The sequence below is a fragment of the Oncorhynchus tshawytscha genome, linkage group LG01 (genome assembly GCF_018296145.1).
Source record: "Oncorhynchus tshawytscha isolate Ot180627B linkage group LG01, Otsh_v2.0, whole genome shotgun sequence".
Taxonomy (NCBI): Eukaryota; Metazoa; Chordata; class Actinopteri; order Salmoniformes; family Salmonidae; genus Oncorhynchus; species Oncorhynchus tshawytscha.
In genome coordinates this window covers 41,518,497-41,575,543 of record NC_056429.1, presented here as the reverse complement: position 1 = coordinate 41,575,543, position 57,047 = coordinate 41,518,497, and the positions used below count along the sequence as shown (strand labels likewise).

Here is a 57,047-nt window from a genome sequence, read left to right as displayed (position 1 = left end):
TTTTTATTTTTATTTTTTTTAACAACAAATCAATACTGGAAGTACATGTGGGAACACAAGTATATATAAATAATATACAAAGGACAATTAGGCTAGGGTACAATATCACATTACACAAGGACCTTAGCAATGTCTACACTGTATTTCTGATAAATTTTACGTTATTTTAATGGACAAAAACATGTTATTTTCTTTCAAAAAACAAGGACATTTCTAAGTGACCCCAAACTTTTGAACGGTAGTGTATCTCTCACTCCTCTTGTTCCATCTCGGCTGGGATGCAGGGATTGAGCGCGGGGCGATTCCGGTGTGAGTTATCTGGCCCAAATGTATTACTTGGGTCTCGGGCCGATTGGGGCTACTCTCTGGCAGATGATTACACGGGCTGCTTTAAACAACATTTCATTATTTATTTATTTTTCCATATTTTCTCGTTGTTTCTGTGATCAAAATAAATAAATTAACGTTTCAATTAAATTCTTTAAGAGTCCTATTTAAGTAGTACTTTAGTATTTTGATACTTTGTGCAAGGCAATTAATAAGCATTAAAAACTTTGTGTATGGAGCCTCTTGAGTGGCGCAGAGGTCTAAGACACTGCACCACACTGCAGTACTACAGATGCTAGTTCGATACCCGTGCCTGTAATGACCGGGAGACCCATAAGGCGACGCATAATTGGCCCAGCGTCGTCCAAGTTAGGGGAGGGTTTGGCCGGCAGGGAAGTCTTTGTCCCATCGCGCTGTAGCGACTCCTGTGGCGGGCCAGGCGCATGCACGCTGACACGGTCATCAGGTGTATGGGTATCATTTGTATGCATAAAATGTATAATAGTAATATTTAATGTGTTTTTTCAAGTTATTTGTAACTTATTTTATACATAATATTTCTGTCACTGACTCTTATGACTGTAAAGAGCTTCTGGATATCAAAACAGCGATTACTCATCTCGAACTGCACCAAAAAAATGTATTTAATGAGTCGGACGCGGAGGATTTACTCCAGATACCCGACCAGGCCCAAATTCCTGTGTTGCCAGAGAAGACGCAGACTTTCAAATTTTTTATTTATTTCACCTTTATATAACCAGGTAGGCTAGTTGAGAACAAGTTCTCATTTACAACTGCGACCTGGCCAAGATAAAGCACAGCAGTGTGAACAGACAGCAACCCAGAGTTACACATGGAGTAAACAATAAACAAGTCAATAACACAGTAGAAAAGAAAAAAAAGAAATGTAGAAAAAAAAGAGTCTATATACATTGTGCAAAAGGCATGAGGAGGTAGGTGAATAATTACAATTTAGCAGATTAACACTGGAGTGATAAATGATCAGATGGTCATGTGCAGGTAGAGATACTGGTGTGCAAAAGAGCAGAAAAGTAAATAAATAAAAACAGTATGGGGATGAGGTAGGTCAATTGTGTGGGCTATTTACCGATGGACTATGTACAGCTGCAGCGATGGGTTAGCTGCTCAGATAGCAGATATTTAAAGTTGGTGAGGGAGATAAAAGTCTCCAACTTCAACGATTTTTGCAATTCGTTCCAGTCACAGGCAGCAGAGAACTGGAAGGAATGGCGGCCAAATGAGGTGTTGGCTTTAGGGATGATCAGTGAGATACACCTGCTGCGCGTGTTACAGGTGGGTGTTGCCATCGTGACCAGTGAACTGAGATAAGGCGGAGCTTTACCTAGCATGGATTTGTAGATGACCTGGAGCCAGTGGGTCTGGCGACGAATATGTAGCGAGGGCCAGCGACTAGAGCATACAGGTCGCAGTGGTGGGTGGTATAAGGTGCTTTAGTAACAAAGCGGATGGCACTGTGATAAACTGCATCCAGTTTGCTGAGTAGAGTATTGGAAGCCATTTTGTAGATGACATCGCCAAAGTCTAGGATAGTCAGTTTTACTAGGGTAAGTTTGGCGGCGTGAGTGAAGGAGGCTTTTTTGCGAAATAGAAAGCCGATTCTAGATTTGATTTTGGATTGGAGATGTTTGATATGAGTCTGGAAGGAGAGTTTACAGTCTAGCCAGACACCTAGGTACTTATAGATGTCCACATATTCTATTGACAGAGTCGAAAGCCTTGGCCAGGTCGATGAAGACTGTTGCACAGTACTGTCTTTTATCGATGGCGGTTATGATATCGTTTAGTACCTTTAGCGTGGCTGAGGTGCACCCGTGACCGGCTCGGAAACCAGATTGCACAGCAGAGAAGGTACAGTGGGATTCGAGATGGTCAGTGATCTGTTTGTTGACTTGGCTTTCGAAGACCTTAGATAGGCAGGGCAGGATGGATATAGGTCTGTAACAGTTTGGGTCCAGGGTGTCTCCCCCTTTGAAGAGGGGGATGACCGCGGCAGCTTTCCAGTCCTTGGGGATCTCAGACGATATGAAAGAGAGGTTGAACAGGCTGGTAATAGGGGTTGCGACAATGGCGGCGGATAGTTTCAGGGGGGGGCGGAGCTGTTGGCCGAGGTTGGAGTAGCTAGGAGGAAGGCATGGCCAGCCGTTGAGAAATGCTTGTTGAAGTTTACGATTATCATGGATTTATCGGTGGTGACCGTGTTACCTAGCCTCAGTGCAGTGGGCAGCTGGAAGGAGGTGCTCTTGTTCTCCATGGACTTTACAGTGTCCCAGAACTTTTGGGAGTTAGAGCTACAGGATGCAAATTTCTGCTTGAAAAATCTGGCCTTTGCTTTCCTGACTGACTGCATGTATTGGTTCCTGACTTCCCTGAACAGTTGCATATCACGGGGACTATTCGATGCTATTGTAGTCCGCCAGATACAGGGGATGCAGGTCTGGATGCCTTGTGAGAATTAATCTGCAAGTTTTTAACCCGCCTCTACCATCCGTCCAATTGACCAACGTGCAATCATTGGAGAATAAACTGGATGAGCTCCGGTCAAGACTATCCTACCAAAGGAGTTAGTGTGCACTGTGCCTGGCCCGCCACAGGAGTAGCTAGTGAGACAAGGATATCCCTACCGGCCAAACCCTCCCTAAACCAGATGACGCTAGGCCAATTGTGTGTCGCCCCATGGACCTCCCGGTCGCGGCCGGCTGCGGCAGAGCCTAGGCTCAAACCCAGAGTCTCTGGTGGCACTAGACCACTGCTGTAAATACAGAAATGGTTTGCTCAGTGGGAAATGAATATCCAACAATTCAGTGACAACTGTGTGGAGTTTGGAGTTTGTGACAACTATGTGAGCTTATCACATACAGTATTATAGACACCAGACACCATACCCCTTGACTTATTCCACATTGTGTTGTGTTACAGCCTGAATTCAAAATGGATTAAACACATTTTTATCTCACCCATTCTACACTCAATAACCCATAATGACAAAGTGAAAACATGTTTTTAGAAAATGTTGCAAATGTATTGGAAATGAAATACAGAAATATCTCATTTACATAAGTATTAACACCCCTGACTCGACCCAAAAGCCCTTTTGGCCTCCACTGGACACAATGGTCTTGCAGTTCTAGAAACGAATAGCCTGTCTGTGGGAGAGAGGAGATAGAGAGAAGATGGGAGGAGGGAGAGAGAGGGGGAGGCATGGAAAGGAGGGAGAGAGAATGGAGGGGGGAGGGGAAGAGTTGTACAGAGGGGAGGGTGAAGGAGGGATGAGGGAGAGAGTGGAGAGAGAGATGGGAGGGAGGGAGGGAGGGAGGGAGGGAGGGAGGGAGGGAGGGAGGGAGGGAGGGAGGGAGGGAGGGAGGGAGGGAGGGATGAGAAGTGGGGTAGGCAGGGAAAGAAGTATGGAGGGGTAGGGGGAGTGAGGGAAGGGAAGAGGGTGAAGGAGGGATGATGGAGAGAGAGGAGGAAGAGGAAGATGAGAGTAGGTGGAGGGGGAAAGAAGGAGGATTAGAGAGAATGGAGGGGAAGGAAGGAGAGAGAGATGGGGGAGAGTGGGAAGAGGGGGAGGAGGTGAAAGAAAATGGAAGGACGGGAGAGAGAGAAGAGAATGACAGAGTAAAAAGAGGAGGTAGATAGTGGGAGACAGACAGGAGAGAAACAAACAAAAAACGTCAACCCTGTGACACTCATCTTTTCCCATTGACTGCAATGTATTGAGAAAAACGTCATCCCTGTGACCAATGTTCCCTCTAATTATTTCCGGCACTGAGGAAATTTCAGGTATGCTGAACACGTAAATGTGAACGTTGTGAAAATGATGTGCAACTTTTGGTGAGCGTTTACAGTGAACACTGAGTCTGTACTCGCTTTAGGTTACCCTTATATCCAAGTAGGGTAGTGTCCAAGTAGCAGGCTACTGTGGCTATTTGATCATAATGTAGGCCTATAAGAGTGGCCTACCATCAAAAACAATGGATAAATGCACCCCATAACATTTTAACATGGAAATATCTGTTCTATCATTCAGGCTACAGTAGCAGGCAATGTGTGGTGTTTCATGGAGGCCTACATTCCATGAGACTTTTGGAAAATAACATGCAGGTCTTATCCACTTGTCCTTCAGACAAGGAGGTGACTGAAAATGTGTTGTTTGATGCAAGAAACCACTTTACAAAATAAAATGCATTATTAATTACATACCATTATTACAGCGATTCAGACAAATTATGCTACCTGCTGCTTATTGGCTACTTAATTTATTCAAGCCTGTCTCAAAATACAACACCACCCCTTTAACACGGGAAAAAAACTCTTTACCTGGTTTGCTTTTTAAGGGAAAAGTTGATAGTGTTAACTAAAGGGGAAAACTAGAAAGTTGAATGAAGTTCAATCTCATGCTTCTCAGTGGCTGATATTGGCTGATATTTCTTCTGGCTGCAGTCCCGGGTGAGCAGCGCGCCTGCGCACGTGCGCATTTTGAAAGGAACATTGCCTGTGACATTCATATTTTCCCATTGACTGCAATGTATCGAGAAAGGTACGAATGGTTTAAATGGACTTTCATTGTGTTCCATGATTTTCATCGCCCCCTAGTGGAGCTTTCTGGTACTTAGAAGGAATGCCATGAAACGGGAAGTAGAGTAGTCATTTTTTTTAATTTTTAAAAAAATATTTTTATTTATTTATTAATAACAAATCAATACATAAAGCACATGAGGGAACACAAGCATACATAGATTACAAAGAAGTAGAGTAGTCATGCACGCAGACAACAGCTGAAAACAACGTTGTTTGTAAGTTCAATTCAATCACATTGCTAGTGATGCCAACATTGTTATTGATATAATTGCTTTCTTATCGATGTTAGTTGGTTACATTTACTAATGCAAATTGACTTGCCTTTCATGTTTGCCGTCAGCTGTATTCGTTTGCTCGTGCGTCATGTATGCGAATTGTAAAACATACTATTGTTACTGTTTCTAGTGTAATATGCTTTGTTATTGTACAGAGGTGTTTTCACATTAGTAGAGTAATGAAAGGAGTTGGCTAGTTGCTACTCATATGGCAATTGTCTATCTGGTTTGGCGTCATGCAAGACATGGGACCAAGTCAGGTGCTTTGCACTTATGCAACTTCGACTTGAAATGTATGATGTACAGCTACAATATGTCCATGTGATTTGAATACTACAGTATATTATTTTCTGTATTTTTGCAGTGTAACAACAAACGTTTTCAATATATTCTCTAAAGAAAAGTAACGCATTGGGAGTTTTATTGAAGACTCAGTTATTAGCGATCTGTCTAGTTTTGCATGGGAATGCAATTCCAGGGCAGAATAACTGTGTTTACTGACACTCACTTGTCCAGGAAACTCAGGGACATCCACAATAATTACTCGACTGCCCAACTATGAAGTACTCTGTAAATAAAACATCTACCACAAAACAGCAGATCCAATCGTTTTCAATGTAAAATAACTAAATGTAGATGGACTTGTGTCACATTAACTCTTGATGCTTAAAAGTGTGGCTCAGTTGGTAGAGTATGGCGCTTGCAAGTTCGATTCGCACATGGGACCAGTATGAAAAAGTACAAAAATGTATGCACTCACAACTGTAAGTCACTCTGGATAAGAGTCTCTGCTAAAATGTTAACATAGTTTAATGTTGTTCATTTCCACGAAACGGAATTACGCCGCAACTACAATTTTTCACTTTGAAATGTATGCCAAACAAAAACCATTGATTTTATAGTTTAACAAACCATACAACTCTATGCACAATGTCTACTTTGTACAATAAAATAAACAAACATTTACTGGAAAAACTATGCTGATGCAATTTTTTGTAAAATTACAGTAAAATCTCCCTCAGATGTATTCTGTTGCCAAACATTATCTGCACATTTCTTCCTGTAAATGTGTTTTTGTAAAGTTTCCAGTTGGAACTTTTTCAAAGTCGTCCTTGTTCATAGTTGTATGAGTTGTTACATTTTGAAATCAATGTTTTTTGTTTGGTATACATTTTAAAGTGAAACATCCTGAGTCTCAATGTAATTACGTTGCCATGGAATTGCCCTGTTCAAACCCTTGTTTTAACCAGCCCTACTCAGACAGCCCCGAGGACTAAACTGGAGAGTCACTTCACCCGGGGGCTGGAGGTCAGCAGGTACAAGCTGCTCAGTATCAGAGATCACCTGGAGGACATTGGCAGCGACGAGAGCTATCCGTGGCTGGGTCAGAAGTACAACTTGTGGGCTTATGTACACCACACCCTGGGCTCCACTAACATGGCCCTGCAGTGCCTCAGTAATAAGGCAGGTCCACTATGGGTCCTTGGCTGCTGGTCCACTATGGAAACCTAGCCTGAGTTCACTATCACCTGGATAAACCTGGCAGAGAGCCAGGGATATGTGATAAAGGTCAACGCACTGCTACAGGATTACCCCTCACCGTCCCAGGGAGAACTGCACCCCGAGGTATGTGCTGAAAAAGCCTGGACCCGTATGAAGTGTGGCCAGGACAAAAGACAGAAAGCGAGAGAGTACTTCCAAATGGCTATTAGGATGGAGCCTGGGTGAAAGGAGTGGCAATCGAGCCACGTCTTGGCCCTAGACTCAGTTATCTTTTCTAAGGCAGGAGTCTTGAGTTTATAGAGAACTTGAAACTTGCCAAGGAACACGATCCAGACAACTTGTATGTAGCAAGTGTTTACCTGTTAAAGACTTGGCAGGAGTGGCCAGGTGAAAAGAGGAAGCACAATGGCTAGTGAAGCAAATTTTAAAGAAGCCTGTCAGCTGCTATAATGGTATTAGACCCTTACTCTGCCTTTACAGGCAATACTTTTCACATGATGATGCTATTGACCTTGCACACAAGGCTCTGGAAAGACATCCAAATGTGCGTTACCTGAAAAAGCAGCTTGCAAAGTCCTACAAACAGAAAATCAATTCAGGAGGTAGATGGTCTAAGGGTGACAGTCTGAGGCAGAGCTTGATCAACAAAGCCATCAGTCTCTATATGGATGTGGTCTTACTCTACCCAGAGACGTCAATTAAGGTCAAACTGGAGCTTGCAAGCATCTCCGCAAAATCAAGAATTGACAAGGGAATTAACCCATCAGATCTATGAGGAATTACTCGCCAGCGTACAGGAGCCAGCCAAGTTACAGTTGCTCTACAACCACTACGCTACATACCTGTATTCCTCCATTAAGGATTACAATGGATCATCATAAGGCAGCAGAAATACCAAATTCTAACAAATATGGTAAAGTCTAAAAATGTTGAGGAAGATCAGAGAAGAGAAAAACGTAAGATGTGCAGAAATCCAGGAATTTCTTGCTAACTAATGGGACATTTTATTATGGGTTCACATAACAGAGCATGTGACTAACCTTGTGAAACTGTCCTATTATCATCTCCTGTCTTGGGAGTGTAATCCAGTGTCCTTGTATAGATCAAAACGGAACAGAGTCCCACCCAAGAACAAATATGTGATATCACCCAAAGCTTTGGACTTGACTGTACACTGCGCTTTGTAACTGTTATTCTCTCTGAGCTCAGAAATAAAATCTTGGGTTTGATTTGGACTCTAGGAGATTTTATTTTATAATATCCAATACACTTAACATAAAAAAATAAGAGCAAGGAGTAGAATTAAACAATCAAAAAGGTTAATCAAATTGAAGGGGACATACTGTATGTCTTGTTTTGATCGTCTTTGGTCGCTGCCGGGTTACTGTTAAGCAATTTGTGACAGATGTTCTGTCAAAAGCACATAAAATAAGTTATTTGTATAAATGTGGCTAACACTTTCAGGGTGCAACTCATACCACAAACAAATCACACATTCAAAACGAGGACATCGTTATATGCATTGATGACAGACATCCATAATAATATGCAACTATGTCCCAACTTCTGTAGTGAGATGCATCACATTACCAATTGTTTTTACAATAATGGTTTTGGTAAAACTAATATAATTGGGATTAACAACCATTGTTACCATGGTCCCTAACCTGCTTGGCCAGAAAATTCATACAGGGAGACTGTGCAGACATGACATTCTCAGTCTTATGTTCAAACCACCAAGCAACTTTATTCACTGATACATAGGGTTGTGGACAGTTCTATATGAGCTGCAGATTTTAGAAATAAAATTGAAATGGATTCTTTCTGCTACATGGTCTGAAAATATCTTAAAATGCAATTACCTTCTAAAACAAAATACAAGGGATTCCGTACAAATTTGGCCACATTAATGTCCAAGTCAGAAAAAGGAACTATCAAAGAGAACAAAATACAAAGTGGATCACACGTTTCCTCTTCGACTCTTCTTGTGGCTCTTTTTTGAACTCCTTGAATAGAGATGAAGACAGACAAAAGTTGGTGATATACTCACTAAAATGTCTCCCTCTCTCATTTGATGGTATTCAGACAGTTCAACTACACTATGAACACAGAGCAGCTTTTTAAAAAAATATTGGAGATCCTTGATTAGTGGTGAGGATCTTTCTCTTCTTTCATCACTCACCTCTCTGGGGTTTTGGAGTGACTGCGATGCCTGTGGCTTCTGTGATGCCCTGGGACAAAATGGAGACAGCTCGAGGTCAGACTGGGCAGGGGGAACGATTGTTCCAAACATCTTAAAGTCTAATGAGTACAGCTGAAAATATGTCACACAGCACAAATATAAACACTGGTTTGACTTTTTAAATCTTGTGCGTTGCAGGACGGTATGGTAGCCATCGCTATGATACCTGGGGACTTTGAGCGGTGACGTCTCTCTCGGGAGCGGTGGCGACGGGGGCTTTTGCTGCGGTGACGTTCTCGCCTGGGGGATGGGCTGTTGTGCAAAGGAGAGACAAGCAATGCACGCATCATTACATACAGGGCACTGTTTGCAAGTAACATGGACCCTAGTGAATTAAGTCTCAGTTCATGTATAATTTTAAAAAACTTCCAAGTAGGCTCTGTGTTATTATATTCAATACCATCCGTTTGGAATTCAAACAAAGGAAAATGTGAAATCCAGCAGAGAAGAATCCAAGCAGAAAACATGGCTACATACCTTCGTCTCTTAGGTGATCTGCTCCTCCTAGACGGAATAAAAAAGGATGCACAATCTTTAGTGTCTTGAGGATGTTATAGGAAATGACTACGAACTAGGAAGCTTTCAAGACATCTATTGGTGTATGTCGGCACCTAAACTGAACCATAAGAGAAGGGGGGGGCATGCATGTTTGCCCCCACACTTTTGATCTTAAATCACCACCTACTAATTCATCAACATGGAATGTCTGACATCTTGTAGAGTCCATGCCTCACCCAATTGAAACTGTTCTGAGGTCAAAAGGGGATGCAACTCAATATTAGGAAGGTGTACCGAATGTTTTGTACACTCAGTGTATAGCACAACTTCAGATTTCTCCCTGGTCTAAAAAAACTAAAAGGTATTGGAAGTTTTTACAGAGCTTCTCTTCCCTCAATTTTTGGTCATGCAGTGCAGTTCACAAAGTGATTGTGGTCCCGGTTATGAAGTTAACATTACCCAATATATCGAAAAATGACATCAGTTGTCACAAAAGATTTGTTATTTTAAGAAAGTAATGAGCTTTTTTTTTAAAGGAAGTGATTTGTAACGTTGGAATCGATTTTATGACTGACGCATGCTAGAATTGTATCAGTTTGGGGTCTCGCGGATCAATGCACTCATATCTTAAACATTCATTACATCCCTACTATAAACTGAGATACATGCATGGCTGGTTAGTTACCGTCTGGGTGAACGACTGCTGCGTCTGTAGCGTGGAGAGGGCGAGCGGCGAGGCCGGTCGTTGTCTCGGTAACTCCGTCTGTGGGGCTCTGGGGTCTGAACTCTCTCTGTCTGTAGACATTTGAACAGACAAGCAGAGAGAGACAGACATGGACAGTGAAACAGAATTCCTCCACCCACAAGTTTACGCAAATGTACAGTTAGCTTAGGCAGTTTATTGGTGGATAGGGGGATAAAGTTTAGACTACTACCTTCTCCTCTTCCTCATCTTCCTCTTCGCTGGTCTCCACCTCATCCAGGTCTTCTTCCAGGGCACTGATGCGCGTGTCTAACAGCTCCGCCTCCTCAAGAACCTGCCTTTTCTGTAGTCAACACACACACACACAAACTCAGTGATCTAGGTCAGTGAAACAACGCACGTGAGCACGTACACGGGTAGAAGACTTACCTGAAGCCTGGGAAGGATTATGTCACACATTCTCTCAGAGTGTAGCAGTTCATCAATAAACTCATCGACGTGTTGCAGCTCAAACTCTGAAACAGAGGGTGAGAAGAGAAATTGCCATTTAACTCAAAAGTAGGCAGTTTTGCATTGTATAATCATTCCACGATACACGTAAACACTCACCCCCATTTCGGTTCTGACTCTTGATTTTTCTGTAGTCGTTGTACAGTGGTTCCAGGTATTTGTAGCAATCCACTGATGTCCCAGTCAACCTCATGTACATGGCGCCAAGCAAGCGGACATATCTATGGTGTGGAAACCATCACAGTGAGGTTGCCACAATGGGAGTGTAAGGTATTTAGGTTCCGATTTTTTTTTAAATCACATTTGTCAAGCTGGGAGTTAGAAGATAGTGATAAATGAAAAGTTTTAAACACTAAATACAGAAATGCTTCTTATACTACAACCTGCCCGGAAGCCAAAACTTACTTGAAATCCTCGTTTTTGATAAATTCTACAATGATGTCTTTCTCTGGCTGGATCTGCAGCATCTTCAGAGTGAGACACAGGAACGGTGTAGGTTTGATATTTCCGCCATAAACTCCACCGACAAACTTCAGCGCCATGGCTTTGTCAACCACAAGCTCAGCTGTTGATCAGAGAGAAACCAGTGAGAAGAAATAATCAATATGTACCAGGCATAGTTCACTAGCTATTACTTCTGATGTGCACAAACCTCAACTGAGAGTAACAAATCAAATGTAACAGGGTAAAATTGACTAGATGCTAACTAGCGCACGTTCTGTTTACATTTGTGGTATTTGTATTTCAAGCTAACTAGCATTAGCTAGTTAAGACCATAGAGATTGTTAGAGGACTCATCTTATATCTGTGTTATTATTGCGTCTATGGACAGTGCCATTGAGGCTACAACCCATAGGAATCCCCACCCGGTTGACTACTTTGACTACTTTAAAATGGTGGAAGCCCTCAATGACGCGGCCCATGCTAAAAAGTCATTTTGGCCACACAGGGCCTCTATCATTCTCTATGGCCACAACTCACCCGTCAGTCCAAAGCATTCTTCTTTCCAGTATTTTGATTCATAGATTCGAGTACGAATGATTTTCTCTACCAAGTATTGTGGATTTGTTCCATGTATACTGTTGGCATCTTTAACCGTCCTATTTGCCATCTTCACAGCTCAAAACGGAATGAAAATGTTTTCCTGTGCGAAACGAACTCGCATTTTTACAGTATATCTTCCGGTGCAACAATTTACACTTCCGGGGCAGATTGTGAAGGCGTTCATTGGATGAAACTTTTCAGTCACATGCCAAACACGCAATTTTCTCGTGTAAGGTGTTACACGTGTTAAGGATAACTATTTTTTTTAAAGTTTATTTAACTAGGCAAGTCAGTTAAGAACACATTCTTATTTACAATGACGGCCTACCCGTTAAGAACAAATTCTTATTTACAATGACGGCCTACCCCGGACGACGCTGGGCCAATTATGCGCCGCCCTATGGGATTCCAAATCACGGCCGGATGCGATACGGCCTGGAATCAAACCAGGGACTGTAGTGATGCCTCTTGCACTGAGATGCAGTGCCTTAGACCGCTGCCCACTCTGGAGCCCTGTGGCTACATTATATGTGCATCTTCATTTAGCTCTATTATTTGACCTGTCTTTTATTTATTTTAAACTGCTTGGAATTTGATCAATTTAGCCGTTTTCTCAGATATGAGTTCCTGTCGCTTTGTGAGGATGGCAGCTAGCTAGTTAGCACATAATTGACAATAATATTTTCTGGCCGAGGAAGTTTGTTAAAAGCCCTGACGCTATCTTTCATATCAGCGAAAAATTATATAAATTCAGCAAAAAAAAAGGTCACTTTTTCAGGGCACTGTCTTTCAAAGATAATTCGTAAAAATCCAAATAACTTCACATATCTTCATTGTAAAACTTTTTAACACTGTTTCCCATGCTTGTTCAATAAAGTATAAACAATGAATGAATATGCACATGTGGAACGGTCGTTAAGACACTAACAGCTTACAGACGGTAGGCAATTAAGGTCCCAGTTATGAAAACTTAGGACACTAAAGAGGCCTTTCTACTGACTCTGAAAAACACCAAAAGAAAGATGCCCAGGGTCCCTGCTAATCTGCATGAACATGACTTAGGCATCTTGCAAGGATGCAAGGAGGCATGAGCTCCTTTTATTCTCTGTCCCCAACGCTCTAGGCGACCAGTTTTGATAGCCTTTAGCCGCACCCTCATACTACTCCTCCTCTGTTCCGAGGGTGATGTGGAGGTAAACCCAGGCCCTGCATGCCCCCAGGCACCCTCATTTGTTGACTTCTGTGATCGAAAAAGCCTTGGTTTCATGCATGTCAACATCAGAAGCCTCCTCCCTAAGTTTGTTTTACTCACTGCTTTAGCACACTCTGCTAACCCTGATGTCCTTGCCATGTCTGAATCCTGGCTCAGGAAGGCCACCAAAAATTCTGAGATTACCATACCCAACTATAACATCTTCCGTCAAGATAGAACTGCCAAAGGGGGAGGAGTTGCAGTCTACTGCAGAGATAGTCTGCAAAGTAATGTCATACTTTCCAGGTCCATACCCAAACAGCTCGAACTACTAATTTTAAAAATTACTCTCTCCAGAAATAGGTCTCTCACTGTTGCCGCCTGCTACCGACCCCCCTCAGCTCCCAGCTGTGCCCTGGACACCATTTGTGAATTGATCGCCCCCCATCTAGCTTCAGAGTTTGTTCTGTTAGGTGACCTAAACTGGGATATGCTTAACACCCCGGCAGTCCTACAATCTAAGCTAGATGCCCTCAATCTCACACAAATCATCAAGGAACCCACCAGGTACAACCCTAAATCTGTAAACAAGGGCACCCTCATAGACGTCATCCTGACCAACTGGCCCTCCAAATACACCTCCGCTGTCTTCAACCAGGATCTCAGCGATCACTGCCTCATTGCCTGTATCCGCTACGGAGCCGCAGTCAAACGACCACCCCTCATCACTGTCAAACGCTCCCTAAAACACTTCTGTGAGCAGGCCTTTCTAATCGACCTGGCCCGGGTATCCTGGAAGGACATTGACCTCATCCCGTCAGTTGAGGATGCCTGGTCATTCTTTAAAAGTAACTTCCTCACCATTTTAGATAAGCATGCTCCGTTCAAAAAATGCAGAACTAAGAACTGATATAGCCCTTGGTTCACTCCAGACCTGACTGCACTCGACCAGCACAAAAACATCCTGTGGCGGACTGCAATAGCATCGAATAGTCCCCGCGATATGCAACTGTTCAGGGAAGTCAGGAACTAATACACGCAGTCAGTCAGGAAAGCTAAGGCCAGCTTCTTCAGGCAGAAATTTGCATCCTGTAGCTCCAACTCCAAAAAGTTCTGGGACACTGTGAAGTCCATGGAGAACAAGAGCACCTCCTCCCAGCTGCCCACTGCACTGAGGCTAGGTAACACGGTCACCACCGATAAATCCATGATTATCGAAAACTTCAACAAGCATTTCTCAACGGCTGACCATGCCTTCCGCCTGGCCGCGAGGGCATGCTGTCCGGTCCTCTGGCAGTCTCTATGGGGGTGCCACAGGGTTCAATTCTCGGGCCGACTCTTTTCTCTGTATATATCAATGATGTTGCTCTTGCTGCGGGCGATTCCCTGATCCACCTCTACGCAGACGACACCATTCTATATACTTCCGGCCCGTCCTTGAACACTGTGCTATCTAACCTCCAAACGAGCTTCAATGCCATACAACACTCCTTCGTGGCCTCCAACTGCTCTTAAACGCTAGTAAAACCAAATGCATGCTTTTCAACCGCTCGCTGCCTGCACCCGCACGCCTGACTATCATCACCACCCTGGATGGTTCCGACCTTGAATATGTGGACATCTACAAGTACCTAGGTGTCTGGCTAGACTGTAAACTCTCCTTCCAGACTCATATCAAACATCTCCAATCGAAAATCAAATCTAGAGTCGGCTTTCTATTCCGCAACAAAGCCTCCTTCACTCACGCCGCCAAACTTACCCTAGTAAAACTGACTATCCTACCGATCTTCGACTTCGGCGATGTCATCTACAAAATAGCTTCCAACACTCTACTCAGCAAACTGGATGCAGTTTATCACAGTGTCACTAAAGCACCTTATACCACCCACCACTGCGACCTGTATGCTCTAGTCGGCTGGCCCTCGCTACATATTCGTCGCCAGACCCACTGGCTCCAGGTCATCTACAAGTCCATGCTAGGTAAAGCTCTGCCTTATCTCAGTTCACTGGTCACGATGGCAACACCCACCCATAGCAGGCGCTCCAGCAGGTGTATCTCACTGATCATCCCTAAAGCCCACACTTCATTTGGCCGCCTTTCGTTCCAGTTCTCTGCTGCCTGTGACTGGAACGAATTGCAAAAATCGCTGAAGTTGGAGACTTTTATCTCCCTCACCAACTTCAAACATCTGCTATCTAAGCAGCTAACCTATCGCTGCAGCTGTACATAGTCTATCGGTAAATAGCCCACCCATTTTTACCTACCTCATCCCCATACTGTTTTTATTTATTTACTTTTCTGCTCTTTTGCACACCAATATCTCTACCTGTACATGACCATCTGATCATTTATCACTCCAGGGTTAATCTGCAAAATTGTAATTATTCGCCTACCTCCTCATGCCTTTTGCACACAATGTATATAGACTCTCTTTTTTTCTACTGTGTTATTGACTTGTTAATTGTTTACTCCATGTGTAACTCTGTGTTGTCTGTTCACACTGCTATGCTTTATCTTGGCCAGGTCGCAGTTGCAAATGAGAACTTGTTCTCAACTAGCCTACCTGGTTAAATAAAGGTGAATTTTTTATTTATTTTTTAAATGAGGACTGCAGATGTGGCCAGGGCAATAAATTGCAATGTCCGTACTGTGAGACGCCTAAGACAGCGCTACAGGGAGACAGTGAGGACAGCTGATCGTCCTCGCAGTGGCAAACCACTTGTAACAACACCTGCATAGGATCAGTACATCCGAACATCACACCTGCGGCACAGGTACAGGATGGCAACAACAACTGCCCGAGTTACACCAGTAGGCCTATTGTAAGGCAGGTCCCCACCAGACATCACCGGCAACAATGTAGCCTATGGGCACAAAACCACCATCGCTGGACCAGACAGACTGGCAAAAAGTGCTCTTCACTGACAAGTCATGATTTTGTCTGTGGAACTTGTTCAGTTTACGTCTCAGACGTCGAATCTTGTTATGTTCATACAAATATTTACACGTGTTAAGTTTGCTGAAAATAAACGCAGTTGACAGTGAGAGGATGTTTCTTTTTTTGCTGAGTTTATATACACTAAACTAAGTGTAGAAAACATTTTTTTAAGAACACCTTTCCTTTCCATGTCATAGACTGACCAGGTGTGCAACTCAATATTAGGAAGGTGTTCTTAATGTTTTGTACACTGAGTGTATATGACCATTTTATAAATGGTAAACTTGCATGTATTGCATTTTGGAACTCCGCTCCCCCCACCACCCCAAGATGAATGGTTTTGACCACGCTTCACTGCTTTAGATTGGTGCAGCTAGAAATCACAAGTGTTTATCCTATATTATAAACTGGGTGGTTTTACATATCATTTGCGGCGTGCATCATGAGAAAAGCCATTGTAGCCTATGATTTGACTTCCCCTAGCTGTGAGAACCATGACATGAGCACAGGCTGACTTATCACTGCTATAGCGCAGCTGAATAGCCTGCCAGCAGCCTACCGAAGGTGGCACCGTGTCCATTACAATGTAGAACAACGCGACACTAGTCCAAATCGTTCAATAATTAGACTATCCATATTGATTTTTCTATATCTATGGCGGATTCAGAGCTGCAATTTATGAAATATGCCAGGACTTTGGCTATAACAATAGATGGCAAAGTCAAAGATACTGGTTTCCACTATCCATCTGGTGAACATTTCACAAATTGCTTATGACAAATCCAGCTCCAGAACCAACTATAGCCAGCTGGCTAATCTTTTGAATAAGGTGTAGCAACAACAGATAACATTAGCTGGCTGAATAAGGTTAGCATGCTAGCTATAAATAAATATATATTTTTTTCATTTTCTATTTCCTTTTCTTAAACCTATGTGCTTGGTTATGTTATTTGCTAACTATGTATTTTGAATGTGTAATTCAACTTCCGTATATGTTTGTACAATTTTAAAAGTTTAATAAGATTTTGTTTGTTGTTGTTCAGCACACATTTTCTCTTGAGTCTTGTCACAGTTCAGTAGCCGAAGTCTACGCCCTTCATCGGTGATTGGTCAGCAGTAGGGATTATTCAATGAAGTGTTTGTTGTCATTCAACAACAGACGACTGGTTTTCATGCACATTTTTTAAATTGAGTTAGTTAGGTGTAAAATAGCTCGACTAAGACCTCTGCAAAAACGTCAAAATTAATAACAGAATTCTTGAGTTATCTTTGATTAATTCTGACAATTTTGAGGAAGTGTATTTGTTGCTACGGTGTTTCAAGAGGGACAAACCGCAATATTGCCGCTTTTCTCTAGTTTTTCAAACGAAGGTATTATAATAAGGGAGCATGCAAGCACAGACGTTCACTTCGCCGAGCCAAGTTCTGCTCGGAGCAAAACGAACCTGTCTGCGGACGCCTTGAGGGTTCCCACATATTTCCATGTTACAGCATGGAAAACCGACAGACGTGCTAGTGAACTATCTCCATGTCCGCGGCCCCATTTTGATTTCAAATTTTTTTTTGCAACCCCACCATGTAAAAAACGTTACATAATCAACGGCCAATGTTTACTTTTTTAATTGGGTCTATGACAGTCTATTACAAAATCACAATATCACCAAAGTGTGTTGTGACGAACATTTCAAGCAACATTCCCAGCTAATGAGAATCCAGTCATGGTGTTTATTTAAGAGAATGAACCCGATTTAACAAGGCAATCTGTTGGAACATTGCTGCGGGGACTTGCTTCCATTCAGCCACAAGAGCATTAGTGAGGTTGGGCGATTAGGCCTGGTTCGCAGTCGGCGTTCCAATTCATCCCAAAGTTGTTCGATGGGATTGAGGTCAGGGCTCTGTGCAGGCCAGTCAAGTTCTTCCATACCGATCTCGACAAACCATTTCTGTAAGGACCTCGCTTTGTGCATGGGGCATTATCATGCTAAAACAGGAAAGGGCATCCCGAAACTGTTGCCACAAAGGTGGAAGCACAGAATTGTCTACAATGTCCGAACCATGAAAAACAGCCCCAGACTATTATTCCTCCTCCACCAAACTTCACAGTTGGCACTATGCATTCAGGCAGGTAGCGTTCTCCTGGCTTCCACCTAACCCAGATTCATCCCTCGGCCATGGAAACACATTTCATGAAACTCTTGACGAGGAGTTTTTGTGCCGACGTTGCTTCCAGAGGCAGTTTGGAATTCAGTAGTGAGTGTTACAACCGAGGACAGACCATTTTTATACCCTTCAGCACACGGCGGTCCCGTTCTGAGAGCTTGTGTGGCCTACCACTTCGTTGCTGAGCCGTCGTTGCTCCTAGACTTTTCCACTTCACAATAACAGTACTTACAGTTGACCGTGGCAGTTCTAGCAGGGCAGAACTTTGACGACCTGACTTGCTGGAAAGGTGCCATCCTATGACAGTGCCACGTTGAAAGTCACTGCTCTTCAGTAATGCCACTCTACTTCCAATGTTTGTCTATGGTGATTGCATGGCTGTGAGCTGGAATTTATACACCTGTCAGCAACGGGTGTGGCTGAAATAGCCAAATCCACTAATTTGAAGAGGTGTCCACATACTTTTTATATATATAGTATATCAGTGTAAGGCCTGATCGGCTCTTCTCCTTCAGAAACTGACCAGAAGGCGACCGCTGACCACACTGCAGCCCTATTGGAAAAGAGTTTCAGTAACCCTGCCCCCAAGAAGGAGACCACCGTGCTATTGGCTGAGACTCTGTCTCGACTCTGTAAGGATAGGAGAATGTCTTTTTATTTTGGTTGTAACCATCGTTGACCCCAAGTGGGAGATGCCGATGATAGATATCAAGACACAGGATTGTGCCCATTCCATATTTGTCTCATTATTTCTACTCTACACATTTCTTAGACCCATTGCAATAGAATTACACATCATTGACTTGAATGGGGATGCTTGCTCTAGTCATTCCATTTCTATGACTGACCCTGTGTTCCACTCCTTAGCTTGACTTGCTGTGGACCAGGAAGCAGAACGTCATGTACACCATGTCCACCACCACATGAAGGCGCTGTTCTACTGGTGTGTCCAGGCTTGCAATCACCTCTACCTTCATTACATATGCATTTGTACTTATTAAGGAGCTTACTAATGAGCTTCTGACAGGTCTTCAACTTTATATATTCTGTTTCTGTATTGCTTATGAAGTGTAATTGTGCATTCTTGCAACTCTAGTGGTGTGTGCAGTGTGGATGAAAGTGTTTGAGTGTGTTCAACTGCATCTTACGGTGTTTAAAACTGTGTGTGTGTGTGTGTGTGTCTCTCTCTCTCTCTCTGTTTGTGTGTCCAGGGCCTGACCAGGATGTTGTTCCATCCGTCCATCCGTACAGCTGCAGCAGATCATCATGACAAGTTCAAGGCCTTTGAGGAGGATGCTCTGCAGCTCATCTCTAGAAAGGTAGGCCTTTTTTTGTCGTTTTATTATCCATCCCAAGGGGTGCACAACTCAGGTCCTTGCATTCCAGTTCTTCTGTTTTTTTTTCTTCCTGCCTCTTAATTGATCAGTTACTGTCTTCAATTGGAACCATGGATTGGAAAGGTCTGCCAGTGATACTGTGAAGTGTTTTATTTGGCAGTACCTATTGGCGAGTGGTGTGTCTGTCTCTGACCGCTGTCCCTCTCCCGTCCTCCACAGGATTGGTGGGTATCATGTGATGGAGGCCCTGGATGAGAAGTTCTCTTCCACTTACATCAAAGCCACCAGGTAAGATAAACCCCATTGGCCCACAGAGCTGTCAATTGGTTCCCATTGGCCCAGAGAGCTGTCGATCTATGTGAAATCGATGTGTTCGGTGTTCGGTGTGCATTGGTGTAGGAGCAGCTCTTCCTGAGGGCGGTAATCGCTGAATTCAGGCGGCTGTGACTGGAGGCTGTCACCTTCCAACAGGTATAGACCCTACTGAGGTCAACATTGACTTACTACAGCTCTTGCTCAACACACATCTTTCCCTCTTTTACCTGCATTGTGAAATTTTCCCGAGATTCCCTTATCTAAAGTCCTCCACCCTCCCTCTAGGTGTTAGTGCAGCACCAGGCGTTATGTCATGTGGAGGGCCTGCAGCCCATCAGTGTGTCCAAGGGTCTAGCCGTGTGTCAGCACCCGAGGGCGTGTTGTCTGCTGCTGCTGGAGGCCAGCCATCTAGACGTACTACAGAGGATCAGACTCGACGTCAGCCAGGACGACGTGCTCTACGCACGCAAGGCCGACAGAGAGACCACCAGGGGTCCAGGCAGGTGTCCACCCTGTGTTTTCTGACAAGGTTGGTCCTAACATAACAACAACAAAAAATCTCAGTTCAGGAGAGCTGCAGTATCACCAGGTTTCAGTTGCAGTCAAGCATTAAACTGTAAGTATATCAGTTCCTGAGCCAGATAGGGAAAGGAAACTGGCTCTATCAGCACTATCTCTGTCAATTGATTAATGTACTCTTTTGTACAATGTACTCTCTCACACTGAAACTCTCCATGTCAACTGTTGGACCACATAGTCCCATGCCTGCCCTTGACCACAGCCAATACTACTGTACCATTCAGGACTGGGAACATGAATCCCACAGACACCCCTTACTTTGTCAATTAATCTGACCATATATACAAGGTGATATGGTGGCTCTTTTAGAGGCTCACAGTTTGGTTTGATGCTGTCTTCTGAGAGGCAGAGGTTGTTTTTTTTAGGACAAGGATCCTCTGTGTTTAATATTTATTTTACGAATGCTTTTCAATGTTGTCATTGTTGTCAGCACCATTCGTTTTTGGAAGCATTTGAAAGGGAAATGGCATCGTATTTTATTATGGAATTCTGTTCTAATCCAAGCACACAAGAGATCATGACATACTTGGTAGTGTGTGTGTTTGCTAAAAATTACCCTTCATACAAACTATTGGAAGGATATTTAGATCTGGCGTTAACTCATTGTGTTGATGGGAGAACTAGAGTTCCTCATCAGAGTTAGCCATTTAACTTTCCTCATTTATCCTTCTTCAAACATTTTAATGTTGCTCTTGTTTGTTTTATGATTTTCTGTATTCTTTTTTGTTTGAATATACAAATGTCATAAAGATATTTAACAATACTTGCAGGTTTACTTTTCCATTCTTCATGTACATTACTTGAACACGTTACTCGCACAGGTATGGCTTTCCAGACATGGCTAGAATGAAGAAAGCATCGTTTGTAGGGTGAAAAGATAACGATAGACATTTTTTTATTTATTTTACCTTTATTTAACTAGGCAAGTCAGTTAAGAACAAATTCTTATTTTCAATGACGGCCTAGGAACAGTGGGTTAACTGCCTGTTCAGGGGCAGAACGACAGATTTGTACCTTGTCAGCTCGGGGATTCGAACTTGCAACCTTTCGGTTACTAGTCCAACACTCTAACCACTAGGCTACCCTGCTACCCCATACTGTACAGCCAGGCATAAGACAAGAAAAATAGATATATATTTATAGTATGTCCAAGGAAAATATCAAAGTCCCTCTCGGTTCATCCAGATTTGGGTACACCCGGCATGTTATCCCACAAATCCCAAACTAAATCTATAATAATAGTCACACCTTTTTACAATGTACTGTACATGCTACAAATGAATGGCATATTCAATGACCTGTTTTATTAGTGATGTAATGGATATTGTGTTGATGTTTTGTAACTGTCCATTCTGAAGCCCCTTTTATATCCACAAGCACACTTGAGCTGTGTCTTACATTTTTCCTAGACACGTAAAGATATTTCATCCAGCATTGTGCAAAGTTGAATATCCTAAATACATCCTTGTTTTGAGAATAGCACATTTGATATTTGAAGCCTCCCCCTTGTATTTTGTACTTGGTTTCATCTATTTTTCCCCATGTCTTTTTCATGAATTTGTGTGCCCTTGTTGTGTTGTGCTGTGCCAGAGTGCCAATCAGGCATTTGTGTTTGCTGAGCTTGTGTCCTCCAGGTTGACATAGACCCTGCTGCCCTGGGGGGCGCCCTGCTGCCCTGGATAGTCCAGTCTCTTAATGGGGTGCTCGGCCAGCAGTAGGTAGGAGTGGTTGAGGATGTCCGTGGTACTGGAGGATGATGGGAAGCTGGAGGACCTAGTAATGGAGCAGTGACACCTCACCTGGAGCACCTCCTCTCCCCCCACCCACAGGCTCTGAGACTCCGCCCCCACCTCCCCATCGTACACGTACTCGTTCCCTCCGAGACAGGGGATGATGTCATCCGTGGTCAGGGTCACATAGTCCGGACTGACCTCCAGGACCAGGGTAGGCAGGCTCTCCTCCTCCCCGCCTGAAGTGCCTTGCTCTGGGGAGAGTAGTAAAGGAAGCATCCCTCTGCCTGGAGCCTCCCTCTCAGACATGATCTCCACGACACAAGCTGGGGTCTCCTCTGAACACTGCTTGATGTTGAAGGGAGGGTCCTATGGAGGTCACACAGGAGCGTACAGACATACTCAGATCCAATGGTTTCCAATGCGTGCGCACAACAATAAACTAAATGTGTTGCATATTGAACACATTTCATTGTTAAAACTTGACCCTTTCAATTGATCTAGGTCCGTTAATCCACGGTGTGCTGTAATATGAATTACGTTTTTACCCAAGTCTGTCCGTTGATATCTGTCAGGAAGCCGTGGAGTACTTTGTCAAGGTTTGGGACTGGTGGCCACAGATACTGTTTGAGCTTACTGGTGGAAGAAGATAACATGTTTCAGCACACATGTTCATGAATAGGGTGGTAAGAATACATTCATGGTAAAAACAGATTTTTTATTATGAAACAAAAAAAAATGTAAAAATGCATTTTACCTGAGATACCCGGAGAACATGGAGATAAAGACGACTGATACAACGAGCATCATGAGAGGGATGCAGGAGATGAGGGCACCTGTTGAGTTACATGAAATAATTCTAGAAGAGTTTGAAAAGGAGGATATCTCCAGAAGTTAAGCATAATAAGTGATTGTTTTACTGTGCCTATGTCTGAAGGCGTGTCCACAGTGAGTCGGGGTGACCAGTCGCTCCAGTAGCCAGCGTAGACTGACCCGTTGGGTCTGGCTCTGACCTGGATATAGTACTGAACTCCAGTCTGAATGTCCAGACAGGTACTGGTCTCTGGGCCCGGCAGGATCACCAGCTGGGGAGAGAGGACAACACACAATTGCACCCAGTTATTGGTGGGTGATTGGTATGTGTACTGTACTGCAAAATACAAACTTGTGACAAAACATGTCGTTCTCTGTTTACATGCCATAAGGACAGAGGCAGGGTTCTACCACACAACAGAATGAAGTAAACAGAAGAAGATCATTTAGATAATGCTTTACCTTCCAGACAGTCTCCTCTCGAGGCTGGTAGCGGTGCTGGTACATCAGGTGGACAGACAGGGCCAATAAGGGTGTGTCCCATTTCAGACACAGCCTGCCCTTCTCCCATTGTCCCCTCAGCCTCCCAGGGGGGGCTGTTTGAACTGACCGCAACATAGGGAGAGGAGAGAGAGACATAACAGGAGTTTTGCAGAGATGATTAGTGCATGTCCAGCAATACAGACTGCACTGTCTGTTACAGATGACTATCAATATCTTACTTCATTGTCAGCAATGCAGCAAGAGGCATGCTAGACTCGACCACTTTCCATTTTTTTACTCAATGGAAACGTAGAATACCGGTAGACGGTAGCCTCCTTTTTTAATGAAGGGAGGATTTCACAGCTGCAAGTTGGTATTTTATCAGTGTGACTCACTGCTGTTGTTGAGTCTGAAAGGCTCAGTGTAGAAGGTCCGCCTGGGAGTAGTAGGACCAGCACTGAGTTTGACCCGTATCTCAGTGGACTCTGCTCCATGGAAACTGCAATAGTAGGAGATGTTCTCATTCTGCATACACTCTCTCCAGCCCTCACTTTCACTGCAGAGAATACACAACAAGAGAGGTTAAATAGCCAATGATCATGTTTTGGCTGTAAAACTACATTTAGATTACTTTGAGGAGGGCTTTGCATTAAGCTCTTTGGAGAAATGAATTTGTAAATACCTGTGTCCCAGCTTGTAGTATATGGTGTAGGTATCATCTCTGTAGGCCTGCCCATTCCATTGGCAGGTGATGTTTTGCAGGTCAGAAGTGTGGCACAACAATGAGATATCAGCTGGGGATAAATTATAGTAAAACTCCATCACCTAACTCAGTAATGTAAAGTGACCATATTTAGTTTCTCGACACCACATTTACAGCAATACTACCACAGACCTGCACTCTGAGGAACCATGGCAGTTTTGGGGACCGACCAGTCGCTCCAATGACCACTGGTCTCTTTCTCGCTGTAGCCGTTGGGTTTGACCCTCAGCTGGACCCTGACCAGCTCCCCTGGCGCCAGAGAGACCAGGCTGTGGATTTGGGACCTCACTGGCTTTATCTGGGGACAGGGAGGGTACAGATATCATAGGAGTTCTACACCAGCATGGGGTTTGGGTGATGATGACTTTCTGACACAAATGGATGCCCAATAGCCAGCCATCAAGTTGAGTAGACAAACTAATAGTGAATGTCCCAGTCATGCTAGATTTTTTTTACCAACCGTTCATCTGTCTTTTTCCCCTTGCAGCTAATCTGACTGGTTGAATTGGTGTTGATTTCGTGTTTCACGGGTTCAATTGGTGATGTTCTTGAGTTTCAGTGGGCCTACCAGTTCAGTTCTCTCCCTCAGGCTCTGGGAGGAGTAACGTATCCCATACTGCATGTTGTTCTCCCACTCTCTGGGTGTGTGCCACTCCACCTGGAACTGCCCAGTCTGCCCTGTCGGGTGAAGGGATACATTCACAGGGGGGTCCAGGAGAACTGAGGAGAGGCGGAGGAGAAATCGGAGAGAAGAAAGAATGAAGCAGAAAGGATACGCCATTACTGGAAAGTAAGAACTTTAGATTTCAAACGACTAAAATTTGCATTCTCTCTCTCTCTCTCTCTCTCTCTCTCTCTCTCTCTCTCTCTCTCTCTCTCTCTCTCTCTCTCTCTCTCTCTCTCTCTCTCTCTCTCTCTCTCTCTCTCTCTCTCTCTCTCTCTCTCTCTCTCTCTCTCTCTCTCTCTCTCTCACCCTGGTCCTCGACGCTGACCGTGCGTGCGTATAGTGTGTAGTTGGAGCTGCCCTCCATCACTCTGATATGTGTGAAGGTGAACAGGAAGACATCAGAGGGAGGGAAGGAGCAGACATGGAGGACTTTCCCCTCCTCTGTCCTCTGGAGAATCAGATTACACCTCTTCTCCTCCCGACTGAACAGACAGAGAGAATATGACTGGCATCGGTGACTGGCAGAATGGAGTGTAGTGTCAGGTCCACTTCTACTGTTAGTGTTTTTCATTTCTTACTGAAATTATTGTTGTTTTGTGAATGACCAGAATACACTGAACATACTCATCGTTACTATAGAAGAAGTCATAAGACTTGTTGTCTGGCATCTCCCAGAAACAGGTGAAGTCATACTGTGTCCTGGTAAAACACTTTGGATTTGCATCATCCGCCAACAGCAGAACATCTGTTATGGAGTGTAGTACATACCGATAGGATGGGTTTCATGAAATATACTGTGTCATAAAAAGGATGCGTATAATGTATAACACTTAGTATAACACGTTAACATAGAATTCCCCAGGTCGTTAAAGGAAAATACTACTCAAAAAACAATCATTTGGTATTTGTTTCATTAGTCCACTGTTGATAAAGTACCAAAACGTTTTGCATGTCAGCGATCAAGTTTTCAAAATGTAGACCTTTCAAAAATACAGAAAGTGTCACAGTATGATGCGTTTTTCTGTGGTTTACTGTGACACTTTCTTTATTTTGAAAGTTCTATATTTCCTTTAGTGTACTGATGCACTTGTTTGTGAACATGTCATATCAGTGCTTAACAGACAAATTGGCTTAAATCCTCAGCAGAGAACAAGGGACAGCTGTGAGAGGATCAACATTATTGCCTTGATTTGGGTAGCTCTGACAGTGACACTATTTCAGATATTGTACATACTGGTGGACAGTTTACTATTGTTATTGGATTTTGTTGTTTAAGATAAAACAGGTGCTCCAATGTCATACCTTTCTTTGACAGATGAGGGACAGCCCCATCCCTGGTCCCCAGAACATCCGCCCAGCATAATATGGTCCAGAGCCAGACGCAGAGATTGAGATCCATGACATTTACATCCAGACAGGTATGTCTAACCTACCCCATCACTATCCATTAACTTCTATGTCCGAGAGTGTCAGTGTGTTGTGTGTCAACACAGCATTGTGGTCTGGGGGTTAGTAATGAGGAGAGGCTCTATCTGACAGGTCCTCATGCTACAGGAAGTGTGTGTTGTGTGGATTGAGCCAGTCCGGCACCCAGATGGGGGTGAAAGAGAGGTTGGCCTCTTGACACACATTGTAAACTTAGTTGATATTTTTCACACACTCAATACATACCTCTCTAACACTATAAGCCATTATGGCAACTCTAAACTCTCTCACCAAACATCTAAGATGAAATGGAAATCTTTGACCATGTCATCCTTTATTCAGAGTCTGCAGAGAAAGTCAGTTATATGACACATACAGTGCCTTCAGAAAGTATTCATACCCCTTGACTTATTCACATTTTGTTGTGTTACAGCATGAATTCAAAATGGGTCAAATAATTTTTTTCTCACCCATCTACACACAATACACCATAATGACGAAGTGAAAATATGTTTTTAGAAGTGTGTGCAAATGTATTGAAAATGAAATACAGAAATATCTAATTAACATAAGTATTCACACCCCTGAGTCAATACTTTGTAGAAGCACCTGTGGCACAGATTACAGCTGTCTTTCTCTGTAAGTATCTAAGAGCTTTCCACACATTATTATTTTCAAAATGTTTCTAGTTCTGTCAAATGAGTTGTTGATCATTGCTAGACAACAATTTTCAGGTCTTGCGATAGATTTTTAAGTAGATTTAAATCAAATGTTAACTTGGCCACTCAGGAATATTCACTGACTACTTGTTAAGCAACTCCGGTGTCTGGTGGAAGGTTTACCTCTTGAATTTTGCCTGTGCTTAGCTCCATTCTGTTTCTTTTTTATCCTGAAAAACTCCCCAGTCCTTAATGATTACAAGCATACCGATAACATGATGCAGCCACCAATACACTTGAAAACATTGAAAGCGTTACTTAGTAATGTGTTGTATTGGATTTGCCCCAAACATAAAACTTTGTATTCAGGCCCTTAAAGTTAAATGGTTAGCCACATTTGTTTCACTTGTTTCATTACTTTAGTGCCTTGTTGCAAACATGATGCATGTTTTTTTAAACTATTTTTATTCTGTACAGGCTTCCTTCTTTTCACTCTGTCATTTAGGTTAGTATTGTGGAGTATCTACAGTGTTGTTGAGCCATCCTCAGTTTTGTCCTATCACAGCCGTTAAACTCTGTGACTATTTTAATGTCACCATTGGCTTCATGGTGAAATCCCTGAGCAGGAACTGAGTTAGGAAGAGTTAGGTCTGTATCTTTGTACTGATACACCATCTATTGTGTAATTAATAATTTCACCATGCTCAAAGGGATATTCAATGTCTTTTTTTTTTTTTTGATCTACCAATAGCTGCCCTTCTTTGCGAAGATTTGGAAAACCTCCCTGGTCTTTGTGGTTGAATCTGTACCTGTGTTCGAATACTCATACTAACCGCAATAACCCTACTATTTGTGAAGTAAATTGAGTATGTAGTATGCTTGTTGGTCCTAGTATGGATATAGTTAGTATGCCAGAAGTTCCCGGATGGCGTACTACATTCGCCTAAATACAAGCAGTGGACAGTTAGGCCCATAATGCAATTCTTCCGAATATGGGCGTGGCTTCATAACTTTTTCAGATTTGAAGAAAATGGTGGAAAACATACAGCCGAAGTCCGACGAGAGTGGATACAAATTCATTGCTTACTAATTATGACAAATGTTAAGAAAATGTTGAGCAATGTAATAAAGTAATGACTTTTCAAATAAGTTACGTTACATGTCATGCTGGCTGACAATTTGTTGGCTACTAATACATTGAACTTACCAGTATATTAACTATATGCTAACATTCGGGTGCGTTCGTAAATTCACTTTGGCTATCTACTCCGGTTTCAGAGCACTTTCGTCTGAGTGCGCCAGAGTGCAGAATAACTGCTGAATTTATGCACGCTCAACACCTGTTGAATATGTCCGGTGTCAGTAAAAAGCATAATTAAATGGTTGCCAACAGCTCAGTTACAGTCACCAACACTCTTGATAACATGAAAACAGCCTAACCAGCTATACTAGGGTGGGTAAAATGGTCAGTCTGAGGTGTTCTCTCGCTAGCCAACATTAGCCAGTTAGCTTGGGTGCTTGACCGCGGTTGTGAGGTCCTACTCCTCGGCCAGAGCGTCCAGTGTGAGCTCTGAATGCTCCGAGAGGGAAACACTCTGAATTTACGAATGGACAAGCTGACAACGCTCTGAATTTACGAACGCCCAGAGCGCACTCTGGCACTCCAGATTGAATTTACAAAATATACCCAAAGTTGTAAAATGTCTAGCTAGTAATTTGTCATGCTAGCAAGAGGTTGCATAGCAACAGCATCAACTTCTGGTAGACAGACATAGCGCTAGTACACTCAACTGAAAGGATACCGGTTGTTAACACTACTAAAATGAACTAATAGTATATAGTATGTTGTATATTCTCATTCTGTATGTAGTATACATTATGTTAATATGGGTATTCGAACACAGCTTGTGTTTGAAATTCACTGCTTAACTGAGGAGCCTTACAGATAATTGTACGTGTGGGGTACAAAGATGAGGAAGTCATTCCAAAATCATGTTAAACACTATTAATGGCACACAAAGTGAGTCCATGCAACATGTTATGTGACTTCTTAAGCACATTTGTACTCCTGAACGTATTTAGGCTTGCCATAACAGACAGGTTGAATACTTACTGACTCAAGACATTTCAACTATTCATTTTTTATTCATTTGTAAACATTTCTAAAAACATAATTCCACTTTGACATTATGGGCTATTGTGTGTAGGCCAGTGACACAAAATCTCGATGTAATCCATTTCAAATTCAAGCTGTAAGATAACAAAATGTGGAAAAAAGTCAAGGGGTGTGAATACTTTCTGAAGGCACTGTGTCAACACATTGTGACCACAATTCAGCAACTATCTCTTCCAACTAATCTATTGGTCAGTTGACCGGAGACAGCTAGGTCCATAGGACCAGCTGGAGCATTGCCTCAAAGAGGACCGCAGACAGGGATGATAGACAGGGGTGCTTCTATAGAAGTTGCATCCTTTTTCAGTTCCTATTTCCTGGTAGAAGGGCTGAAATCTTAAATAGTTCGAAAGGGGCATCTGTGTCAATAGTAGGATACAGCTGTGGGTTTCTCCTGTGTGCACTGTCTCTTAGGTCCAGTTTATGTTATGGTGTTTTTGGTTTGACTATCCTTGTGGGGACAGAAGTCCTAAGAACAGTAAAACAAGGAAAATTCGTGGTGACATTTTGAAGGGCCCTACAAGGAAAAAAGGCTATTTTAGGGTTACAGTTAGGGTTAGAATGGTAAAGGTACATCAAGATGGAGGAATTCAGATATGATGTCATCGTTTTAGCACTACCCACAGAGTTAAACGACAATGCTCTGGTTCAATGTGCCAGTAAATCAGCACAATCTACTTTTTCATTCTTTTTTTTTTACTGACTCCACCTTGGAGCTATACATTGGATAATGTATTCTGTGCTAATGGAGAGCAATGTAGAATATGGCGAACTTAGAAAACTAGGCATTTGTGGTAAGTACATGGGAGCCGCCATCTTTAAGCACATTCACCGTTAGGGCTAAGTGTTAGGAGTTAGGTTCAGGGTGAAGGTGAGGTTTGAATGGGAATCAATTGTTTGGTAAAACAAACGTGTGTGTGTTTGTGTGTGTGTGTGTGTGTGTGTGTGTGTGACCGTCTACGGTATGTGTGTGTGTGTTCTGCTGTCAGGAAGCTCAAGTCAGCGGGGCCCTGCGTGTCAGTCCTCAGTGCTTTGCCTGTCAGCAGGAGGAAATACATTGACAGATCAGCTCCCTGCAGCAGGGAAGAGGCCAGGCCCTGTGTGTGTGTGTGTTGGTGTCGGTGTGTGTCGGTGTATGTCCTAAAAGATCAGCTCTGTGCAGGGAAGAGGCCAGGGCCCTGTCAACCTCAGACCTCCCCGGTCAGAGCCTGGGCTGCGGTTTAGCCCTGACACCAAACACACTGACATTCAGAGGGACAATAGTAAGCCAATAGTGAGCCCCCACTCTCCACCATGAGTAAAAACAACACTTTATTCTACCTTACTCCAGGACTCTGAGAAACAGTGGCAATAGGGGCATAGTTGATGGGTTAGATCTAGTCTTGCATTGGCATACCTCCAAAATCACGTCGTTGTCACAAAACCGGGTTCCCGGCGATGCTAGGTTAGATCCAACAGGGGGGGGGGGAATGAAAGAGTAAAATGTACTACTTTAGATTCAAAGCTCAAGTTATTTATGTGCCTCAGTCCAGTCAGTCACCAATGAGAGGTTTTATTAAAGAAAACTGAAAACAAACCCTTTTCTCACAGAGTAGTTCCAGTAGATACACCATCCAAAGGGATACAGGTAGCATACAGTATGTCACAAAGGTAAACAAATTGTCTGTATAAAAGATTTATACTACACTTTTACAAGAGGATGATATAATTCGATAAGGACACGCTAAGGAACAAATACAGTACAGGAGGTACATACTTATGTAAAGCAAGCGATACAGGGGAGAGTGGGGTAAGTTGAGCCAACCTTGTTTCTAGGAAACAATACACAAAATGAATAATTTTTGACCAAATATTTAGGAAGAGGTCATCATTTCACGGAGTCTGTGAAGGAAGAAACCACATGGGGGGAAAAATTATAAGCAAGTTAGGTTAAAAAAAAACGGATTTTCACCAAGTCAAATACATTTATTGTGTTAGAGATTTCATGATGCTTTAATCTAAACCAAAGTAGATCATTTTAAGATTGTTCGATGCATCAGTTGGGGTTTCTAGATTTTTTACATGTTTTAATATTTAACCTTTAATTAACTAGGTACGCCAGTTTAGAACAAATTATTATTTACAATGACGGCCTACCCCGGCCAAACCTTAACCCGGACGACACTGGGCCAATTGTGCACCGTCCTACGGGAGCTTCAATATGAGGGCCTAAACCGAGCATGAAAGTGCATCCTTGTAGCTCTGTGGGCTAATATAGTCAAAATGTTTGCCTTGGGTTAAGTTGAGCCAATGGCAAGTTGAGCAAATTCAAGTGTTTTCTTTCCAGGCATAATGCATGGCATTATCACTGGGATATGAGGTGACGACAGGGCCTATGTTAAAAGTGTCAAAAACGAGAATAAAGTGTTTGTTCGGTGTTAAGCCTGTGTTAAAATATGCTTGATGATTTAAAAAATGTCGTGGTAATAGTTCATTCAGTACAGAGGTAGGTGGCACCAAGAGACCACTTTTTTTGGTCACGCTATGTTTTCAAAACTAATGTTTACATGCATATTTATTATTTCCAGGGATACACAACATCCTGAAATATATGTAGATATCGTTGATGGAAAGATACTATATTTCCCTTAACGGAGTGATGATGAATGTAATAAAGTGTTCAACTTACCCCACTCTCCCCTACAACAAAACAAGAAATAAGTGAATAGACAAGTGCAACATTGTTTTTTTTCCCCCCAGTCGGATCCATCTCAATCCATCTCAGAATGGACAGCTAACTACACGTGTGAGCATATGTCCACAAAAAAGTCCTCTCTCCGTTTTGATGAAGGGCTTGTAAGTTCATTGAGCACCCATCAGACTCTGGCAGTGTAATAGCATGTGACTCCGGCAGTGTAGTATCATGTCATGGAGCATCTTCCTTGTCCATCCTGTCCTTCAAACAAGGACCACAACGTGTCCCAAGACTAGTGTCACATTTCCCAAACACGCCCCCAAAGGCAACCCTCAGCCCCACCCGCCAACCCACCTGGCAGGGTTGTTAAGCACGTCATGCAGCCCCTCATTCTTCTATACTTTCCTTCAGAAAGGACTGCAGTGTCCAGTTCCACATCTCCCTTCCCAGCCCCCATAAGACCTCCACAGTGTCCTTTCACAGTCCTCCCTCTTTACCCTTGTGGTCCAGGTGGATTGTCTGCTACTCCATCGGTCCCCACGTTGGGCAGCAGCTGGGGGGCGGCAGTAACGCAGGGCTGAGCCCCGGGGCCTCTCCCGTGGGCTACGTGACCTGCCGGGGGCTGTGGGGGCTGGTAGTCAGGCCTCCTCGGCCGTGGCGTCTATCCCGGCATAGGTGAAGTTCTCGAAGAGCGCCATGTTCACGTAGGCCTGGGGAGGGAGGTTTGGAGAAACGATGGTAGTTAGATAGTACACTTGTAGAAGAAAGTGTTCCAAAAGGGTTCTTTTTGGTTCCAGGTAGAACCCTCTGTGGAAAGGGCTGGACAGTACATGGAACCGAAAAGGGTTCAACCTCTAACCAAAACTAGTTCTTCAAAGGGTTCTCCTATGGGGACAGCCAAATAACCCTTTAAGGTTTTAGATAGCACCTTTTTTTCTAATTGTGTACAGTCGTGGCCAAAAGTTTGGAGAATGACATAAATAATTGACATAAGAATTTCCACAAAGTCTGCTGCTTCAGTGTCTTTAGATATTTTTGTCAGATGTTACTTTGGAATACTGAAATATAATTACAAGCATTTCATAAGTGTCAAAGGCTTTTATTGACAATTACAAAGTTGATGCAAAGAGTCAAAATTTGCAGTGTTGACCCTTCTTTTTCAAGACCTCTGCAATCCGCCCTGGCATGCTGTCAATTAACTTCTGGGCCACATCCTGACTGATGGCAGCCCATTCTTGCATAATCAATGCTCGGAGTTTGTCAGAATTTGTGTGTTTTTCTTTGTCCACCCGCCTCTTGAGGATTGACCACAAGTTCTCAATGGGATTAAGGTCTGGGGAGTTTCCTGGCCATGGACCCAAAATTTTGATATTTTGTTCCCGAGCCACTTAGTTATCACTTTTGCCTTATGGCAAGGTGCTCCATCATGCTGGAAAAGGCATTGTTCGTCACCAAACTGTTCCTGGATGGTTGGGAGAAGTTGCTCGCTGAGGATGTGTTGGTACCATTCTTTATTCATGGCTGTGTTCTTAGGCACCCCCTTGGCTGAGAAGCATCCCCACACATAAATGGTCTCAGGATGCTTTACTGTTGGCATGACACAGGACTGATGGTAGTGCTCACCTTGTCTTCTCGAGGACAACCTTTTTCCCGGATGCCCCAAACAATCGGAAAGGGGATTCATCAGAGAAAATGGCTTCACCCCAGTCCTCAGCAGTCCAATCCCTGAACCTTTTGCAGAATATCAGTCTGTCCCTGATGTTTTTCCTGGAGAGAAGTGGCTTCTTTGCTGCCCTTCTTGACACCAGGCCATCCTCCAACATTCTTCACCTCACTGTGCATGTAAATGCACTCACACCTTCCTCCTGCCATTCCTGAGCAAGCTCTATACTGGGGGTGCCCTGATCCCGCAGCTGAATCAACTTTAGGAGACGGTCCTGGCGCTTGCTGGACTTTCTTGGGTGCCCTGAAGCCTTCTTCACAACAATTGAACAGCTCTCCTTGAAGTTCTTGATGATCTGATAAATGGTTGATTTAAGTGCAATCTTACTGGCAGTAATATCCTTGACTGTGAAGCCCTTTTTGTGCAAAGCAATGATGACGGCACGTGTTTCCTTGCAGGTAACCATGGTTGACAGAGGAAGAACAATGATTCCAAGCACCACCCTCCTGTTGAAGCTTCCAGTCTGTTATTTGAACTTAATCAGCATAACAGAGTGATCTCCAGCCTTGTCCTCGCCAACACTCACACCTGTGTTAGTGAGAGAATCACTGACATGATGTCAGATGGTCCTTTTGTGGCAGGGCTGAAATGAAGTGGAAATGTTTTTGGGGGGGGGATTCAGTTCATTTGCATGGCAAAGAAGGACTTTGCAATTAATTGCAATTCATCTGATCACTCTTCATAACATTCTAGAGTATATGCAAATTGCCATCATACAAACTGAGGCAGCAGAATTTGTGAAAATTAATATGTGTGTCATTCTCAACTTTTGGCCACGACTGTAGAATGATTTAGAGAACTAGGGTGAGGAATGCAAGTTGAAGAGGAATTCTATCTAACTAGGACCCTCTCAGCCAACTCCTGAAAGACAACACAAACTGGTCTGGAACCAGGTTATCTCTGTGCCCTATGGGATAGATCAGGGAATTGCTAGCTTATTGAAAAGATGAGTCCTAAGTGAAACTGTAGGTGAATGTCTCCTTACCTTCCTGGCCTCCTGCATCCTGTTGAGCTGTACAGAGATCTGAGAGAAAGGAGGTCTCTCATGCGGCCGGTCTCTCCAGCACTGCCTCATTAACTCATACCTGAAAAAAAATAACCAATGAACCAGCTATAACGGTGCACGCAAACAGTATACACATATACACACCCCCTCCCTCCCTCCCTCTCTCTCACACACAAACACACAGGTCCAAGCACAGGTCATCACTTACACTTCGTCGTCACAGTTCCTGGGCTGCTCCATCCTGTAGCTCTGAGGGAGTTTCTCATAGAGCTCAGCACAGGTCATCCCACAGTAGGGAGTACCACCTGATACACAAAGAGAGGACAGGGGGAACGGGTCACTTTTACGTTGATACAATGACACAGAGAAATGAGTTGATTGACTCATCTTTGTCTTAGTCATTCTTTGTCATGGTCATGATTGTCGTCATCATCATCAGGCGGGCATGCAAAGTAGATATTTCATTTCATGTGATACAGTATATTTCCCAGAGTGAGGGGGGATGTCCTGCTGACTCTCTGTGCATGCCTACTCTGTTAACTCTTAGCTGGGGAACCTTCCCCCTCTCTCTCTGGTGTGAAAGCTGTGGGGGAACTGGTTATATATTTTCTCACTGTGACAACCCACATTGCTAGGAATATGGGCTATTACTATTCCTCATTTAATAATATGTACAACATTCACATGGCATCACTATACGTCAACTTACCTAAACTCACTATCTCCCATAGAAGTACACCGAAAGACCACCTGAGAAAAGGAAAGAGGGAGAGGAAAGAGAGGGAAAATATAGGAAGAGAATTAGGAAGATCTAAGTGATATTGAACAGTTAGTGGCCTTGTAATTCAATTATTTATATATGTTAATGACATATTTTTACATTAGCGTGTGAATGCAACTGACTGATACCGAATCATTTTGTAATAGCACGAAATGTAAATGCATCCTAGTGTCTTATTACAGTAAAAGCAGATGACTTTAGAGCAGCCTCACAACTGTAAAAGCAGATGACTTTAGAGCAGCCTCACAACTGTAAAAGCAGATGACTTTAGAGCAGACTCACAACTGTAAAAGCAGAGAGAGAAACAACAAGTACTCTTCACTATCTGTACAGAGCCACCATCTGACTATGTGATTGTCAACTAACAAGACAATGTAGCCAACTCACTGCAAGTTAATCAGTTAACTGCCAGTCATTCTGTACAAATACAATGATGAACCCATTGACTCAGCTTGAGGTAAACAATCTCTTCTGCTCTCCCTCTACCGCTTGCTCTCTCTCTCCCACTCTACCTTTCTCTAGAACATAAACACAGAGTAGCGGTCTGGTTATCTTTGTTTATATTCTGTGGTGTGTCACCAAATTAGTGCCTTTGCTCTCGTCAACACAAGGCTCACACACACACACACACACACACACACACACACACACACACACACACACACACACACACACACACACACACACACACACACACACACACACACACACACACACACACACACACACTTAGTGCTGCAGCTAGCTTGTTAACAACATGTTTACTACAGAAACGTCTCTCCTCTTTGCTAACCTAACCAGCCTCGTTCGTTCCACTTCCTGTAGCTGTCCTAGGGCCTTCCAGTCAATTCTGATCCGGGTATAAATAGTCTGCGTTTGACAGGCTCTATGTGGTAGTTTGGCCGCACCACTATGCTCCTCTTGGCAGGGCCGGTCCTTGCCATTGTGCCACCCTAGGCAAGACCAAAATATGTGCCCCTGCAAAACTAAAAATGTCCCAGTAAGCAAAATGAAGTCAAAGACGTCTAAAACACGTCTTTTCCAGACAATGAAGTTAGGTTCATTTTAATTTCTGAATGAAAGTAGAAAATACGTATTTTCCAGATGTTGAACATTTGTATCTTCCGGACATTGAAATCAGGTTCCTTTTTGATTCTGAATGAAAGTAGAAAATACGTATTTTCCAGATGTTGAACATCTGTATCTTCCGGACATTGAAATCAGGTTCCTTTTTGATTCTGAAGTTGAAAATACGTCATTTAGAGACATCTATGTTTGGGCCAAGTCAAGGCCGGTCCAGACCGGAAAGAATCTGAACCAAACATAAACGTCTATGACTGGCTCAGATGTGGTACGGACCAGGCCAGAAATCAAGGCCGGTCAGCACTAAAAAAAAGACATCCAAAAAGCGTCAGTGTTGGTCCGTGCTTACAGCGTTACCTGCAATAACATTTTATGAATGCCCATCTATGTGGTAGGCCAAACATTTGTAAAACACCCCAAAAAGATATTGACTCGTGCTTACTGTGGTGTAGCGCACATCCATGTCGCTCACTATGGAGTTTCATGAATGCCCATCCATCTGGTAGGCCAACCATTTGTAAAACAAGCTGTTGCACTGGCTTCATTAGTCCTGATTCCTGTGACTAATCAATGTGGTTATTTAATTAAGCTCTGAATATCAGCTCCCCAACTTTATCAGGAGTTATCGTGAGCCTATTTGCAATGTGTTTACATAGAAGGATATGCAGAAGTCGGGCCCTATTTTCTTTTTTGCTACGATCAGCTTGTCCAAAATGTACAGATGCAAACTTGAAACCACTAATCATGACAACGGGGTGAAACTCATTGACAACAGTTGTAACGTTCTGTTTCCATATTGTTCACTCTACTTTGACCAGTCCTGTTTTTAGGATATATTGTTTGGTTAACATGACAGCACATTTGTTTTAGTTGATTGGGCGCCATTTTAGGTTTGTCTATTTGATGGGAGAAACCGGCACGGTGTCAAAAGTGTCCCGTCTCATTACCTTGTCATACATTTTATCTCCAGCCTGTAGACGACAGAAAAGGCCACAATACTCGTTCTATCACATCCTCCGATCTGCAAGGTGATTTCTGTTAAGAGTTTCTTTTTTTCTTTGACAGAACGTTGTGTGGTGGAGCGCAGCAGTAATGTGTCTCTCCAACAGCACCCTGGAGAGGAGAGCTGGGAATGGACAAAGCAAAATACTTTGCGCCCCTGCCGTTGACAAAGTGGGCCACTGCTTATCACGGGGTGGCATCAGCGCTCACCTAAAAAGCCTAATCCTAATCCTGCCTAATGAGTGGGCCGGGCCATGCCTCTAGGCTCCCTGGGTTCTGTTATCAGTTCCTCTGCACTAAATTAGCAGTTCACCATCGGCTGGGGGGAGGAGGAAGGAGGGGAACATGATTTGTTGTTTTGCACAGCCGGGTAGAGAGAGAGAGCAAAATGATGTGACTGCTGGCATTGTATTTTCTTCGAGCCCTTACCGGAAGCTGTGTAAGACATGGCATAAGTGTCTAAAGATAAATTAAAGATTTGTTCTACACTGAACAAAAATATAAACGCAACATGCAACAATTTCAAAGATTTTACTGAGATACAGTTCATATAAGGAAATCAGTCAATTGAAATAAATTAATCTATGGATTTCACATGACTGGTCGGTTGGTCACAGATACCTTTAAAAAAAAAAGGGCATGGATCAGAAAACCAGTCAGTATCTGGTGACCACCTCACATAGAGTTGATCAGTTGATTGTGGCCTGTGGAATGTTGTCCCACTCCTCTTCAATGGCTGTGCAAAGTTTCTGGATATTGGCTGGAATTGGAACACGCCGTCATACACGTCGATCCAGAGCATCCCAAACATGCCTAATGGGTGAAATGTATGCAATTGTGATCATTGTCTGTAGCTTATGCCTGCCCATACCCTAACCCCACTGCCAACATGGGGCACTCTGTTCACAACGTTGATATGAGCAAACCACTCGCACACATGACGCCACACACGCTGTCTGCCATCTAAAACTGTACAATTGAAACCTGGATTCATCCGTGAAGAGCATACTTCTCCAGCGTGCCAGTGGCTATCTAATGTGAGCCTTTGCCCACTGAAGTCAGTGGCCGAACTGCAGTCAGGTCAAGACCCTGGTGAGAACGAGGAGCACGCAGATGAGCTTCCCTGAGACGGTTTCTGACAGTTTGTCCGTGTGGCTGGTCTCAGATAATCCCGCAGGTGAAGAAGCTGGATGTGGAGGTCCTGGGCTGGTGTGGTTACACAAGGTTTGTGGTTGTGAGGTTGGTTGAGTGTACTGCTAAATTTTCTAAAACGTTGTAGGCGGCTTATGGTAGAGAAACAATCATTAAATTCTCTGGCAATACCTCTGGTGGACATTACTGCTGTCAGCAATTGCACGCTCCCTAAAAACTTGGCACATCAGTGGCATTGTGTTGTGTGACAAAACTGCATATTTTAGAGTGGCCTTTTAAGGTTCACAACACAAGATGCACCTGTGTATTGATCATGCTGTTGAATAAGCTTCTTTATATGCCACACTTGTCAGGTGGATGGATTATCTTGACAAAGGAGAAATGCTGACTAACAGGGATGTAATCAAATGTTGTGCACAATACGTTTTTTGTGCATATGGAAAATTTCTGGGATCTGTTATTTCAGCTCATGAAACACGGGACCAACGCTTTACATGTTGCGTTTATATTTTTGTTCAGTATAGTTGAATATACGTTTCCCAGTCAGATACTCACACGTCACTCTTGATGGTGTACACACTGTAGTTTAGGGACTCTATCGCCATCCAACGCACTGGCAACCTCCCCTGCAGCACAAAGAGAAAAAGCCAAGACATCCCATTGGAAAACGTGGTATAATTCAGTCGTCAAATTTGGTTTTAACTGACAGTATGAAGTATGTCTGGTACAGAATTATAATGGTCCAAGTCCTGTGCTTCTCTCTTCTCATTACTAGCTGTAAGGAAACATTGGACTTGTAAGGTAACTTGTTGCCATGTCACACACACTACTGCCCTCTTCAGTTCAGACTTTTACAGCAGACTTATTTCCCATTTCTGACATACTCTCCCCTCCACATGTACAGTATTTGGACAGTAAAAGCAACATTTTAGCATTTGGCTCTATACTCCAGCAATTTTTTTCAAAAGGTTTAGTATTTGGTCCCATATTCTTTGCACTCAATGACTACATCAAAGCTTGTGACTCCACAAACACTTTGGATACATTTGCAGTTTGTTTTGGTTCGTCTTTCGGGTTATATTTGATCAAATAGCAACAAAATGGTGAATAATGTGTCATTTTGGAGTCCATTTTATTGTAAGTAAGAATAGAAGATGTTTCTAAACATTTCTACATTAATGTGGTTATGGATAATCATGGCTGATTTGTGAGTAATGAAAAGTGAGAAAGTTAGAGACACAAGGATCACCCCCCCCAATATATCACTAATCAATGTTTTTGTTGTAGCCTCTGTAATCTTCTCACTCATCATTATTCATGATTCATTCATTCTGTTTCTTAATCATGTCATTATCAGGATTCATTTAGACGTGTTCTATCTACCTCTATCCACTCACTTACTCCAGTCCACTCCATTTACCATTCAGTTATTTTTTAGGCAAAACATAACCCAAAACCCAACCAAAACAAACTGCAAATGCATCCAACTTGTTTGTAGAGTCACAAGCTTGATGTAGCCATTGTGTGCTAGGAATATAGGACCAAATACTACACTTTTGACTACTTGAATACACTAAGTGAATTTGTCCAAATACTTTGGACTTCTTCAAAAGGCGGGACTAGATACATAAAGTGATTTCATTTCTAAATGGTACAACAGATATGCTTGAAAATACCCTCAAATAAAAAGTGATGTTCTGTATCGTCGGCTCATATTAAACATTTCATCTCAAATCCAAAATGCTGGAGTAGAGAGACAAATATAAAAATGCAGCTTCTGTGTCCAAATGCATACAGAGTGTAAGTAGTGCTCTTGTGTGAGACACCATGCAACATGTTCACATTCTCTTCAGAATGTGCTACTTGATGTTGGCTGACCAATGATGATACACACTAGAATCCTAGCTATTGTTCCTTAATGCGCTGTGCTGTATGTGACTGAGCTCCCACCATGGTCTTTTTGACGTAGACCTCCTCCCCTCGGGACAGACCGAAGTCTGCTATCTTGGCCACTAGGTTGTCTCCCACTAAAACGTTCCTCGCTGCCAGGTCTCTGTGGATGAACTAGAGAGAGAGAGAGGAGAGGAGAGGAGAGGGTGAAAATATGAAGCTCACATCTGGGAATATCATATGAATTTATGCTGAGAGGAAATCTACATTGATGTAGGATCCTGTAGATTCCCTGTCATATTTATCAATCATCATTTGTGTATTGAATAGTATTGCTGTAAAAAAAGAAAGAAAAAAGGATACTACCAAACTTGGATATGAACAACATGGAATTGGCAACCACCCTCCCATCTCAAGGACGCAACTTAGAGTTCACAGGCATACAGTTGAAGTCAGAAGTTTACATACACCTTAGTCAAACACATTTAAACTCAGTTTTTCACAATTCCTGACATTTAATCCAAATACAAATTCCCTGTCTTAGGTCAGTTAGGATAACCGCTTTATTTTATTTTAAATGTCAGAACAATAGTAGAGAGAATGATTTATTTCAGCTTTTATTTCTTTCATCACATTCCCAGTGGGTCAGAAGTTTACATACACTCAATTAGTATTTGGTAGCATTGCCTTTAAATTGTTTAACTTGGGTCAAACGTTTCAGGTAGCCTTCCACAAGCTTCCCACAATAAGTTGGGTGAATTTTGGCCCATTCCTCCTGACAGAGCTGGTGTAACGGAGTCAGGTTTGTAGGCCTCCTTGCTTGCACATGGTTTTTCAGTTCTTCCCACAGATGGCCACTCCAATACATTGACTTTGTTGTGCTTAAGCCATTTTGCCACAACTTTGGAAGTATGCTTGGGGTCATTGTCCATTTGGAAGACCCATTTGCGACCAAGCTTTAACTTCTTGACTGATGTCTTCATATGTTGCTTCAATATATCCACATGATTTTCCTACCTCATGAAGCCATCTATTTTGTGAAGTGCACCAGTCCATCCTGCAGCAAAGCACCCCCACAACATGATGCTGCCACCCCCGCGCTTAATCGCACCAAAGTACGTTCATCTCTAGCAGACAGAATGCATCTCCTTCCTGAGCAGTATGACGGCTGCGTGGTCGCATGGTGTTTATAGTTGCGTACTATTTTTTTGTACAGATGAATGTGGTACCTTCAGGCATTTGGAAATTGCTCCCAAGGATGAACCAGACTTGTGGAGGTCTGAGGTCTTGACTGATTTCTTTTGATTGTCCCAGGATGTCCAGCAAAGAGGCACTGAGTTTGAATGTAGGATCTTGAAATACATCCACAGGTACACCTCCAATTGACTCAAATGATGTCAATTAGCCTATCAGTAGCTTCTAAAGCCATGACATAATTTTCTAGAAGTTTACAAGCTGTTTAAAGGCACAGTCAACTAGTGTATGTAAACTTTTGACCCACTGGAATTGTGATACAGTGAATTATAAGTGAAATAATCTGTCTGTAAACAATTGTTGCAAAAATGACTTGTGCCATGCACAAAGTAGATGTCCTAACCGACTTGCCAAAACTATAGTTTGTTGACAATAAATTTGTGGAGTGAAAAACAAGCTTTAGTGACTCCAACCTAAGTGTATGTAAACTTCCGACTTCAACTGTACCTGTGTGCATAGCCACGGGAAGTAGTTTGCGGGGGGTGTTTCCAATTCTATGTTGTTTATATCCAAGTTTGGTAATATACCTTTTTTACTGGTCCACTAATACAGGACTAGTAAAGTCCAAGTCCACTACTTTTGTGTGTGTTTTTTTTCTTCAATATTTTTTAAAATTCAGATTTTTCAGGGGGTGCTACAGCACCCTCAGCACTGCTCACGGCTATGCCCGTGTGTATACTCTACCTGTTTGTCGCTAAGGTAGTGCATGCCAGTGGCCACGTCGACAGCGAACTGCAGCAGTTGTTGTGAGGTGAGGGTGGAGGCTGTGCCGTGCTCCTTGGCGAAGGCAGGGTCTGTCTCGAGGACCCGGCTCTTACGCAAGAAGTCAAGCAGGTTTCCATATGGGGCGTACTCAATGGCAATGTACAGGTACCCTACACGGGTAGAGAGAAGCAGTTGGAGGAAAGTAAAGAACGTTTATGATTTACTGGTACACTGTATGGAGAAGGTTGTTTAGCGAGACACCGTTTGCATTAAAGTTTGCCATGGAGAGGTAGGAAGGCATTAATGGAGTGTCATACTGTATTCCATAGAAATAGAATTCTCGTCCTGTGCTGTGATCGTCATTATAAAACTGGTTGTTTGGATCCTGGATGCTGATTGGACGAGCAGTGTTCCAAGCCGTGCTGTATTGGCCATCACAGACACACCTACGCCCGCTAACAGTTCCATTTGTGCCCCCATAAGAATATCATGTTCAAGGCAGGAAGGCATTAACTGAGTATCATACTGTAATCCATAGACATAGAATTTGAGTTCTGCGCTGTAATCATCATAATTGTATAGAGAGAGAGAGGGAGAGAGAGAGAGAACCACCAGTGCTAAGTCAAGGCTACTTGAGAACCACGGTGGTTTAGTAGGATGTATATGTATATATATATTTTTTAAATCTCCGGTAATGTACTTTCCACTCTAAACTTCCTCCCCACCATATGTTATCAATCGTAGATCTTTATACAAAGTGAAACAGGCAATTCAATTATTTCCCAAAACTGTCAGAAGTGGCTAGGAAATAGAAATGTCATGCTCAGAGCTTGGTCCAAACGTATATAAAGTAAGGCTATACGTTAACACAATGTAGTGTAACAGAGTTTCAAATGTAAACATTAAAATCACGATCAGAATACTATAGCTATCATATAAGAATACAGACTTATTTATTTAAATGTTTCCTAAAGAGATACAGTACTTTAAAAGTCTTCCCTTGAGATTACAATGTCCATACTTTAGTATAGTATCAATTAAGAGCATTGCCCAGCATGGCCAGTAGGTGGTGTGCTCACCCCTGTTTTCACAGGCTCCTATGAGGTTGATGATGTTGGGATGTTGGCCCAGTTTACACAACACTTCCAGCTCTCCTGCAAAGTCCCGGTGGTCATTCTCCGAGGCAAACTCTGCTTAAAACAAAACAGCACACACAGCAAGTTACAAACATGTACAGAGAAAGAAGCTTTGTGACATTATATCACTGTGTTAGAATGTGTTTTGTTTCTTTGACTGTTATGTGTGTGAGTATGAGTTATTGATGTGATGTGTGTGTGTGTGTGTGTGTGTGTGTGTGTGTGTGTGTGTGTGTGTGTGTGTGTGTGTGTGTGTGTGTACATGCTTGTGTGGTAGTGTAAGTGTGTGTCAAAGGAGGCTCCTCAGAGGAGGAAGGGGAGAACCATCCTCCTCAGTGAAATTCATAAAAATAAAAATAGTGAAACATTAAAAAAAAATATATATATCCTTTTTAGATAAAACTATACAAAATTTACATCACATACACTACCGTTCAAAAGTTTGGGGTCACTTAGAAATGTCCTTGTTTTTGGAAGAAAAGCAAATAGGCCAGTTTTATTGCTTCTTTAATCAGAACAACAGTTTTCAGCTGTGCTAACATAATTGCAAAAAGGTTTTCTAATGATCAATTAGCCTTTTAAAATTATAAACTTAGATTAGCTAACACAACGTGCCATTGGAACACAGGAGTGATGGCTGTTGATAATGGGCTTCTGAACGCCTATGTAGATATTCCATTTAAAGAATCTGCCGTTTCGAGCTACAATAGTCATTTACAAGATTAACAATGTCTACACTGTATTTCTGATCAATTTGATGTTATTTTAATGAACAAAAAAGTTGCTTTTCTTTCAAAAACAAGGACATTTCTAGTGACCCCAAACTTTTGAACGAAACTGTATATTCACATCATAATCCAAATAATGAATTAAAACACACTATTTTGAAATGAAGGTCTACAGTAGCCTCAACAGCACTCTGTAGGGTAGGGCCATAGCGTAGCCGGAGGACAACTAGCTTCCGTCCTCCTCTGTGTACATTGACTTCAATACAAAACCTAGGAGGCTCATGGTTCTCACCCCCTTCCATGGACTTACACAGTAATTATGACAACTTACAGATGACATCCTCTAACCTATCTGGGCTCTTGCAGCATGAACTGACATGATGTCCACCCAATCAAAGGATCAGAAAATGAATCTATTACTGAAAGCATAAGCTACAGATAGCACCGCAGTGCATAAAATGTGGTCAGTAGTTGACGCAAAGAGAGCGAAAAACAATAGTTGAACAGTTTTGAACAAATTCATTTCTTTAAAAATGAATGTGACGCGCAAGATTTTTTTTTCACTTTCACTTAGATAGCCTACTCAAACACCCAGCTCAAACAGAGAGGGATGCTATGTTAGCTAGCTGGCTATGGCTATCCAACACTGGAACTCTTCCAAGTCATGGTAATCTTTTGGTTTTATTCATTTATTGCTACCGGGGCCCGTCGGTGTAACTGCTAAACTGATGCTGACTGTATACTGTACTGCATGATTGTAGCGGGTTTACTAACACGTTAGTTCTATTAGCTATGTTGACTGTGACATTGCTAATGTCTTTAGCTAATATGGTGACAAAGATGTAGGCTGTGTTTAGTGGTTAGCAGTTATTAGGTTTGGCTTGGAAAGGTTTTTTCCCCTGGTCACAGACAGCTGATGTGTTGTGCACTGAAGTCCACAAGTGAAGGGAAAAGTTGAGAGGAGAGAGTGTAGATGCGAGAAGGAATTATACAACAAGCAAAATGTTCATACTGTTTGTATGTGGCTGCTATGAAAGTGAACTGTGTTTGCGTGTGATCAGGGGTGTATTCATTCCGCCGATTCTGTTGAAAAATGTTTCTTAAACGGAAGCAAACGGAACAAAATTGTGATAAACATACCTGAATTTGTCCATTAGAAACTATTGTTTGCAACTGTTGGACTAATGATTACACCCTAGATCAGCTAGATGCAAGCAATAGTGTGCAAGCTGGTATTGAATGTGTCACTGTCTGTCACCTTGATTACTCAAAATGTTCTCTCAACCTGTGCACCTACGTTGTAAACTGTCATTCATAGACTAAGTTGTAGCAACATCATGATTGGTATTGGGAAAATTCAGGTATCATGTAGTAGGCTAAACCTATCGATGTTACATTGAGCTGGGTGGATGGAATATGAATGACAGTCATCCAAAATGCTGTAATAGAAATAAGTCCATGCTCATAAAAAATATATCATCCATCTTAAACATCACCGACCACCACTGGTGTGTGAGTGAGTGCTTGCCTGCGTGCGTGCGTGCGTGCGTTGGTACATGTGTGTGTGGTATCTACTACCTTTTAGCATCTTGATAGCAGCGCTCATCTTGGCCCCGTCCTTCTTGATCATGGCCTTGATGACCTGTCCGAAGTTGCCCTCTCCGATCACATCTTCAAACTTGATGTCATCCCACTCCAGGATGGGGTAGGTGAGGGGCTCAGAGGTAGGCTTCGGCCTCCTTGTCAGGGTCAGGGTCCCAGAGTTAAACTGGAGGATGGTCTCCTCTCCCTACGGGTTGCAATGATAATTTTGTTGGATTTGTTTTTAATCAAAGCATAGAAATGATCAGATTTGAGGTGTGTTTTTCATAACATGTCTTTATGTGAAGTTTGAGATAGTGTGGAATGTTTATTTATCTAATCAGGTTATCCAACTTGTTAGTGAAGGAATATACAGTACCAATCAAAAGTTTGGATAGTTTGGCTGCTTTTCCTTCAGTCTGCGGTCCAATTCATCCCAAACCATCTAAATTGGATTGAGGTCGGGTGATTGTGGAGGTCAAGACAACTAATGCAGCACTCCATCACTGTCCTTCTTGGTCAAATTGCACTCACACAGCCTGAAGGTGTGTTGGGTTATTGTCCTGTCTAAAAACAAATGATAGTGCCACCAAGCACAAACCAGATGGGATGGCATATCCCTGCAGAATGCTGTGGTAGCCATGCTGGTGAAGTGTGCCTTGAAATCTAAATAAATCACAGACAGTGTCACCAGCAAAGCAGCCCCACACCGTCACACCTCCTCAACCATGCTTCAACATCACACCTCCTCCTCCATGCTTCACAGTGGAAACTACACATGCTGAGATCATCCGTTCAGCCACTCTGCGCCTCACAAAGACAAGACGGTTGGATCCAAAAATCTCAATTTTGGACTCATCAGACCAAAGGACAGGTTTCCACCAGTCTAATGTCCATCGCTCGTGTTTCTTGGCAGAAGCAAGTCTCTTATTATTATTTATGTCCTTTAGTGGTGGTTTCTTTGCAGCAATTTGACCATGAAGACCTGATTTACGCAGTCTCCTCTGAACAGTTGATATTAAGATGTGACTGTGACTTGAACTCTGTGAAGCATTCATTTATATAGCAATTTCTGAGGCTGGTAACTCAAATGAATTTATCCTCTGCAGCAGAGATAAGTTTTCCTTTCCTGTGGCGGTCCTCATGAGAGCCAGTTTTATCATAGCACTTGATAGTTTTTGCGACTGCACTTGAAGAAAGTTGACATTTTCTGGATTGACTAACCTTCATGTCATAAAGTAATGATGGACTGTTGTTTCTCTTTGCTTATTTGAGCTGTTCTTACCATAATATGGAATTGGTCTTTTACCAAATAGGGCTATCTTCTGTATACCACCCCTACCTTGTCACTACACAACTAACTGGCTCAAACGCATTAAGAAGGAAAGAAATTCCACAAATGTACTTGTAACAAGGCACACCTGTTAATTGAAAAACATTTCAGATGACTACCTCATGAAGCTGGTTGAGAGAATGCCAAGAGTGTGCAAAGCTATCATCAAGGGAAAGGGTGGCTACTTTGAAGAATCTCAAATATAAAATATATTTTGATTTGTTTAATACTTTTTTGGTTAATACATGATTCCATATGTGGTATTAATAGTTTTGATGTCTTCGCTATTGTTCTACAATATAGAAAATAGTAAAAATATAGAAAAAACCTGGAATGAGTAGGTGTGTCCAAACTTTTGACTGGTACTGCAGTTTAGGTGCTTTTTTATGGCATATTTGTGTGTTTGTGAGTCCTCTCTCTCTATCCCTCACCGATCCAGACTGGTAAGTGAAGGTGCGTCTGCGGTTGAGCAGAGTTTTGCGGATGCAGAAGAGAGCCAGCAGGGCCAGCAGGATGGTGACACAGGTGACCGTCACAGACCCCACCACAGCTACCAACAAATGGTAGCCCTCACTGCCTGGAAGCCCCCCCACACCCTGGGTGGTAGGAGTGAAGTCCTGGGGACCTAGAGGGAGAGGTGATATGAGAAGATGCACAGTTTTATGCAGATGAACATTGACAATATCCTATTTATTATGTAAGTATCCTCACGTTTTAAAGTGGTAGTTCACAACAACAACAAAAATCTATGTTCACTCTAAAATTTCACTCAACGTTTTTGGGACATTTTCAGACCTCGAATGTGTTCAAATGTCAAAATGAGTCCATGTCCCATACGATCTGATGTTTACGTCCAGCATTACACTTCAATCCCAAACGATCGGGAAAGATTGGCAATCTGAAGTGATTAAATGAGATGGAGGTACCCTTCTTTGTTATTCATTTGGGATTACAGCATTGCTTGATCTAAACAACAGATCGTGTGAGATTCAAACAAACCTTGACGTTTGACCTCTTTTGAGTACTGAAAAGGTTAAAAAAAAAAAAACATAGATTTTCAAGTGGAAAACTTTAAATCCATGTACTTTGAAGCCTTTTTGAACCTGTTTAACACCTTTTACTCCATACATGTTTTTGTTTTAAACCGTCTCTCACCATCTCCCTGGGTCCTGGCATGGACAAACTTGCTCCACTCCCCGGGTACTTTAGAGAAGGCCCTCACTCTGAACTGGTAGAGAGTACTCCCGTTGAGCGCTGTCACATCTTTAGCTGTCTTGTTGCCATCGTCTGTGTCGACCCAGGGGTGAAGGCTGCCCTGTCCCACCGACTGGTACTCTATGATGTACTTTACTATGCCCCCGTTAGGGTCCTCAGGGGGCTGCCACTTCACCTGCACCGCAGACACAGACAGGGGCAGAGCCTGGACGTTCCGAGGGGATGAGGGACCTGGGGGAAAGAGGGGAGGAGAGGGACAGAGAGGAGACATCAGCGGGGTTAGTATTGGTCAAAAGGTGTTAGCTTAGGCTATATGGCGATTGCCAAATTGTACCATTAAAGTGCTTGAATTTCTTTCTGTATTTCCTTAGTAAGTCATCCATTCCTAAATGTTCTTTCCTTTATGCACCCATCTTTAAATATGACACAATATGAGGGCAGGGGGGAGCCACCAACCATCCACCATCCTTCCACCAATGACAGTCATCAACACTCACTGCTAAGCCAATAGGAGGAGCTCTTGTTAGTTACCCTGGCTGTTTATGCGGACGTTGTACGGCTTAGAGGCGGGCCCCAGACTGCCACAGTTGAGCAGCCTGACGACCACTGTGTAGTCTTGGTGGTACTGCAGGTTGTAGAACTTGGTGGAGAGCACATTGAGCAGGGTGGTCTCCTCTCTCAGCTTCTCTCCTGAGGGGGATGGCCCGAAGAGCTGCACTAAGAACCCGCTGGCCCTGTCCGCGTTGCCATGCAACAGCCAGCGCACAGTGGCGTTGCGGCCCTCCAGCGAGCTGAAGTCAATCTCTGGTCGAAGAGTGGGCTCTACAGCAGCAACACAGAACATGCAGTCATGGAAAGGCCCTCCAGCCTGGGATACTTTCTCCTTCTCCTATTTACTTAGACACAGCCTCTCGTTTACAGATGGGCAAAGAACATTCTGATTAGGTCACTAGACAGAATTAAAGAACCATTCTTTCAGATTTAGATCATGCACTCAGCTCTACTACAACTTAGATACAACTTAGAAACACACACACACACACACACACACACACACACACACACACACACACACACACACCTCACCTCACCTGCAACCTCACCAATTGCCTACAAACCTCTGCTCTGACTATTGCATTTCGCCACCGCAAAAACGAATCCCAGCATACTGTTGCTGCTCACCTGGACAGTCAGTCTCCATGATGGCCTCAGGCCCCAGAGTCCCCTCCCCTCCCTCCCCAGGACGGGTCAGCTGGACACGGACGTGGTAGCGTGTAGATGGCTTCAGATTCATCAGAGTTATAGGCTCTCTACTGTACACTAAAAGACAGGAACACAGAAACATGGAGAATCAGACAGGATTAGCCATATAGAGTAGGGATCTAATATTGATAATGACAAATTGGCAAATTGTCTTGCGTTGTTTTTAGGCAAGGCAATTTTTCCTGTGAAATGGATGACATGTTATGTTGCCAGGATAGTAGTTGTAACTCCCGTGACTTTACATGAGATCAAACACCATCTGTATGCACCTATGATGGAGGACCAGGAGTCTCCTGTCTCCATGGGCTTGTAGAGGAGCTTGGTGGAGTCGATGGGTCCGTCTCCTCTGTAGGACTCCACAGGCATCACCACCAGCTGCTTACTCCTCTTCTCCAGCAGCTTGGGAGGGGTGCTGGGGCACGGTGGCTCTGGCGAGAGAGGGGAGTAAAAGTGGGTGAGAATTTGAGTAATGGGTGATCTGATGAGTCTCAACCAGAACATTAAATCTTTATCGCCAGACCATTTCTCAGTGTATATTTAGGGCTGGTTTCCCAGACACAAATCAAGCCTAGTCCTGGACTAAAAAGCATGTTCAAGTCCAGGACTAGGCTTCATCTTTGTCTGGGAAACCTGCCCTCAATGTTAAGCACCTCACATTGACTGATATAGACCAGTAAAATACTTTTCTCTTCTCACCTTTGACACTGAGGTTGAACTTCCTTGAGTCTTGTCCCCCATTGGTGGAAACCCTACACTCCCATAACCCAGCATGCTCAGTGGACAGACGGGGAATATCAAACTGGGCTGTGCTCTTATTGGAGTCCATGGTGGTACGAGACGCCTGAATTAGAGGTCCAAAAATATTTTGATAAGGCTGCTTACAATCTGATGTAATGCTGAGCCAACTGACATTATCATAAAAAATATTGACATATTTTCACTATTACAAAAACATTGAATTTCACAAATCTCACTGACTACACCATCACAGTTTGTTTCCAAGTAATTGAATAATCAAATGTAAAAATGGCCGCCCATCCTTCCATTGCCTCTACCTTGAGCACAGTGCTGTCCAGTTTGCGCAGCTCAATGCTGGCGTGGCTGGGCAGGGGGTTGCCTGTGGCGGAACACAGGATCTTGGGGCTGGAGTGAAGGTTCCACTCTAGACCACTGGCCATGTCCAAGATCTGGGGGGCGCGGTCTGATGGGAAAGAAACAGATGATGAAGAGGAAGATAAATGAGGTGATGATTATGATGTTGATGACGAAGATGCTACTGCTACTTGTGATGGCCTTATTAGTATTGATGTTGGTAGTGTCAGTGGCGATGAAAAAGAGGAGGAGGGCAAGGAAAAGGAGGAGGAAGAGGAGGAGGAAGTAATGCTTACCTACCTGATTTCTCACAGTGCCGTCCTCTCCAGCCAGTGGGACACTGACATCCACTGAAACGGTTACACACTCCACCGTTCTTACACTTACAGCGCAGCCTGCAGTCTGCCCCATACATGTCCCTGTGGCAGACTGGGGAAGAGGGGGAGAGGTGACATTAGGATGGGAAAACCAAGGTGTTGGGATCTGTCGTGATGGAATTGCTACCTGATATGGCTATGCATGTTATGTACTCTGTGTATCTATTTCAACACATGCAGTCATGTTGATAGGTCGGTTGTACAATTACAATCAATATTAATTGGGCCATCTAAGATATGCCATAGCCCTACATACAGTTAATTCGGAAAGTATTCAGACCCCTTTACTTTTTCCACATTCTGTTACGTTCCAGCCTTTTTCTAAAATGTATTAAATAACAAAAAAATCCTGTCACGTCCTGACCATAGAGAGCCCTTATTTTCTATGGTAGAGTAGGTCAGGGCGTGACTGGGGGTTAGTCTAGTTTATAATTTCTATGTGGAGTTCTAGTTTTGTTTCGATGTTGGTGATTTCTTTCCACCTGTGGTTTGTGGGATATTGTTTATGTGTAGTTGCATGTCAGCACTCCATTGTCGTCACGTTTCATTTAGTCTTTATTGTTTTGTTGTGTGGTTCACTTATTTTAAATAGAGATGTGGAACCCAGATCACGCTGTAGCTTGGTCCGATAATTATTACGACAAACGTGACAGTTCCTCATCAATCTACATGCAATACCCCATAATGACAAAGCAAAAAATATGTTTTTAGAAGTTTTTGCAAATGTATTAAAAATAAAAAACAGAATACTTATTTACATAAGTATTCAGACCCTTTGCTATGAGACTCGAAATTGAGCTCAGCTGCATCCTGTTTCCATTGATCATCCTTGAGATGTTTCTACAACTTGATTGGTCCATCTGTGTTAAAAGTCCATCTGTGGTAAATTCAATTGATTGGACATGATTTGGAAAGGCACACACCTGTCTATATAAGGTCCCACAGATGACAGTGCATGTCAGAGCAAAATTCAAGCCATGAGTTCAAAGGAATTGTCCGTAGAGCTCCAAAACAGGAGTGTGACGAGGCACAGATCTGGGGAAGGGTAACAAAAATATCTGCAGCATTGAAGGTTCCAAAGAACACAGTGGCCACCATCATTCTTAAATGGAACAATTTTGGAACCACCAAGACTCTTCCTAGAGCTGGCCGCCCGGCCAAACTGAGCAATCTAGCGAGAAAGGCCTTGGTTAGGAAGGTGACCAAGAACCCGATGGTCACTCTGAATGAGCTCCAGAGTTCCTCTGTGGAGATGGGAGAACCTTCCAGAAGGACAACCATCTCTGCAGCACTCCACAAATCAGACCTTTATGGTGGAGTGGCCAGACGAAAGCCACTCCTTAGTAAAAGGCACATGACAGCCCACTTGGAGTTTGCCAAAAGGCACCTAAAGAACTCTCAGACCATGAGATACAAGACAAATTGTTCCTATGAAACGAAGATTGAACTCTTTGGCCTGAATGCCAAGCTCACGTCTGGAGGAAACCTGGCACTATCCCTACAGTGAAGCACGGTGGTGGCAGCATCATGCTGTGGGGATGTTTTTCAGTGGCAAGGACTGGGAGACTAGTCAGGATAGAGGGAAAGATGAACGGAGCAAAGTACAGAAAAATCCTTGATGACAACCTGCTCCAGAGCGCTCAGGGCAAAGGTTCAGGGCAAAGGTTCAGGGCAAAGGTTCTCCTTCCAACAGGACAACGACCCTAAGCACACAGCGAAGACGACGCAGAAATGCTTTTGGGACAAGTCTCTGAATGTCATTGAGTGGACCAGCCAGAGCACAGACTTGAACCCAATCTAACACCTCTGGAGAGACCTAAAAATAGCTGTGCAGCGACCCATCTAACCTAACAGAGCTTGAGAGGATCTGCAGAGAAGAATGGGAGAAACTCCCCAAATACAGGTGTGCCAAGATTGTAGCATCATACCCAACAAGACAGGAAGCTGTAATCGCAGCCAAAAGAGCTTCATTCGCAAAATGTCTAAAAACCTGTTTTGCTTTGTCATTATGGAGTATTGTGTGTAGATTGACGAGGGGAAAAAAACAATACATTTTAGAAAAAGGCTGTAAGGTAACAAAACGTGGAAAAAGTCAAAGGCTCTGAATACTTTCCGAATGCACTGCATAACAAATGAACTCACATCTGTTGCAGTGGTTCCCAGACCAGCCACTGGCACAGGAGCATCCGTAAGGGTCAGCCAGGCAGAACCTCAGCCCTCTACAGTCCATCTCTGGCTTGCATGACTCCTGGCAGTTAAGCCCAAACATTCCCTCTCTACAGGCTGGGTGGGAATACAGTACACATAGATACAGTACAGGTACAGTTACTTCAGACAGTTTGGCAATATAATATACTTGTCTTTACAAACATGCACTTATACGCACTCTCACACACACACACACACACACACACGCACACGCACACGCACACGCACACACTATTGCTAATTTGTCGTATGTGTCAGCTTCAACGACTATAATCTTATGCTTTAAACATATTGCCACCCCCCCTTACACACACACCCACCTGTCTCGCAGCGCATCCCCATGAACCCCGGTGGGCAGATGCAGTCCCCGTCCCGGTGGTGACACACCCCTCCATTGAGACACTCTGGACAGTCCTTGTCACAGTCGGCACCCCACTTCTTACTGCCACAGTCTGTGCAGGACAGTGGAGGAGCGTCAGTGGCCAACCCACCCAGATACAAGCACCTCATCCATATGTGAATCACCATACATACTCTTGTAATGGTCAGTAGTAATAAACACGTTAATAACACTATTAACTGAGTACTAATAATGTACATTCAAAGACACAACCAATCAGAAATGTCTCAGAGGAAAAAAAACAACAAAACGTATTGGTCAAGCTTCTATCCAGATGGAAAATAGATAAACAACAGCACAGACTAGTGTACCATCAGTAAAGTGTATCAACACCATCATCCACACATATCAAGTGTGTACGTCTTGTGGGAGGTGTGTGTAATGAGAACAGCCCTACTGCACCTCTGACAATCAGCCTCATCCAGGCTCCATTGATGGGACTGTCTCCCACGAAGCTGGCACTGTAGATGCCCTCGTTGGCTTTAGCCACATCCTCCAGGGTTAGTACAGCCGTACTGTTGGACACATCACCCCAGTGGGTCGTGTAGTGATAGTTACCTGGTTTTACGACACAGCGAGTCAGCACATAGGACAAGCTCTTAATAATGTGAATACATTATAATCCACATGGTGGGGCTACTTGATACTTGTTTCTAAAATACAAAGGGAATGATTCAACAATGCCTATATTGCCATCGTCTCATTTAGATGAATCTATTCCCTGCTCACACATAAATGCCTGCCCTTCATCCATCCACCCATCCATGCCTCCCTCCATCCCTGTGCAACTCACCGTTGTATTTCCAGGTGACGTCTCTTCTCTGGGAGCTCAGGACCTGCATGGCCAGGTGAACTGTGTCTCCTCTGTTTGCTGTCACCGTGAGGTGGGCCGGGACAAACAGGGCTGATAGGAGCAATACAGAGGAAGACAAGTTAACTCTCTGTCTCTGTCTCTCTCTCGCACACACACACACACACACACACACACACACACACACACACACACACACACACACACACACACACACACACACACACACACACACACACACACACACACTCTTTCAGTTAGAGCCTCTTCCTTACCTTTGGCAAAGTTGTTGATGAGAGTCACTTTACCCAGGTTTATAAGAGGATCAGTTCCCTGGGACGCATGGCAGTAGAAGATGCCTGTTAGGTCCATCACACCCACGAACTCGTTCGCCACCACCTCCTTGGTCTTGGGCCTTTTGACTCTGTAACGTGGCCGTGAGGAGAGGATGAGGATGCTGTTGTCCTTCTTGATGTCCAGGTCTAGCTCTGCTGCATCCCGCTCCCCAGTGAGGCAGGAGATGGAGAAGAGCTGAGGGGTGGAGGCCTCAGCGTTGGAGATGACGGTCAGGTCTGTCACCGCACCTGTAGGGACGAGATGGCGCCACTCATTTGATACAGTCATCTAAACTGTTATGAGGTAAAACAACAAAGGGCAGCCACTGTAATGACCTATTGCTTATTACAATCTGATGTGAGATCAGTTTATATATTTTAATCCAAATGAACATTACTAGACCTTAGGGCAAGGGTAGTTAAATCTACCATGTCCAGAATACTGCTGGTTTTCTGTTCTACCTAATAATTAATTGCACCCACATGGTGTCGCAGGTCTAAATCAGTGCCTGATTTCAAGGAAATAATGAAAATAAGCAGTGGAACTGGCTTGAGGCCCAGATTTTAATTTGAAGGCCTTAGGCGAGGCATAACACAACAACCTTTTGACACATTCCAGTTACATTCTGACCTAGGATCAGTTCCCCCAACTTAAATCATTGTGAGCTAAATAACAAAACCAGTCATATGGTGGGTCATTTTGCTCCATTAAATCCAAATGTGGCATTCTAGCCCTGTGGCATTCTAGCCCTGATCTACAGAACAATGGCAGGAAACTGCTATGAGATCCTGCTCTCTCAAGAGGCTGCTGCCTTCTGCTTTTCACTTTGACTTTTATTGTAGCCAGTCATTTGTTGTGTCAAATTCATTTTGATGTTCAGAAATCGTAGTTAGGTTTGCCTCGCAAAAGTTATACTTTCTGGGGTTACTGTAGGTTACACTCTCTGTTAATTAATATAATAAGGACAAGCACCTTGAGCCATGTACTGTATTTTTAGAAGATAACAATTGATTGACCTTTTATTTCTAGGATACAAATAAGATAGTTTGACTTTTACCTGACACATGGACGAGGCACAACAAAAATAAGACGTGTATCATAATTGTAATCCTCACAGCGACAATTCCGAAATCAGTTGTGTCTAATCCAATGATTGACTTAAAAGTAGACACTTCTACATTCCATCGATGGTCCCCAGTGTGCCAAAGAACTGCGCGCGTCTTTGCGCATTTCCATAAATTCCAGTAATTGTTTTTGACAATAACTCTGTCCCTGTTTCTGTTCCAGGCCGTTTCACATTCTCCTCTCCAATCTTGAGTGTTCTGAATCTGTTGTTCGTGAAATGGAGTTACTCTGGGTGGGAGAGGAAGGAAGAGCGTCATGAGGGGAAAGAGGTCGCTTTTACTCTCCAGCCAAGATTGGTTTTGATTTCAGGAACTGGAGAAGAATGTTGCACCATTTTACAGAGTAGACTTTATACTTGTCGTAGAATTTAAGTTATTTTCACAGTCAATTTCCATTTGTCCACCAAATGCATTGTTAGCCAAGTCAATCATAGAAAATGTATCTAGGAAGAAATGCCTTCATTGTTTTATGTATTTGCACACTGTTTTGAAGATGCCCAACAAAAAAACAAAAAAAATGCATGCGTTTTTCATTTCCCTCAGACATATTCTATCACTCTCTGCTTCTACATGCACAATGCCGACGCATCATTTTGCCATTCTAATAGTATGCCCAATTTAGTTTTTCTGCAGATACGTTCCGAAACTTCAAAGTCAGATCTATGAAATAACAACAGCCGGGTAATGTAATAGCTGTGTTCTTTCCCTCAAGTAAGTTAGTTGTGATCCCTGCAGATTGTGGTCATTTGGCCTCTACTTCACTGCTCCAACCAGTCTGATGAAAGGGAAGGGAAAGGGGGATACCTCGTCTGTTGTACAACTGAATGCATTCATCTGAAATGTGTCTTACGCATTTAACCCAACCCCTCTGAATCAGAGAGGGGGGGGGCTGCCTTAAATCGACATCCATGTCATCGCCGCACGGGGAACAGTGGGTTAACTGCCTTGCAGAACGACAGAAATATACCCTGTCAGCTCGGGATTCGATCCAGCAACCTTTCGGTTAGGGTCCAAAAGATTATGAACATTCTGCTTGTTGTATCTATGCTTACAGCTGCAATCAGATGGATCATGTCCATTCTCTCACTTTTTAACACTCATTATGAGAAACACTAAAGTACCACACACTTCTCTCATTTCTGGAGGGGCAGGCTTTGAAATGGAATGTTTTCTTAATGTTTCCTGATGGCCCCAGACAATTGAAGTTGACCCAACT

At 43.2% G+C, this 57,047-nt stretch overlaps 3 protein-coding genes and 1 pseudogene across 5 annotated transcripts; 1 reads left to right on the top strand and 3 right to left on the bottom strand.

Annotated features, from left to right (window-relative positions):
* The first annotated feature begins 6,697 nt into the window (after positions 1-6,697).
* LOC112260493 lies at positions 6,698-7,500 on the top strand (annotated as a pseudogene).
* A 947-nt stretch (positions 7,501-8,447) lies between these two features.
* Positions 8,448-11,869, bottom strand: LOC112250853 (pre-mRNA-splicing factor 38A). Its single transcript, XM_024421342.2, has 10 exons — positions 11,660-11,869; positions 11,084-11,243; positions 10,778-10,899; positions 10,598-10,683; positions 10,401-10,511; positions 10,151-10,260; positions 9,445-9,471; positions 9,134-9,219; positions 8,908-8,956; positions 8,448-8,731 (listed from the first exon to the last, which is right to left on the bottom strand). Exons 1-10 carry the CDS (start codon positions 11,787-11,789, stop codon positions 8,686-8,688), a joined length of 927 nt encoding a protein of 308 aa, XP_024277110.1. The 5' UTR covers positions 11,790-11,869; the 3' UTR covers positions 8,448-8,685.
* Positions 11,870-21,235: 9,366 nt separating this feature from the next.
* On the bottom strand, positions 21,236-26,264 carry LOC112260485 (thrombopoietin receptor). Of its 2 annotated transcripts, none has more exons than XM_042321553.1 (12): positions 26,003-26,264; positions 25,325-25,445; positions 25,007-25,182; positions 24,602-24,753; positions 24,166-24,331; positions 23,953-24,064; positions 23,666-23,769; positions 23,250-23,392; positions 22,900-23,059; positions 22,732-22,810; positions 22,523-22,610; positions 21,236-22,343 (listed from the first exon to the last, which is right to left on the bottom strand). In XM_042321553.1, exons 1-12 carry the CDS (start codon positions 26,097-26,099, stop codon positions 21,843-21,845), a joined length of 1,899 nt encoding a protein of 632 aa, XP_042177487.1. In that variant the 5' UTR covers positions 26,100-26,264; the 3' UTR covers positions 21,236-21,842. The 2 variants fall into 2 exon arrangements, with proteins under 2 accessions (XP_042177487.1, XP_042177484.1); XM_042321550.1 differs by having other exon boundaries at positions 21,237-22,343; positions 23,666-23,826; positions 26,003-26,260.
* A 4,225-nt stretch (positions 26,265-30,489) lies between these two features.
* LOC112250839 (tyrosine-protein kinase receptor Tie-1) lies at positions 30,490-56,054 on the bottom strand. Of its 2 annotated transcripts, none has more exons than XM_024421324.2 (23): positions 55,765-56,054; positions 54,647-54,955; positions 54,354-54,464; positions 53,963-54,118; positions 53,481-53,612; positions 53,095-53,235; positions 50,876-51,004; positions 50,539-50,684; positions 50,180-50,324; positions 49,753-49,911; positions 49,403-49,540; positions 48,752-49,042; positions 48,161-48,451; positions 47,437-47,630; positions 45,670-45,880; positions 43,307-43,420; positions 42,207-42,397; positions 40,329-40,442; positions 38,934-39,004; positions 35,070-35,110; positions 34,569-34,665; positions 34,340-34,439; positions 30,490-32,341 (listed from the first exon to the last, which is right to left on the bottom strand). In XM_024421324.2, the coding sequence occupies exons 1-23, from the start codon at positions 55,805-55,807 to the stop codon at positions 32,270-32,272; spliced, it is 3,396 nt and encodes a 1,131-aa protein (XP_024277092.2). In that variant the 5' UTR covers positions 55,808-56,054; the 3' UTR covers positions 30,490-32,269. The 2 variants fall into 2 exon arrangements, with proteins under 2 accessions (XP_024277092.2, XP_024277099.2); XM_024421331.2 differs by having other exon boundaries at positions 43,307-43,417.
* Between the last annotated feature and the right edge of the window lie 993 nt (positions 56,055-57,047).

Excerpts from the sequence above, each read along its gene's own strand:
- LOC112250853 (XM_024421342.2), bottom strand. The coding sequence starts at position 11,789 with ATGGCAAATAGGACGGTTAAAGATGCCAACAGTATACATGGAACAAAT. Across the intron at positions 11,244-11,659 it reads AGAATGCTTTGGACTGACGG|CTGAGCTTGTGGTTGACAAA; the intron begins GTGAGTTGTGGC and ends TCTGATCAACAG. Across the intron at positions 10,900-11,083 it reads ATCAAAAACGAGGATTTCAA|ATATGTCCGCTTGCTTGGCG; the intron begins GTAAGTTTTGGC and ends TCCACACCATAG.
- LOC112260485 (XM_042321550.1), bottom strand. The coding sequence starts at position 26,099 with ATGGATCTCAATCTCTGCGTCTGGCTCTGGACCATATTATGCTGGGCG. Across the intron at positions 23,827-23,952 it reads TACTACAAGCTGGGACACAG|TGAAAGTGAGGGCTGGAGAG; the intron begins GTATTTACAAAT and ends TATTCTCTGCAG. Across the intron at positions 23,060-23,249 it reads GAGAGGAGACTGTCTGGAAG|CTGGTGATCCTGCCGGGCCC; the intron begins GTAAAGCATTAT and ends CTCTCTCCCCAG.
- LOC112250839 (XM_024421324.2), bottom strand. The coding sequence starts at position 55,807 with ATGATACACGTCTTATTTTTGTTGTGCCTCGTCCATGTGTCAG. Across the intron at positions 53,613-53,962 it reads GATGAGGCTGATTGTCAGAG|ACTGTGGCAGTAAGAAGTGG; the intron begins GTGCAGTAGGGC and ends TGTCCTGCACAG. Across the intron at positions 49,043-49,402 it reads CATGGAGACTGACTGTCCAG|AGCCCACTCTTCGACCAGAG; the intron begins GTGAGCAGCAAC and ends TTGCTGCTGTAG.